Raw genomic sequence first — 70,908 nt, 5'->3', positions numbered from 1 at the left:
GGCACTTTACAAGCAGTCCAGGAAGAATGAAGACAAACTCCTTGGTTTAAGGCTCACAAAATCTAATGTGGAGATTGGCAGTATGTCACTGTACATAACGTAAAAACCAAGCAAGGGTTATAGATGAAGGACTCAAGTCAGAACCCTGTGGTGAACCAGAGGAAAGACTGTAAGCATTTGGAAAATCACCTGTGTTTTTAAGAAGGAGATAAAATGTGAGACGGTCCCTGAAGGACAGGTTAAAGTTTAGAGATGAAGTTGGAGGAGTGAGGCAGACATGAGGCCAACCAGAGCAGAGGCATGGGTGAGAGAAAGCAAAGTGAATATCTGAGGAAGAGCCAGATTCCCTATTTCTCTGAAGACAAAGTTTTTGGAAGGAATTAGGATAGCCCCTGAGGGATGCATGAAAACCTTAGAGACAGATTTGGTGGAGAGATGCCATTTGGGGTAGAGAGACTGAAAAGGCCCAAGGCTTGGGTGACATGAAAGCAAAGGGCATATTTCAAGAGAGTGAAGAGTCCAACTTCACTGGGGCGTCACGTTCACAAAGGAGGAATAGAACCTGGTAACCCTTGGATAATAAGGTCAGCCTCCCTTGTAGATTTCTCCAGAGATTCTACTTTCTTTGAAAAAAGGTGAGTTCTTAAGACTTTCTGAGTTGCCTGTTTGGAAACAACTACAAAAATAACCAGATTTTTTTTTAAATCAAGCTCCTAATTTTTTTTGAAAACATTTCAATTTGATTTTACTTTTATAAACTTTAAGAAGGCATTTCCACACTTTACAACACTCTCATCATGTTTCTGGGTTTTTACTTCTTTCTTCGACAGCATTTTCGGCCACGTGTCGAGCACCTTGCCAATCTGTTCCTCCTTTGGAAGGCAGCTGAGCAGAGCACACCGGCCACCTCTGACTCTGCAATAATATTTCTGCAATGTGTTTATGATTCCTCCATGACCTGCAATGACAAAATAGCACACATGGAAAGGTTTTAGGACGGCTTTTGGTATTCCTCAAATAAGTAACTCATCTGTTGCTTTTCTTGTATTCTTTTATTTCTTTTTCCTTTTTCTATAAAATCAGGAGAAAAATAAAGGTATGACTAAACGACCCATAGACAATGTTTCTACGGCTGCAGCTGTGGACCCACAGTGGCACCAGGGAAGTGGCGTGACCCTGTGACTGCCACAGGAACAGTGGGGGTGCTGAGGCTGTGGTGTCCTCAGAGGCACCAACCACTGCACTTAGTAAAACAGGAGCCTGTGCTTCTGTTCTGTTCAGAGTAAATCAATCTTCCCTGCTGTATTAAAATTTTATGTTGGATTCATGTCTCATCAGCAGGTATAACAATCTTCCCATGAAGAGATGGGGAAAGAGCTTTGGGGAGCTATTTAGTTTCTTAGGAGTGGATCTGGAAAGTTTGGGAAACCTGATTTAAGGTTCTTAATTATTATTATTATTTTTTTTTTGAGATGGACTCACCCTGTCACCCAGGCTGGAGTGCAGTGGCACGATCTCGGCTTACTGCAACCTCCACCTCCCAGATTCAAGCAATTCTCTGCCTCAGTCTCCCAAGTAGCTGGGATTCCAGGTGCCTGCCACCATGCCCGGCTAATTTTTGTATTTTTTAGTAGAGACAGGGTTTCACTATCTTGACCAGGCCGGTCTTGAACTCCTGACCTTGTGATCCACCCACCTCGGCCTCCCAAAGTGTTGGGATTACAGGTGTGAGCCACCGCGCCCGGCTGCTTAATGATTCTTGTCTGAAAAAAAATATGGTGATGCCTAGTTCCCATACAACAAACCTGCTTGGTCTAAGGCACTCTGAAGGGTGGAGAAAGACTGACTCTGAACTATGTATTCTCAATTAGTTCAATCCTTGGATTTCCCAACCCATCTTACCTGGAACAGGCACCAAAAACAAGAAGAGCAAAGCAAATAGAAGATAATGGATCCTCATAGCTGCCAGGCTTCACCCCACGCTGAGACTGGATGGAAAGGTGTGCTTGGTCCCTTTATAAAGGTTCCAGCCATGGCTGCAATTCTTGTCATGTTGCAGTGATGAGACTATGACATGTTTCCTGATGCGTCATACCAATGCCTCTCACCGTGCAGAACACACCCACTCACTCAGTTAATTAGGAACCCAATGGAGAGGCAGAGCTCCCTGCGAATGTGTGGCTGTCCTGGAGCTCTCTGGGCTCCAGGGGCTTGTGTGAGTGTGGGTTGGATTGGGTTGTGGGTACAGATAGGGCTGGCATGGGCAAGAATGCCCCCTTTGGGGAGTAGTCTCAGGGCATGTGGCTGGGGCCTGACTTGTCTGTACTTTGTTACTCTGGAGCTTTTCTTCCTTTTCCTAAAATGCTGGGAGAGTCTAAGACCCTCCTGGGGACCAAATAAATCCAGCCCTGGACATATTCAGTATCTGGCAATAGGACTAGCTTTTTGGTAGTGAAGTAAGGGAGGAAAATGGGCTACATTCCCTGTCCCCCTGGGCCTTGGCCTATGATGGAGTGCTATAATTTGAGTGAAACATGGGTCATTCTTTCATTTTTATTGCAGGGGGAGACAGAGTCTCACTCTGTTGCGCAGGCTGGAGTGCAGTGGCCTGATTACAGCTCACAGCAGCTTGAGCTGTCAGGCTTAAGAGGTCCTCCCACTTCAGTCCCCTGAGTAGCTGGGACCACAGATGCATGCCTCCACACCTGGCTAAATTTTAAATTTTCTGTAGAAAATAAAGTGGGTTCTCACTATGCTGCCCAGACTGGTTTTGAGCCCAAATGTGAACTCCTGGGCTCAAGCAATCCTCCCGCTTCAGCCTCCTAAATTGCTGGGATTACTGGCATGAGCCACTGTGTGCAGCCCATGTCTGTTTCTTCATCATTGTCTAAAACCTACCAAATTTATGAGTAAAGAAGGTGTTTAATTTTACTTCATCAGAGAAAGGGGATACTGGGATGGTAGATTTAATAGACTGGCGTCTCCTCCTAGTCAAAGACTATCCCTGTGCAAAAGAGGGGCTTCAGAATAGACATTTAAGACCTCAAGTTACTCTTGACTCAGGAGCATTCGAGGTTGTCCAGGGGCCAGATGATTTCCCCTGGATATAGATTCAATGTTTAGGGGGAAAAAATGCTAAAAAAGAAAAAAAAAAAAAAAACAGCGATTAGACTTCAATGTTCAGGAATCCAATAGATGGGTTATATTTGGTTGACTATCAATTGGGAGCTAAGTAAGTCAATGACAATTCAATTGGGAGCTGAAGTCACCATGATGTCTCCTAGCTGCTGCTTCATGTGAATGCAATTATAACGGATCCACTAAGGATCCAGGGTGTGTTAGTTCTGGCAGTGTGTGTTCAGAATTTGGGTGCACCACACCTGTCAGATTCAGTAAGCAAACTCTGAACACACACTATAGGAAGGGAGAAGTATCATGTTTTCAGGGTAGGTGAGGGTGAAGTGGGTGAGATACAAAGAGGGGACCAGTCTTGGTTCTTTCTCTCCAGAAGCTCCATGGATGGATGGGCAGGCAGTCAAATGATAAATTTAGGATGGATTCTAATGGGAGTCATAGGAAGAGTTCAAGCGCAGGGCTGCAGAAATGTAGAAGAAAGATAACTCAGGCTAAGAGTGGAGCTCAATCAGCAGATGTAAGACTTTAGATTTGTAGACACTTCTTTTTAAAATCTAACTTTCCTCTTAAGTTCATGGTTTGAGACAAAGCAATTGGAGATATTTATAAATGGGGGAAGGAGGTGAGTGTGGATGGGATGGGTGCTGACTTCACAGTCTTACTATGTCAGACATAACAATGGCGTTGGGTGCTGTAGAAAATTAGCACCAGCTCTCAGCCTGGGGTGCAGAGAGTCAGACGCTGGAGATGACTTGCTTTTCCACATGGAGAATAGACCTCCACAGATGAACCCCTGGTCTAACCTGTTCCTTCGCAGACTGGGAGGCATTTTTATGACAACACCACTATTTCATAAAGGTTCCTTGGGAAGGAAAAAGCGCCACTTTTTCTTGTCAACTAATTTGGGAGCTGGGAATTGGAGACTGGGTTGTGACAATCAGCCTTTTCAAGTTTGGACACACGCCTCACTCACAAAATCACTTTTGAGGGGAACTTATGTGTTTTAAGAAAATTATAAAAGTAATGCATTTTTATGGTAAAATTTCAAACAATAGAAGAGAGAGACTATGTAATTTACTTCTTTACTCCGGGGAACCACTGGTAACTGTGAATTGCCCTCTTTTTGGCTTATTACAAAATACTTTTTATGTCATAAATACTTTTAGCCTCCCAAATGATAACAATTACACATGTACTGTCCTAATAGTTGGGTGAATAAATTCATGCATCTGAAGCTTTACAACACTAACGAGAGCTGGGTCTTGTCACTCCCTGCCCCTGGGCTCTGAGTCACAGCTCTTGGAACTGCAGATCCTGCAAATTTTTGCACTCCATGTGCTTGGTTTCCTTGTAGCTCTCACAGCCAACATTTCTACAATTTTGATTAGCTTGTGCGAGGAAGAGAAACTTTAGTTATTTATCACCTTCGTTCATGTCAGACTTTCCTTTAATTATTCTTTTTAAATCCTGTTCTGAAAATGTGGAGCAGAGATGTGATTGGTCCAGGTTTTTGGCTTGAGGGCAGAGCTATGTGGAAGACAAACACCAGGTCTGAAGTGAGGCACCATCGGGCTGTGGCTCAGCCCTACCATGTATGGTGTGGGTTTACCTGAATAAATTACCTAAGCTCTGTGAGCATCTGTAACTCAGCAACAAAGCACAGAGAGCAATACATTTCCTGTTTAGGTCACAGTGAAAGCCCTATGAGTTAATGGTGTGAAATTGACTTGTACATTGCAAATTACCATGTGACCCATGTATCACCACAGTGTCACCCACGTGACCCTCGGCTAACAATATCAAGCCTCTGACATGGGTTCCCAACACGGGAATCCAGGTTGTCAACTCTTCTTCATCTTGACATAGTCTAAGATGAAGGTTGGCTCAGCCATTCTCCTTTGCAGCCATTAATCTTGTCACAACCACCATTATATAAGTTATATAGAGGCAGACAGTTTTGCAATTTTATAGATGAGGACACTGAGGCTCAGAGAGGTTGAGTGACATGCTGTAGTGAATGGCAGCATTGTGACCTGAAGCCAGTGTGGCCAGTCATTCCTCTGTCTGCTCTCAGAGCCATCTCTTGCCTGCTGGTGGTCTACACTCATGTGTAGTGGTCTATACTTAGGTGTGTACCCTTTTCCATCACCCCATTGTCCCTAAACTCACTGCATCCTTGCATCTCAAGAAATCTGTCCAAACTACTTTTCCTAAGTTCAGCCAAGCCTTTTACATCCCCAGCTCAATGGATTTTTTTGTCTGTAATCTCCCAACCTGACCTACTTTGCAATATGTGTCTTGTAAGGCCACTTTCAGAAACCTATTCCTCCATTTCAATTCAACATCCAGAGAACTTCATGGACACCTGCTCTATATTAGGGTCTTTGGACCTGGTGCTGTGCAGGATAGAAAGATAAACAATATTTACTCTCTAGGCTCTGAATTTTCATTATTTCCCAGTCTAATGGAAAAAGATACAAGCTGACACAGTAACACGATGTAACAGACATCTGCTTTCCATTTTCTCCTCCTGTCCTTCCCACTACTACCTTTGATTCATCATGGAACTTTTCTTCCTTCTCCTGTCCCTGAAATCCCCAAAAGGGAGCATCTTCAATAATTTAACATTTTTATGGCAATCATAATGATGATGATGACAACGATCCTCCTCCTTGTCATCATCACCACATCATCGTAACAGATTTATTGAGCACATATTATGTTCCAGACACTGTGCTAAGCAATTTACTTGCATTTATTTCATTTGAATCTTGCAGTAATTTAATAATGTTGATACACTTACTTGCATTTCACAAATGGGGAAACTGAGACCTAGAAGGCCAGTTGATGCTCCCATGCTCCTAACTGTATTCCAGATGCTTACTTGCTGGCCTCTGCTGGCTTCATACGATCTTTGGGATGTGGTTATCTATGCCTACATGTGGCTACCTTCCATCTTCATCTCTAGTCTGAACCATTTCTCCAATGTTCTCAACCAATCTTTACATCACTTGAATATCTTTACCATCTTGATAACATTAACGCCTTGTGCCTCTTCTCTCTTTCTGTAAACATCAACTTCACTCCCCAGATTGCTTGGTGACAGAGGCTGGAAACTAGATTCTTTCTGACTCTTCTCTTCCTAATTACTCAGACACCATCACGCATGGCATCTTTTCTTTCTTTCTTTCTTTTTCTTTCTTTCTTTTTTTTTTTTTTTTTTTTTTTTTGAGACAGAATAGCACCCTGTCTCCCAGGCTGGAGTGAAGTGACGCAGTCTTGGCTCACTGCAACCTCCACCTCCTGGGTTCAAGCGATTCTCCCACCTCAGCTTCCCAAATAGCTGGGACTGCAAGTATGCGCCATCATGCCCAACTAATTTTTGTATTTTTAGTAGAGACAGGGTTTCACCATGTTGGCCAGGCTGGTCTCGAACTCCTGACCTCAATTGACCTGGCCTCCTCGGGCTCCCCATGTGCTGGGTTTACAGGCATGAGTCACCATGCTTGGCCAGGCATCAGCCAATTCTTTCTACAAAGTGGTTTGTATAATTTTCAGGGACCAACCCAAATACCAGCTCCTCATGATCCCAATCACCCCAGGTGAAAGTGATCCCTCCCTCCTCTGCAGTTCTGCGGAGCACATTTTGCATGACACTTGGAGCTTCTACCAAGTTCCGTAATGAATGCCATATACTATTTGTGAACATTTCTTATTATCTTTAATAGATGATGTCTTTTCATTTATGTCCTTACGTTAATGAGTAAGTACATACCCAAGTCCTATGTTGCTTTTACCCTTTAAATAATAAGAATTATTTTCAAATCCTTGAGTATCCCCTAGGATGCTCAGGATGAATATTACAAAGAAGAAATAATTCCAGAAGATCAAGGAAACAGGGAGAGAATGCTAGCAGCTAATGCAAAGACAACGAATGATTTACAACATGAGAACAATCTGAACACACTTATGGTTTAACAAAACAAATAAATTTGTGAGATACTGAGTGTGGCAGGCAGCCACTACAATGGCCTCCAAAACCCCTGCCTTTAGGGAATGCTGGTATTGTGCTTTGGTACAGATATGATATGATATGGAGCAGAAGCTTACGAGACTGAAGGCCAGAAGACCAAGAACTGAACTCAGGGCTGCTGTGTTTCGGACACCAGTGGGAGAAAGAGGCAGACCTGAGTGCCAGAGCCATCTAGAAGAAGCAATCAAGAGTTAATACAATGGTTGAGCATGAGAGAAGAAATTAAGAGAGGACGCAGGCTAGGGAGACTGTTCAGGGGACAGGGTAGATGGCGGTCCCATTAATTAGAATTAAAGTGGTGATACCAGCAGGCACTGAGGGAGACATGCTATGGAGAGAGACAGCCAGGGTTAACATATGACATCTTTTTTAAACAGGCTCAAACTAGTTTAGGAATTTATAGCCTTAGCAGTGATGTGGGGTTGCATGCCTTTCCCAGAGTTTCTAAAATCATGCCTGACAAGATGGGGGATGACTCTCCTAATTCCTATGGACAAAATCAAGGAGCAGATAAGTGTATGAGAAATTCATATAAAGTTACCCTGAAGACATTTTTCTACCCATCTGGCGGCAATATTTTCACCACAAATAGAATGAAGTGCATGATAGTGCCTAACTTCTGTTTACACGGTGATACTTCAGTTGGATTCTTCCTATTTAATCATAGCCCTGTCCCAGTGAAATCTCACCCTATACCACCTCTGGCCACCAGCCTACACAGTTCTGCTGGCTGCTTCCTCAGGCAGGACTTTTAGGGGACAGGTGGCTTTTACAGAACAATCATGAGGTCAACTCATCAATGGGCTGGCAGCCGAGGTGGGGAAGTGATGCATCCAAGGCAAAAGGTGTGACCCAGGGGACTTTTTTGTTAAAATAGCTCAGCTGCCACTGTCCTTTCTTCAGAACTGGTAATTGACATGAGCCTATTTACTGATGTGGTAATAGGCCATGGATGACTATTAAATAATTTGCACATTGTGGCTGGTACCTCTGGAGCTGTTATTACGAACCTGGCACTGCAGTTGGTGCTTTAATGCATTTCTCTGACAAGAAAAGGGCATAAAGTAGGTATCAGAATTTTTACTTAAGGATAAGGAGGAGGCACAGTGGCTCATATGTGTAATCCTAGCACTTTGGGAGGTCAAGGTGGGTGGATCACCTGAGGTCAGGAGTTTGAGACCAGCCTGGCCAACATGGTAAAACCCCGTGTCTACTGAAAATACAAAAATTAGCTAGGAGTGGTGGCGGGCACCTGTAATCTTAGCTACTTGGGAGGCTGAGGCAGAAAAGTTGCTTGAACCTGGGAGGTGGAGGTTGCAGTGAGCCGAGAGCACGCCATTGCACTCCAGCCTTGGCGACAGCGAAACTCTGCTTCAAAAAAAAAAAAAAAAAAAAAAATTAGGAAACTAAGGCTAAGACAAATGAAATAACTTTCTAAAATTTGAAGCCCAGGACCCTCAGGCTCACAGATTATGCTAACTATTTGCTTTATTATTCAGGTTATTGTAGTTATATTTTATATCCACGTTTTTGTCAAAAGTTTTTGGTGTGGGGTTTCCCAGTGGAAAGGTAAATGATTATATATGGTGGAGAATAAATGAGAGAGGGCTTGGGGAATGGAAGCCATACCTCACCCACTTGGCCCAGACCACAGGGCTACTCCTGTTTTGAGGATTTCCAGCTACCTGCCTTATAAAAGTACATAGCATGGTATTTATGGTGCTAGAGCACCAAGAAAAATTCAATAAAATGATGAATTTGACATCTCTGGCTCAATCTCCTCTTCCATATTTTTCAAGATATTTTATGATTGCATATATTAGGGGCCAGCAAACTTTTTCTGTAACGGGCTAGACAGTAAATATTTCCAGGCATTGCTGGCCATGTGGCTTCTGTTGCAACTACTTAATTCTGCAGGTATAGTACAGAAGCAGTCATAAACAATACATAAACAAATGGCCGTGGCTTTGTTCCAATAAAAATTTATTTATAAAACGGGGTGGCAACTGGATTTAGCCAGTAGTCCATAGTTTTCTGACCCCTGGCATATATTTGTGAGACACTGAGTGTGTGGCCGGCAGCCTTCTCTGATGGCTGCCAGGGATCCCTGTCTTTGTGAAATGCTGTTATTCATGCTCTAGTGTAAGCCACTCCTTTTGATTATGAGCTGACTGCATTCACTCATTTCTAATAAATAGATTATAAGTCTATGAAGCAATAGATTATAACCTAATCTCAGAAGTCATGAGAGTAAGCTATAAAAAGGCTGTGGGTTCAGTTTTGGATGCCTTCTCACTCTTCTTGCTCTTATGGAAGCCAGCTGCCATGTTTTGAGCTGCCCTATGGAGAGATCTTCAAGGCAATGAACTGAGGGGGTTCTCTGGCTAACAGCTAGGGAGGTGCTGAGGCTCTGAATATACCAGCCCACACTGAACTAGCTCCCGCCAGTAACCATGTGAGTGAGTTTAGGGAAGTAGATCCTTCCCTGTGTAGGCTTCGGATAAAACTGCAGCCCTGGCTGACAACTTAACTGAAACTTCGTGACTGAGCTTGACCTAGAAGCACCCAGCTGGGCCATGCCTGGATTCTACAACCCACAGAATGTGTGAGATAAACAATGTTTGTTCTTTTCATCCACTAAGTTTTGGGATAATCTGTTACACAGCAATGGATAACTAACATAGTGAGGTATAGTGCAAAGAACAGAAGAGATTTAGAGACCTATGTTCCAGTCCCAGTTTTCTGACAAATTTACTATGTAAATTTAGACTAACTGTCAACCAAGTCAGGCCCTTCCTTTTTTATTCTGCCTACAAAAGGGAAAGGAATCATGGATTTCTGAGGTCATTACAGGTCTAAGCCTTCATGGTTCATTGAATTGAGTCAAGCTGATTCCTGCATCTAAACCAGAGTCTTGAACTGGAAACCTATGAGTCAAATATAGTCCATCAACGTATTTTGATACTAGATGTCAACATTTAAAAAACTAAAAATTTTGTATAAAAATCCAGCTTTCTCACTTCTTCAGAAAAATGCAATGATTAAACCACCAGGGCTCACATTTCTACATGGAACACTAAGATTTATCAAAAAATCTCTTGTCCCGTTACATCAGGGGTCCCTAACCTCTGGGCCATGGACCAGTACCAGTCCATGGACTGTTAAGAACCACGCCACAGAGCATGAGGTGGGCGACAGGCAAGTGAGCGAAGCTTCCTCTGTATTTACAGCTGCTCCTTGTCACTCGCATTACTACCTGAGCTCCACCTCCTGTCAGGTAAGTGGCAGCATTAGATTCTCATAGGAGCACGAACCCTATTGTGAACTGTGCAGGCCAGGGATCTAGGTTGCATGCTTCTTATAAGAATCTAGTGCCTGATGATCTGTCACTGTCTCCTATCACTCCTGATAGAGCTCTTTAGTTGCAGGAAGACAAGCTCAGGGCTCCCACTGATTCTACACTATGATGAGTTGTATAATTATTTCATTGTATGTTACAACGTACAATGTAATAATACAAACAAAGTGCACAATAAGTGTAATGCACTTGAATCATTCCAAAACCATCTCCCCCACCTTGGTCCATGGAAAAACTGTCTTCTACAAAACTAGTCCATGATGCCAAAAAGGATGGGGACAGCTTATTTACATAGAATATGAGCGCTCCAATGCACTGCAGTACCCAATTCCTTACTATCTCTCACTGGCCTGGCTCTGATGGACTTTGGGGAACCACTTGAATGATGCTTGATTTTATTTTGAGATCTTCCCTAAAACAGAGAAATTATGTTCTTTTACCATCTGGTTGTATCTTGGGTCCAGGACACTGGCTAATTTTTAGTTCAATGTGGCCTTTGCGAAGTTCTATGATGTCATAACATCTAGATCCACAAGTCCTGCTGGCACAAACTTCAGGGAAATCCCAGATTAGAGCCACATATTCCTATGTTAGAACATTAGAGCTCTTATGTTCTTCTCTCTCTTCCTCATATCTAGAATACTTCTTATCCCTCCATCTTTATAGAAAAACACAGACACTTCCACATACACACACACATTTCTAGTTTCACACCATTGTGGTTGGTAAAACATACTTCATATGATGTTAATGATGTTAATCTTCTTAATTTTATTTATTTAAATGTATTAACTTGTTTTGTGACCTAACATGTGATCTACTCTGGAGAATATTGTATGTGCCCTTGAGAAGAATGTGTATTCTTCTCTTGCATAGAATGTTCAGGATGTGTCTGTCAGGTCCATTTGGTCTTTAGTGTTGTTCAAGTTCACTGTTTCTTTATTGTGCTTCTTTCTGGATGACTTATCCAATGTTGAAAGTGGGGCACTGAAATCTCTGCTGTTACTGAATTGCTCTTACTCCTTTCAGTTCTGTAAATCTTCACTTTATAGATTTACAATTGTTATCTTGAGGAATTGGCCACTTTCTCCTTCTATAACAACCTTATTTGTGTCTTATTACAGTTTTTGACTTAAAGTCTATTTTATCTGATATAGGTACAGCCACTCTTGCTCTTTTTGGTTACCATGTGCATGGAATGTTTTTTCCCATCCCTCCACTTTCAGCCTGTGTGAGGTCTTCTAGCTGAAGCGAGTCTCTTGTGGACAGAATATAGTTGGATCTTGCTTTTTTATACATTCAACCACTTTACATGTTTTGATTAGAAAATGTAATCCATTTACATTCAAAGGGATAGGTAATGACTTACTAGTGCTATGTTGTTGATTGTTTTTCTTTACTGTTCGTAGTTCCTTTGCTTATAAAATCAATGTACTATTCTCTCTCTAAACTTCAGATCTCAGAGTGTATTTAAGAATATCACATCTTTGAGCAGTTGCTCATTAATTCAATCTCAAAACTGGGCATCTTCTTTAAGTCAAGCTATGAGATCCTCACGCCATCCTGTGCAATGGCAAACCAAAAATGTGTTTTAGTTTTTCTCCAAAGTATATTGAAATCTCTTTATCTAGTTTTTGCAGATGGAAGATTATAGGAGTGGAAGTCAATACCCTCCTCTTCTCTATTAATCTCTGATATAAGCATGTGCACAGAGGTGGTTTTTGGCATCTCTCCATTTTCTGGGGACAGCCTCTTTGAAAAGAAAGTCTTTTTTTCTCTTTTTTTATTTCCATAAAGGCTACTCAGCCAAATAAATGAGATAACTGTTTATTTCCCTACCCAGCATCCTATTTGTTATTTTTTCAAAATTCCAACTTCTTCTTACCTTTTTTGCTTTTTTCCAGGAAAAAAAAAAATATCTAATTAGATCCTAACTTTAAGAATCCAGGCTCAACACCTCCTGAGATAGAAAAAGGGGGTGACAGTGTGCCTTAATGATCCAAGAAGGCATGAGGTGGAGCAGGAAAGAAATCAAATGCTACTTTGGTGAACAACAAGATCCTAACTCTTGGGGAAGTGAGAAGCAGCTCAGTAATCAAGGAAATATTTCTTTCTTCACTTTGGGTTAAGACTGTACAGTCCTCAAAACCTAACATTTGTCCTGGGGAGTTGTACAGATGTTCTATCTAACAGGTTCATGAGCTATGAAATAAGCTTGTCTGCACTCACCCTGGTGGGCACGCATGGAGAAAGCCTGAGGGTTGGACCAGTACCCAGTAGACAAGGCGTTTTGGAGAGCTCAGCCCTTCAGGCTTAATGTTCTCTGGAGTTTGGGTGTGACTAGACACCTGTGATATTTCTGCTGTTGTTCTTGGTGACTGTTTCAGCCTGTTTAAGGGAAGGGAAAGAGGTGCTGGGACAATAAAGTGGTGTCCTCACTGCTGGCAGGTGGGAGGGAGCTATCCCAAGCAGTGAAGGAGAGAAGGAGGGTGAATGAAGGAGGAGGACAACTTGGGGTCAAGAGACTGAGGCTGGGACGTGTAAGAGCCCACTGGCCTTTTAAAGGACCTAAGCAAAGAAACTTCCCTTTTGGAATCTGGGAAAAGCATAAATGTTCCAGACTTTGATTTGTCACCCTTTGATAAAATCTCCAGAAACTTTGGTAAAATGTTCTGTTTGTACTGCATAGGTCTCGTACAAAAGTGTGAGGGAGTTTGAGGGAACTTGTGGTCAGGGGAGGGTGGCTGTGGTCCACTGCAACCCTCCTGTGTGCTCCTGGAAAGGGGGTATCACCTTTTACATGAGGTGACCACAGCAGAAAACCACGACCCACACAGCAGGGCCTCCGCTCCGGGGGATGCTCAATGCTCACAACACATAGGAGGACCCAGAAACACTTTGTTCAGGAAGAACAACTCTGTACTTCAAGCAATGGTCTGAGCTCTGGACGCAGAAGAAGCACAGTGAGGTAGCTTAATAAAAACAGCTAAAGATCTGCTCCAGACAAGGAAGTCAGGTCACTGTAGGAGGTGCCTTAGCATAATATTTAATTTTCAAAAGCGACCAAGATGGGACCGAGAACCACAAGATTCGAGGAAGATGACTCCTTAAGGATGAGGACACTCATCTGGCTTAGAGACACAACCCGGCCTGTAGCTGGTACCGTCTGCACCTCAGGCTTCTCCCCGTAACAACTCAGTGACAACAGCAAACTCATATGTGAAGCTTTTCCAGTTCCTTTGGTTTTGCTCACCTGTGACATGCACCACACCTAGCATCAAACATCGCAGCTGAATCTTCAGTCCTGTGAGTCACCGTGACTCTCTGCCATCAGCTGGTCAGGCAGATGTGAGTTCCAGGAAGCCCGAGGCGGGCACATCCCCCTGCCGGGAACGGACCCAGTCCCTGCCCTGTCTTGTGGCGTGAATGTGCATTCCTGGTGCTGAGACTGTCTGGCCACCTTTACTCCTAGTCATGCTAGAGTCTGCCAGGCTTTCCTCACCTGGAGGAGGACACGTGAGTCCTGTGGGAGGAACTGTATAGATGGACACCCAGTGTTAGAGGAGGAAGGATGGAGAAGCACAATGATGCCGACATGCTGCCTTCCAAGATTTCTTCAGCTGTAGCAACTTCCCCACTTCCAGGCACTACCACATGCCTGGTCAATCCTACAGAGAGGCTGAGAGTCTCTTTGTCACCTGGTCCCCCCATTGATGTCCCTCTACCCGGCCTTGCAGTTGATGCTGCTCTCCATGGGCTCCCCCACCCAGAATCCAGGCACTGAGTCAACTGGGAAGCAGGAAGGGAGGACAGAGTCCCTTTGACTCTCCCCACATTCTGGTGGGGCTAATCTGCCACTCTTCCGGGTGCCAGCCACTGGGTCAGTCCTTAACTTCCTTCCTTCATTTCTTCCTTCCTTCCTCCCACTATCATTCCTCCCTCCCTTTCCTCCTTCTTTCCACAAACATAGGCATCCAGCTAAATATTCAAGAAAACAAATGGTGCACAGGTCACAGGCTCTGGGTGGCACAGGAGTCTGCTGTAGAAGATAGCAGACACAGGAGGCAGTTGCATGGTGACAGACTCCAGCCCCAGGTGGGCCCGGCAGTGGAGGAGTCACAGGAGGGGCAGCTAGCCACACTCGGTCCTGAGCGTTAGCTTCCCAGAAAAAGTGTAGCCAGAGCTGCGACCTATAGGGGAAAATGTGAGCAACGCCCCAGGTGAAGGAACCAGAGGGGGTGAAAAACTGGAAAATAAAAAAAGCATGTGAGTTCAGGAATTTAAAATACCTTGGGGCTGGAAGTGGTGGCTTAACACCTAAAAAAACTAGCAGTGTGTGATGGTGCATGCCTGTGGTCCCAGGTATTTGGGAGGCTAAGGTGGGAGGATCGCTTGAGCCCAGGAGGTGGAGGCTGCAATGAGCCGTAATAGTGCCACTGCACTCCAGCCTGGGCAACAGAGTGAGACCCTGTTTCAGAAAACAATGGCAACAAAAACAATACTTTGGGCTGGTTGGAGATGAACAAGGTAGCGTTTCTGGCTGGAGAGTTTAGCAGGGGCTTCTGTACAAGGGGTCTTGGGGACCCTATTGGGAAGTTTGGGGCTAACCATGAGGACAGTGAGCAGCTTGTGATGAGGTTTAGGCAGTCAATGTGGGGGTCAGACTAGGCTTCAGGACAGTCAGCCTGATACCTAGGGAGGTCTGGGAGCACCAGGCCCAGCGTCAGGGAGGCCCCTGAGCTCCTTCCTGTCTGGTGCTCATCGCCTCTTTATGGGCCACCTGGCTTTGGTTTTGATGTCTTCATCTTGCTTTTAGACCAAAACCGGTTGCTGAATCCATGCCCAGGGCCTGGGACCTGGCTTTGCTCTCTGCTGGCCTCCCCGTGCTTGCCCCCCGAGTCTTTCCCACTTGTCATTTTCAGCTTCCATGCTGTACCCAGGATCCCACCATAGGAAGGAAGCCAGCTCGCTCTGCTACATCGAGTTTTTGCTTCTCTCTTGATTTTCTGCACCGTGCAGACCCACTCGGGGACTGGGGGAGCCTACTGTAGTGAGGGGTCTCATGCCTGACCCTTCTCTCTCCCTGCAGCCCTGCATTGGAGTCCTGGAATATGAGAAGCTGCCAATTCAAGGCCTGACAGCAGGCTTAAGCCAGTGTCTCGAGGCATGGAACTGTGCCTCCAGCTCCATTTATTTTTTGAGTAGGAAATATGAACAATGAATTCAAACTTCTCCTTGGAAGTTCAGATGGCAGGAGGAAAGGCCTGCTGTGCTAACATGGATCAAACGGATGGAGACTTTCGAGTGTAAAATCATTCACCAGCTTCTCCTGATACCCACTGCTCGCACAGACACACATCTCCCTCCTTCCAGGACCATCTTGCCAGGCTCCTGTCTGCTTCCTTTCTCCTGAGACAGGGCAGCGGTCCCTTATCCCTTAACCTTGAGGTGGGCTCTGAAATACCTTGAGATGGCTTCCCAGAGCGGCATGGAGCAAAGCCCACAAGTCGTTTTCCACCTTGCCCAAATCCAGTAATACACGCATTTGGCAGAAACCCCAAACTCCTTTCACACATTCCCACCAAAGCGAGAGTAGGAGACTCCGCTCCTTTCTTCCACTTTACCAGCTGTGTGCCCTTGGGCAAGTTTCTTAACTTGGGTGAGTTTCCATTTCTTCATGTCCAAGTAATAATAACCACTTCACTGCAGATCAAGTGTATAACATAAAAAGCAATTCTTAATGCACGGTCTTCTGTTCACCTTGTTGTGACCACAGTGGTTGTCACAAGCACTATTTATTAAGAGAGGGAGACCTAGAAGTGACATTGTGGGTGAACAGCATGTCTCCTATATTTGATGGCATAGGAACCACGCGGCATAAGGGAACGTGCACCAGGTTGGGGGCCCATCTGGGTCCACCATTGACTTGCTCTGTGCAGACATGCCTCTTGAACCTTAAAAGAGACGTAGTAAAAGTCGGCTGGCTCCTGGCTACGTGGCTCTGGGTAAGTGACTTCACATCTCTGAGCCTTAGGTATCTCATCTGCAGTGTAGGCATATTCATGCCACTCCATAGATGACCTGGGATCAATGCATGGTCAGTGCTTGGCATAGAAGCTGGAGTGGAGAAAGCGTTCAGTAAGCTCCAAGGAGCTGGGAGAGGTGGTGTTGCTAGGTCTCTACCTGCAGGAGGTGCTTGGGCCCCTGGGAGTTCAGCAGCAGAGTTCTTCTATACCTGTATGCTGGACAGATCTGGTCTGAGCTCTGCATCTGCCTAGGCCTTGTCTGTGCTGGTGCTTGTGTCCCGTCCCAGGGGCCTCCCTCTGGGTAACCACAGTGACCACGAAGCCCTTGCTGGCCTGTCTATGGGGTGGGCTACTCCTTTGTGTGCGTTCTCAGATTTAGGCAGAACAGGCACATGTTTCCCTGCAGGTGAGAACTATGACTAAGCTTCCAGTGGAGTCACCTGCAGAACAACCTGCAGGTGATCTCACACACGCGTGGCATCCCATGGGGAGGAATCCTGGAAACAGCTTGAACCTCTGGCATCCCGCCATCCCGAGGACCATCAGGATTTTAGAGATGCTGTTTATGGTCTTCTGAGTGTGGAGGACCCTTGCTTCTCCCCAGAGTGAGGGAGGAAGCCGAGGACCTTGGGTGAATTTCTTTTACAATTTTGTGTGAATTTCTTAATGTTCAGGTGTCCTTGGCTGAGAAATGGTAGACTAGGTTCATTCCAAGCAGATGACATTATTTGTGTGCATAGAGGGGGATGTGGAAGGCAATTCCAAAAGAGGAATTTTAGTATTCTGAGCTATTGCAGTGTTATTGTTAAAGCACATACATAGCCTATGGTCCTGCAAGAGTAGTATTTTGAAAGGTTTCCTTGTTTTGTTAAAAATCCGTCTTACCGCTTTATTGTTGCAGTATCTTAGCCGAGAGCCATTTTCAGGTGGTGGATAATCAGCTCGGGAGAGCTACGCTGCCCGTCTGTGCCTCATGTGAGGAAGGAAAGGGGCTTGGAGGAGTTTCAGTGGGATGGACCTGCTCGTCTCCCCCAGCACAGAATTGTCATGTGGGTGGGATTTGGTGGTAATAAATCACCTTCAGAGATGGGTGGCAGGACAAGAGCCTCATCTTTCTGTGATGATTATTCGCATTCAAGGGCTTCCAAAAGGTGGTGGGACAGGCCTGACTGCCTTGATCTGAAGAGCCCAGACCAACTCTAAAATGTTTAGACATTGAACTTATGTGGGAGATTGGCTCACGCATGGGTGGTTTAAAACTCCATTCTGGGCCGGGTGCGGTGGGTGACACCTGTAACCCCAGCACTTTGGGAGGCCAAGGAGCGTGGATCACCTGAGGTCAGGAGTTCAAGACCAGCTGGCCAACATGGCAAAACCCTGTCTCTACTAAAAACATAAAAATTAGCCACGGGAAGTGGTGCACACCTATAGTCCCAGCTACTCGGGAGGCTGAGGCAGGAGAATTGCCTGAACCTGGGAGGCGGAGGTTGCGGTGAGCTGAGATCACGCCATTGCACTCCAGCCTGGGTGACAGAGTGAGACTCAGTCTCAAAAAAAAAGAAAAAAAAATCCATTCTGGCTATAATTGCATAGTGAGACACTATGTGTAAATGATACGTGTATCTGCATGCGTGTAGTTTAGTCACTAAATTACTCCACCTGTGTGATGTTAAAATGCAATGTGCACTCTTTCCAGGTGGACAACAATCTCAAATCACATTTGCTGTATCTTATTTGAATCAAGAAGATCCAATTATTAGTTAATAAAATGAATCACCTGTACAGTCCCAATACTGTAGGGTTCACAAGGAATTTTATGTATCCTTTGTTTTCGAAATCAAAGAGCACACGTGTGTTCAAATTACCAAGGAAGGGCCCAAGCTCAGTGAGGTCAAGGACGGCAGACATAGGACAAGGATGCAGGTGTTTTCATTCCTAGTTCAGGGCTTTTGCCAGGATGCCATGAGGTCCATCGGGGGATGGCTTTGTTTAATGATATCCTGGGTCCCTTTTCTGTCTATGATTCCATGAGGGAGGGACAGAGGGTGCACATGTCATGCTGTCAGAGGCAGATGCTCAGTGTGGAGGCTCAGGGGCCGGGGGCTCTTCACGTCTCCAGACCCCACATGTCAAGCCTGCCTGTTAGTTCTGCCGCCTCCCATGGCGTAAGTGTTGGGCTCCTGAAAATGAAGGGGTTACAAGTTCTGTTGTGAGGCCCTATAATAAAGTAATAAAGGAGAGTTAATAAAGGCTTTGCCCCACCTTCTGACCTGGATTTTTAGAGAAGAGTACCCCAATGGGAGGGGGAATGGCTGGAATAAGAAAAGGAAGAAGGCGGTGAAACCAGAAGACAGGGATGCGGGCTTCAGGCTGTGTATAGGATGTGGCCACAGTCACAGTGGGATTTCCCGACATCCCCTGGTGAAACCTGCCCCGGCGCTTGGACTAAAAGGACAGTAGTGGTGCACTGAAGAAGACCCTTGCTTGAGCCTTAGATTAATTCACTCATTCCTTCCTCTATTTCATATTTATTGTTCTTCACTGGTTACTAAAGGTGTAAATAGGATGGTTTATGAATACCAGGCCCTGTCCTTGAGGAGCTCAAGGTCTAGTGGGAGGACTATAAATACGTAAGTAAATTATGGCATCAGAGTGACAAGACCCTATGATAGGGTACACCAAAGTGTCTGAGGGGCAGAGACGTAGAGCAATTGATAATGCCAGGCAGGAATGTGGGGAGAGGGCCAGGAAGGCTTCAGAGTGGGATTGAAATTCAAGCCGATTTGAGTATGAGGAGGGAACAGCTTTGTCATTCTGGGTTACTGCGTCATCTCAGGAAGCCGATTCCTTAGAGATACAGTGGAGATGATCATACTTATCTCAGAAGAAACACCTATGTGGAAAGTGTGAGGATTTGCCAAGAAAAACATCCTGGACCCCCACTGGACCAGGCCTGGTCCTTCTGCCCCTGTCTGCTGGCTGGAGCTCCAGCCCACCACCAGGCACCCTCCTGCCCCTCCTGGGGTTGGCAGAGGGTTCACGTACCTCTGAGTGCCAGCCAGAGAAGAAACTTTAACTGTCCTGGGTCTCCCAGCATCTGTTCCCAGTTTCCCCTGACCACAGGCTGAAGGTGTTTTAGCAAAGACAAGGCAGGTGAATCCTCAAGTTGAAAACAGATCTGGACTGAGGGCAGGATGGGGTGAACACAATCACTACTTTTATTTGTCCTCCCACTGAGGATCATACTCCGGTCTCTCACATGGATGCGGGGGAAGCCAGTCCAGGGAGCACAGCCGAGAGGCAGCCCAGGCTTAGTCAGAGCCACTGACCGTGGGCGAGGCTCCTGCTCTTCAGGGAGCTGCCTTCTGGCCTCTAAGGCCGATCCGCCTGGGCCACTCTGCGGTCACAACTCCAGAAGACAGGAGGCAGGAAGAGGAAGGCTCTACTCTCCTTATCCACAGGGTTGTCTGTGCTGCTGGCCTGTCCCTGTTCCCAAATAGGAGCAGATGCACGACAATACCTCAATAAATATCCCTGTGGATTCAGTCTGAACTTAATTCATTTCCACACACCTGGCGTGAATGGTACCCCGGGCAGGACAGAGACAAATGAGGCACTGAAATCAATGCCACGACATTCAGGCCAGAAGTGTTGGTAACCTGGGCCCCCTGGCTGTCCCCTGCGGTGCCCCGAGCTGCTCCTGTCCTTAGCCCAGTGCCCACCTTCAGAACAGGTGGCCAAAAAAAATCCCATCTGCAGGCACTCGGGGGGGGCGGGGGGGGGGGGGGGGCAGCGCGCCCCCGCGTGGTAGGTGTTGGTATTACCGGGATGCCTGCCTGGCCCAGGCCTTTCAGGCTTTGAAAAAGAGCGTTTTGGGGACTCTGTCTTAGAGCCACGCCAGGACTTTTTAGGACTGAGTTCAATCCTGTACAGACGGGGACAGGATGCTATGGAGATCTGCCCAGTATCCCAGAGGAGCGGAACAAGAATGTGAGCCCTAGTTTTGGGGGCTCACTTCGTCTCTGGGCTGATCCAGTCAGATTCATTCTCCGGCCTCACAGAGACACTTTACATTGAAAAAAAGAAAAAGAAAAAACAGTCAAAAAGTAAACAAAAATTAAAAAGGGAACAGAGCAACTCCGGAGCTCGCCCCTGAGGACTCCAGGAGCCTGCGCCAGCCTTCCCTCCCCTCGCCTCCCCCCTTCCCCTCCCCTCCCCTCCCCTCCCCTCCCTTCCCTTCCCCTTCCCCTTCCCCTTCCCCTCCCCTTCCCCTTCCCCTTCCCCTTCCGCTTCCCTTCCCTTCCCCTTCCGCTTCCCCTTCCCCTTCCCCTTCCCCTTCCCCTTCCCCTTCCCTTCCCTTCATGTTTACTTCCGGAAAGCCTCAGCGAACACTCCCAGGCAGCCTGTTTTGTGCTGGGCAATGCCATAGGTACCAGTTTTTTACCATTCCTGACAGGTGCACAAACACTTCCTTTGGAGAAGTTTTACTTAAGAAGGAGATAACGTTTTCCACAATTTAGATCAGCCCAGGACCAGGGTCCACCTTAAAAATATTCAATAATACAGCCCAGGGCCCATGCGAGTGCCCTGCTGGCCGGCCCTGGACTCTGCGGAGGGCTCCCTGGGGGTTCTCACCTGCACCACCCTGGCAGGGAGGAACGGGGTTCCCATCCTCCCCCCACCTCACCTGGTGGAGACCCCGTAGGTCCTCGGGTGAGGCTCTGCTTCCACACCCACAGGCTGCTGTGCTCTGATGGAGTCTGAGATTGAGCCCAGCTCCTTCATTTCATTTCTGAGGAAGATGAGGCCAAGAGAAGGGGCTGCTGTCTAACAGCACCTGCCCAGAAGTCCCATCCTCATGGAACCAGGCTCCAGCCCCCCAGTGCGCCTTCATGTTATTTTGTGTTTCTGGTACACAGATGTGCTGGTGTGGGTTGGTGGCACTCCTGCCTGAGAATGTGCCTGCCTGTTCTGAGGCATGGACGTTTGCTGCGTTTCACTCTGAGTCAAGGCTAATAGGGGCCAATGCCCTTAAGGAAGTCATTCCCTTCAGGAACGGAACAATGGCTCTTCCCTCTAGAGGCATGACAGAGCGCCCTGCAGAGGTGCCTGTGCCTAAGAGACACTTACTCTGTGCATTTCCAGGGCTCCGTCTGATTGTATTTAGAAGAGAGGAAAAGCAAGAGTGAGTTTAGAAGAGGCTGTGAGAGGTCAAAGGCATGATGCCAAATATTCATTGCAACCTGAGCTGGGATTTGAGACTGGGCCCCCAAAGTGCACATTCTAGGGGGCTCTTTGGAGCAGCTCGGCTCATTCAGCAGCACACCGGACTCAGGCAGCGACACAAACAGGGACACAGAGCATCTTCCCAAGCCCCCTGTCAGTCGGGAGAAAGCTTGGCATGTGGTCTCTACCTCTCAGCACGTTTGTTTTTATTATGTTTTACATTCCTTACCTGTAATTAGTATTCACTACACTTGGAATTAGTATTCAACAAATTCAAGCAGGATCCAGAGAAAGGCAAAAGGCAGCTAAGCATTCTGGAATCTCCATGAGCAGGGGCCCTGCCTTGCTCCAATTGCACAGAAATATGTTTTTTAGAAGGAACATAGAAGAATGAATGCTGGCTGATAGGCACACCGAGAACGCCATTTATGAATTGCTAGCCTGGAGGAAATGTGCTTCACCTGATGAGTTTCATTTTTCTTTCATTCCTAAAATGGACCTGCTTGCACCTTATTATACACACTATCAGTTTGTTGTATTAATCAATTGAAATAGCCTAAGAGTAAATGCTTGAAAACAATACAATCCCAACAAAATGTGACCTATTGGTGTTACTGCTTGAGGAGGCATAAAGGGAAAAGGGATAAGGTGTATTACCAGTTGGGTGAATAAGCAGAAGTCTAGTGCTGGGTGTGGTAAGAAAGATGTCATCAGATGGAAAACAGAGCAGCAGACTGGTTGCATTTATGTCCCTCTGAAAATCAGTTTGGAGCTTGGTTTCTGGTCTATTACCATCTCCAGGTAATTAAGAGATATTCCCTTGACTGGGAAAGGAAAGTGGAATATCACGAAATTCTGAAACCCCTTTGAAAAGGCAGTACTTGGGAGGCTGAGGCAGGAGAATGGCGTGAATCCGGGAGGCGGAGCTTGCAGTGAGCTGAGATCCGGCCACTGCACTACAGCCTGGTGACAGAGCGAGACTCCGTCTCAAAAAAAAAAAAAAAAAAAGAAAAGAAAAGGCAGTACATGGAGAAGTAAGGAAGTTAAAAAAAATTATTTTATCAGCTCTTCACCTTTGGTACTAAATTCATTCAACAAATATTTATTGAACACCTACTACAAGCCACACATTCCTTTAAGCCTTTGGGATACTTCAAGATCCCTGCCTTCCAGGAGCTTATATTTTAGATTCCAGATCTGCCATCTGTCTTTGGCTTCTCTTTTCCTTCTTCATCTGTATTTGATACGCAACACCTATTCCAGGGATCAGAGCAAATGTCACGCTTTTTCTCACCAGAATGGCAGAAAAAAAGTCTGCAGGTCCCTTGCTGCATAAGGCAGATGGTATTTCTAATTCCCGGTGGAACATCCCCTATGGATAGAACAGAAGAGAGTTGACATTTAACTCATATAGTGCAGAGAATAGGAGATGACCCCAGCCCACAGCCAAGGATTACTGTATTCTGACAATGCTAAGTACTTTTGGACAAGTCCCAATGTAACCGAACTTTGGCTTCTTAGCTTTAAAACACGAACGATAATTTATATCTGATATGTTGCCAGGAGGATGACAGGGTGTGTTGTATGCATGCTCACCTGGCCCATCTAGGCCCTAAAAAGCCCATGAAGCTCTTAAATCAGGGGGCCTCGAGCCTCCTGGTGAGAGATGTGCACTAGAAGGAAGCAAAGGGAGTTTTGGAAAACAGAAGTGGTCCAGAATGGGACAGGTCTTGGTCTCTAAGGAAATTAGAAGTATTAACCCATTCTCAGCTTATGGCCCAATTTTTAGTTTTATGTCCTACAATGAAAAGGAGGAAATAAAACCTCTCTCCTCACCAGGACTTGTGGGCTTGTAAGTCATGAATGACTACCTGAATTTTTTTATAACAACAGGACATTGTGCAAGAGATGGTTGAAAGAAAGATCTTACTTATGTCAGATCTGAAATGCCACGTGCAATGACTTTAAACAGCAGCGGCAGCAGCAACAACAACAACAACAACAACACAGTGTTGGTCTTGCGTGATTATGAAAACACTCTTGCACAACATCCAACCTCCAAACGGGGTCTAATCTCTGAGTCTGTATCACTGCAGCCCTGTCACAGCCTGGAGCAGAGAGCAAAGTGAAGAAAGTGGGGGGTCCATCTTTAGTCAAGACAGAAGAGGCCCCAGCCTGGAAGCGTGGAGACCTGGATTCTGGTCTTACGTCTTCCAATATCTCATTATGTCTCCCTAGACAACTCATTTAACTGGTTACACTTCAGCTTGCCCATCTGTAAAATGAGGTATATGAGCAAGCAGGGGGACTATTATAAGTTTGAAGACCTACTATGCCCATAATTATTCATTGCACAGTGGTAAATTAACACTTTCTCTGGACTTTGGTTTTCTTTTTGTAGACTATGCGGCTGCTATAGATGATCTCTGATTCCCTTCCAGCTCTGACATTTGTATGACTGTAACTTCCTTCTGAAAACTTTTCTCAGACTGCAGTGAGTGCTTCTCACTTGTATCACAGCAAACATACCCATTTGTCTTGTGTCAAGATCCTTGTAACACTTATTTAGCTTTTAAAAATAACTTCACAGGGGAGACCAAAATTGTCCAAGGCTGAGCCCCCCTGTGGCCCACCTGCACTCACTAACCACATACAGACACACCTCCACGCTGTCCACACAGACACACACATAAATGGAATTCCTGCACGACCTTCCCCAGGGCTAACTAGGAGACATTTACCTGAGTTTGTTTGGACCAAACAGAAGAGAACAGCAAATAGAAAAAAGACCTTCATGTTTTAAGGTCGTTGAACCTCCCTGCCCTCTCGTGAAGGAGAGCAAATATGATGAATGACAGAATGAAATCGAGCGGAGAAGACACAAAGTGGGACATTTATAGGTTTTTGGGAATACTGATCAGAATGAGCATATTTATCTGCTCTACTGAGTAAGGCTGTGGGCAGAGGTTACTGACTACTCTTCCCTTTCTGCCTAAAAATAGACTGGCTTCCTGATATTCAGAGAAGCAGGGATCTACCAAGAATTCCATATACGGATGTTGAAGAGGAAAGTGAACCAACATTGAGGTGTGGCTACTGAGTGCCAAGCGCTGTGCTAGGTGCTAGAGACATGGTTGTGTAAAGATGTATTTTCTGCCTTCAGAAAGCTGCGGTGTCCACCACAGTTAAGCCGATAAATAGCTTATTTCCCAGCAACATGACTCCCACCTACCAACAGAAACATAGGCCCATGTGCATCAGGAGACATGTGCATGAACGTTCACTGTAGCACAGTTCCTTGCAGCCAAGAGAATGCAACCAAATAGTGTATTATGACAACAATAAAACACATAATGTATTTCCACACCACAACAAGAATAGAAAAACAAGAAGATGCGTACAACAACGTGAATGAACCTCACAAACGCTATGCTGAAAGAAAAAAAAAAAAACAGAGACAATGTACCACATTATTCCACAAATTTGGCAAAATTCATCTATTTGTGAAAAGCCAGGATGTTGTCTACTCTGGGGGAAGAGGACAGGGTCTTCTCTCTTTGATGAAGTTATCCCCTGTTGGAGGTGACAGTCTAGTGAGGAATGCAGAGAGTCCCTGGGGACTGCAGGGCTGTGTCATCCTGGGCTGGATGCCCGGGGTTGTGAAAACAGAGTCTGCAAGGACACGATTTTTTGTGTGGGTTTATGTAACGTGTGGTATTAAAACACACAGTTGATGAAGCTGCGCATTTTGCCCCTATTTGATTTTAGTCCCAGGGTCACTTAGATTTATTTTCCTTAAAATTCTCTTAAGCATAAGGGGAAAGTGAAAAGGATGTCTTCTATCCCCCTGGGCTTCATAACAATTGCTATTAGCTTCTTATTCATCCTTCCAGAGGTGTCCCACATATACAGAAGCAGAGATGAATCCACACCCCATTTTTATGTAGGCAATAACAGACTCTAGATATTATTCTGGCCTTGCCTATATGAATATCTTGCAGAGCTTTGTTATTCTTCAGAGCATCTTCATCATGTTTCTGCAAGCTGTCTTCTGCCTTCTTTAACCTCTGTACAACAACCATATCTCACCATGAATCTTACCTAAACATGGATTTCGAAAAAGAGACATCAAGCAGTGGCCTTGGACTTTCTGCATGGGTGAACAGTGCGAGCATGCCAAAGAGGCAGAGGCTAGGTGTTCATTTTGAACTTTCCATCTCTGGAGAGATTAAGCAGGACAACGTGCCCTGGCAGGGGTTCTGTGATTCACAGACCTTTCTGTACCTTGCAAAAGCACCTTTGAAGTTAGGACTTTAGGGGAAATTGGGCACTCCAAGCTGCTTTTGACCCTCTGCCAAAAAAAAAAAAAAAAAAAAAGGTTACCTTAAATGTTAGCCATGTACTAAGTAATTGTAAAATAGTTATGAATATTTGTGAGGGTCCAGCTCAGTACATTAAAAAATTGATTAAAATGTGAAATTCTTTCTCTGTGGAGCATTTGTTCTGAAGATATCTCTGAAATCACTCATTTAAAAAAAAAAAGAAAAGCAGTTTCATTTGCCCCTTAGGGAAATTGGCTTCCACACCAAAATGATACCCTAACTTCAAGGATCCCAAGGAATAATGATAACTCTGAATGTATCCTGTGCATGGACAAAGTGGCTGTACGATACATGAATAATTGTTTGATAAAAACACTGAGTGTGTATATTCAAAAATTTGAGTCATTTTTTAAAAGTCACTAAGATGACTTATAGATAAAACAATAAAATGCATATTTTATACTTTATATTCATTCTTTCTATTTATACTACACCTTATTTGGAAAGGATCCAAGGTAAAGCTGGATGGCATATTTTTTCTAGCCGTACAGTCACTAATCAAATCATTGTGAAATTATAGTTTAGAAAATTTCTGTATAGTTTGGAAACAATAGACTATGTTGGAAAATAAACTCATGTGGGGGAGAAATAAATTAATAATATCAAATTTTATCACATACCTTCTCCTCCAGACTTGAATCAATTTCCAAATCACAGATCCAGAAAGCAAATCCCCAAGGAACTATTTCGTGGATAATTCTGAAGAATAAGGCATATCATTTCAAATGAATCAAAATAGAAAATCAACCTTATTGGCTAATTTTGTTAATATCTGGTCATAGGCTCATAGGTTCATCTAATTGCAGAGTTGAAAGGAAATGGAGTTCAATTTGTCTCTACATACAAGATAATTATTCTGATGCGCATCATACTCAGGAATGGAAAAGAAGAGTGTAAGGAGAAGAGAGGAAAAATACATTTGGGTTTGCAAACACTTGAAAGTAGAAAAAATGTTTTTATATTTTAAAAAATCTTGATACAATTCAACAACAAAAAGGCAAACAACACATTTAAAAATGGACGAAGGACTTAAATAGATTTTTCCAAAGAAGAAATTCAAATGGCCAGCAAGCACACGAAAGATGCTCAATGTCATTAGTCATTAGAAAAATGCAAATCAAAACCACAATGAGATATCACTTCACATCTACTAGGATGGTCATAAAAAAAAAATAAAACTTCAGAAGCAGTGGCTCACACCTGTAATCCCAGCACTTTGAGAGGCCAAGGTGGGCGGATCACAAGGTCAGGAGTTCCAGACCAGCATATCCAATATGGTGAAACCCTGTCTCTACTAAAAATACAAAACTTAGCGAGGCAATTAGCCGGGCGTGGTGGTAGGCACCTGTAGTCCCAGATACTCGGGAGACTGAGGCAGGAGAATCGCTTGAACCCCGGAGGCGGAAGTTGCAGTGAGCCGAGATGGCGCCACTGCACTCTAGCCTGGGCGACAGAGCGAGACTCCGTCTCAAAACGAAACAAAACAAAACAAAATTTCCGAAAACAGCAAGCGTTGGTGAGGATGTGGAGCAATTGTAACCTTCATATGTTGCTGGTGGGAATGTACAGTGGTGCAGCTGCTGTGGAAAAGTCTGGCATTTCCTCAGGAAGTTAAACAACATGAGTTCCCAATATGGCGTAGCAATTCGACTCCTAGGTGTATACATACAAGCAGTGAAAATAGGTGTTCAAACAACAGCTTGTACATGAGTGTAGTGTTCATAGTAGAATTAGTCACAACTGTCAATGGTGGAAGCAATGCAAATGTGCATCAGTTGATGAATGCATAAGCAAAGTGTGGCACGTCCATACAATGCAATATTATTTGGTCACAAAAGGAAAAGAAGTACTGCCACATTCTCCAATATGGAGGAACCTTGAAAATCTCAGATTAAGTAAAATAGGCTAGGCACAAAATACCACATATTGTATAATTTAATATATATGAAATGTGTACAGCTGGCAAATCCAGTGGCTGCTTACTGGTGTCTCCTTTCGGGATGATGAAAAAGCTAGCTGGGGATTCTCCCCACTTGTTTATCCTCATGGACAATGCTAATGTTACTCCTCTTGTCCAGAGATTTTTTTTTTTTTTTTTTTTTTTGGTCTTTCAAGAAAGAGGCAGGGTTTGTGTTAATGAATTTAATCTCTCTTTATGAAGGCAGACTAACTTTCCATTTTGGTCTTATTATTTGTTTCCATTTTGGTCTTATCAACTAAGGGAGATTCCCTGGGTGCAGAAGGTCATTTTCCATGACCCAAAGAGGTAAGAATAAGCCAGGTGAGAGCAGGTCAACCCTGCAGGGTTGCAGTGACCACCACATGTAGGGACAGGAAGCAAAGATTAGAAGTGACCGTTATTTATGTCATGCGAGGTGCAATGGGGTAGAATTGACTGAGCCTGCCCACCGGTCCCTTGCCCTGCAGACCTCAGGCATTGAGGAGAAGACAGGTTTCCTGATGACAGAGACGCTCTGGGCAATGGATGAGTCAGAAGGATCACATCCCAGGGAAGGCTACTGGGGTGCAGGGGAGGGAAAGACACTGGGCGGAAGGTGGGTGTGCAGAGCGGAATACAAGGCAGTCAGGTGTGCTGCAGTGGGTTCTGAGACAGCCTCCAGCAAGCACCTGTCTAAGGACCTCTTCCCACTGCGGTACAGCTGGTGGCCATAAAACGTCAGCAGGGCTCCGGGGCCTGTACTAAAAAGCTGCCGTGAGAAGAACAAAGAATGCATAACTAATGGAATTGATGACTCAGGACTGACCTTGAGAACCCGTTATATTTATTCAGTTGTCTCCAAGCAGGATGGCAAATTATTTTTTTTAATGACTGTAATTTTTATTTATTTTTATTTTATTTTACTTTAAATTCTGGGATACATGTGCAGAACGTGCAAGTTTGTTACATAGATATGCACGTGCCATGGTGGTTTGCTGCACCTATCAACCTGTCATCTATGTTCTAACCCCGCATGCATTAGGTATTTATCCTAATGCTCTCCCTCCCCTTGTTCCCAACCCAGCACTGCAAATATTATAATACCAAAGAATGAGAGGCAAATAAAATCAGTTTCTACCTCTCTTTTATGAATCCCAGATAGGCTCCAAAATCTCTCTGGGTAATATGCTTTAATGTCATATCATCTTTTTAAAAATTTTTTATTTATTTTTTACTCACCACTATACAAACAAGGAGTCTTATCATCTTACTGCCCAGGAAGTGCTTTCTTATGTTAAATCTGTGAGTTTCTGGGTGCAACTTAAGTCTACAACAGAATGTCTTTGCCTATAATTAAGGGATATATTTGTAAACACATATATACTTATTTTTAGGCACATTAATTTTGTTCTTACAAATGTATATTTAAATTTTAAGAGTAATTCAATAACTTGGTGGTATTTTTAAAGGTATAAATGTCTAAAAATCGCCAACAATTTTAACATTAGAAGCTTTATTGTTTTTGAACATACTTCTCACAGTTAATTTTATATCGAATATGTGAACATTGGTATCATAATTTTTAGGACAGATACGTATTTTGAAAATGTTATGCATTTTAATGGTTTTTCACTGTGTTATATTTATGATACCTAAGGAATATGTAATATCTCTGAGTAGATGTATTATACTTTGCTGATACAGTGCTCTATTTTGAATATTTTAGAGTTTTTTAGGTTTCTCAATTTTTTTTATTTCCTAGGATAATTTCTGAGCAGAATAACTGAAACAATGGGAATAAGTATTTTATGTCTTACATACATATTAAGATTTCTTTACGAAGAGGTTATTTAAATTACCACTGCTTCTGATTTTGTATGTAAGTACTAGTTTCACATACTTTCATTATCGCTGGGTGTCAGCCCCGTGTGAGTGTGCCCGTATGTAAGTTGATTAAGGAACATCTTTGTTCAGAAAAAAAGCCTGGAAAGGTGTCATGTAAAGGGCTCTGTGTACCTAGCTTTTTCCTTTGCTGAGCCCTGGGATCCTGATTGTTACCCAGATACTTGTATTTAGGTTGGTGCAAAACTAATCGTGGTTTTGACCATTATTTTCAATGGCAAAAACTGCAATTAGTTTTGTAGCAACTTCATAAATAACAATATTTGCAGGAATTTTTAATTTATGGGAATTAAAGAAAGCTGCAAAGAGAATAATGAGCTCAAAGTGTTGTGCTGTGCAGTTTATTATTAATTAACTTGAGTTTAAAGTAATTACCACTGATGAAGATTTTACGGACAGGTTAGGCAAATATCATTATTTCTTCCCTATGTATTTATTAAAGATATCCATGAAACTTCTTTTAAGTAGAGATACTCTACAGAAAATTTTAAGACAAACAGCAGATTCTACCCACATTGATTCTTTGCCACCTCTCAAGCCTACCCTACCAAAGCAATCCTCCACAGCTGGTCTGAGTGAGCAAGTAGATGTTAGCAGTCAGTGTAAAACTAGCAGAAGTGAAATCAGCACTTTTAAAAACTGGAAGAGACTTAACTGAACTGGAATATGTGCTATGTCAATGGAAAAATACAGTTTTTAAAAAATCAATGTGTATTCCTAATGAGATTTGAGAAACTATGGTCAGCAAAATGAGAATTAGGTCCCATGAGAAAGTCACACGTTGAGAAAGAAAGACTACTTGCAAATATAAGACTCTTCAAAAATAAATAAAAATCTAATGACTGAACCTCAAAATCCAAAAATAGCAAAAAAAAAAAAAAAAAAAAAAAATAGAAGGGCTCTACAGAAAGAGAAACTGATATAAAAATAAATATCTGCAAAGTAGAGAACAAAAGGGAAAAGCATGAAAATTATGGTTGAAAGATAATGAGAGGATATTTCAAGGATAACTGGGGTTTAAGCAGGAGGCATTCCAGAGAAAAGGAAGAGAATTGATGGAGGAAATAATATGTAAGGTTAGATATAAAAGGAGCACATATACATGGATAAGAATAAAGTAGTAACCGGGCCGGGCACAGTGGTTCACGCCTGTAATCCCAGCACTTTGGGAGGCTGAGGTGGGCGGATCACCTGAGGTCAGGAGTTCAAGACCAGCCGGCAACAGGGAGAAACCCCATCTCTACTAGAAATACAAAATTAGCTGGGTGTGGTGGTGCACACCTGTAATCCCAGCTACTTAGGTAGGCTGAGGCAGGAGAATCGCTTGAACCCAGGAGGCAGAGGTTGCGGTGAGCTGAAATAGTGCCATTGCACTCCAGCCTGGGCAATAAGAGTGAAACTCCATCCAAAAATAAATAAATAAATAAATAAATAAATAAATAAATAAATAAAGTGTAACCCAATAAATTATTAAATTTTACAGAAGAGAAAATGATCAATAAACAAATGAAAAAATGCTCTACTACACAGTAATCAAGGATGTGCCAGACTGACGTCTGCAAGATGGTGGAATCAGAGGCTCCAGCCTTTCCTTCCTTTCACAGATACACCAAAGAAATAGCAACACACAGATCAGTTCTTGCTGAGAGAAAGCCAAAGACTAGTTGAAAGACTACTACACATCAAGCAACTGAGAAAATATTCATGTGAAAGAGGTGGGAAGAGCTGAGACACACTCCCAGCATAATCCCTATCCCAGGCATAGCACCTTACAATTAATCGGTAAGGAAGTCCCAACTCCTAGATTCTCCCTGAAGACTGAAGGCTTTGGACCACACATATAGTACCCTGACTTTTATGCTTCCCACCCAGGGATTTGGCTCCTAAATCGCCCAGCTTGGGGTTGATAGATCTGGCATCTGCAGGTCTCCCTAAACCACAGATGCCAAAGAGATGGTTGGACACAGATTTGCAAGCACTTTTGGCAGCTGTCTCCCTGGGCTCGGGCCAGAGCAGGCAGGCAAATGCCCACCTCCCGGCTTCTACCTGCAAGGGCTTTATCTACCCATTTTCCCATCTGCTGCCTGAGGGTTGACTTCTGGGTCTGCATCTGGGAGCCAAAGGGGCAGGGTAAACAGAAGACCTGTGGGAGCCTGAACAGAGGTATAGATAGGCACTGTGCCTGCTCCTCCCCACTAGCTCCAGCAAAACATCCAGGTCTCCAACTTCTCCCTAGAAGGAGAATACATCAAGCATAGTTTTATAGCTGCCACCTGGGGGACTGGCTCCTAAATCACTTATCTCTGGAAGTGAATGTGAGGCAGGAGAATTGCAGAGGAAACTGGAAGTTGGATAAAGGGCAGAACGAATAAAAGCAGAAACAGAAGCAAGGTGAAGGGGTGGGTGAGCAAGAAGCAATATAAGAGGCAGAAGTGAAGCAGCCAAAACAAAAAGTAAGATAAAGAAGAGAGCAAGGACCCCATGGCCAGCAAGATCCAGACCAAACCAGCAAGGGGCAGCTCTTCAGAGATAGGCATGCGCGTTAAAGAGAAAAAGTATCCTTAACAGGACCCCGTATGATAATCAGCTCATTAAAGCGCATGCATATGGATTGCATATCATGCATGTACTTAAAATTATAGGCTGGAGACAACACACAAGCCCGCAGAGGCTAAAGTAACTAAGCAACACACCTATCAATCAAAAGGCAAGCACCGCCTAAAGACAGCAGCCTTGCCAACAGAAGGAAAAAAAAAACACAAAAAAAGACCCAAGTACACCGAAGTCATGCTGATCCCACTTGGCAGAAGTCAGCCCACTCTCCCCTCTCCGGCAGTGTAATACTGTGCTTCACACACTTTTGCTGCTTGCTTTGCTCTTTGAGTATCACATCCAGTTCTTTGTTCAGGACACCAAAAGCCTGGAAATGCACAGCACCATCGGGTCATAGATGGGGCTCTGCGTTTTGTGTCTTCTAAGGCCACGAAAAACAAACGGGTAGTTTTAAAGGGGCACAAGAGGACTTCCAGTGGGTATTCTTCCAGGTTTAGCACAAAGAGAACAGGCCGTAACTCCCAGCTCCCAGTTTCTCCCCGGAAGGCATTTGCCTGCACACTCTCAGCCGCTGCTAGAGAACAGGGCTTGGAACCGGCCTGCATGTAGTTGCTGATGGGGCTGAGGGAGAATGGGTTTGACCACACACCTAACATCCTGACTACATTCCACAGTACTGAGAACAGAATGGACTCCATTGCACAGACCTAGAATAGAAGTAGGTGTTCAAAAATGGTTTTTAAATAAAATAACAAATTATTTGAATTCTTTCCAATGAAAGTTTATTATATCCACATTTACTAGCACAAATTGTGTGAGTTTGAAAATTCTGTTCGTGTCAAGCTATGTCGTCTTCTTTAAGATCACGGGTAGCATTTTTGTCATTTATTTTGCCACAAGAAAATATTTGAAAATATTTTGCCACAAGAAAATATTTGTCTGGCACAAGTGGCAATACCTCCGCTCCCCGCTGCTCAGACACTTCCGCAAAAAACCTGCACCTGAATGGACAGCGTGGCTCAGGAGAACAGGTAAGTGGCAGCGCTTTGTTTCTCTATCAGCGACATCGGTTTTAATGTAAACAGCACGCGTCTTTCTTTTTAGAGCAGTAGCCTACTTGCGTTTCCAGGTAATTACAGTATTCTTGACAGAAGCCTTCACTTCTCTTGCAGTCGACAATTTTTAAATCTGATGCAACTTCTGCATTAAAAAGAAAAAAAAAAAAATCCAACATTAGCTTCTTAAGACCATCTCCAGAATCAAACTGTGGTCATTTCAGCCCTGAGGGACAGGGTGGGGTGGCATGGATATGAAACAGCTGTCCATAGTTAATAGCGTCAAGTTCCAAACTAAAACATCAGCTCCAGGTGTATAGCTCTTCCCCGCTAAATCTCCTCTAACCAAAGGAAGGAATAATCCTGTCTTATAGGAATACTGTTAGACTAAATAACACCTGCCTGCTATTGCACCTGTTTATAGTTGTTGTGCAATAATCGAGTTTTCTTTTTCCCTTCCCTTGGGAGGAGATCCAGATGAATGAGTCCTTTGGAACTGAGGGCCAATTAGAAAGGGATGGGAGGTTGGGTAGGATGCTGCAGGTGTCAAATTCGGCAGGACTTTATTTGCTGGACGTCACAGCAATTTGCCAACACCCTCCTGTCTTTCTTACTCTTGCTCACTGAGCTGCTAACCTAGTTCTCCCTGTCTTACGATCAGCAATGAGCTTGGGGTTAAAGAAGCATCTTGGAAACTACAGGCTCCTCCAGGCGCTTCTGGATTTGTAACTGGTCCTGTCCGGGGGTTTGGGGGCTGACCAGAAGCCTGGCCCTTCTGGAATAGTCCAGAAGGGTGGCTGGAGACTCAATTGTCCCTTGAAATTTCCTGCTACCCCCTCGCCTGAGTAGACTGACAATACAGTCTATTCTCTGCCCCTATCCTCGGGAAGCATTTTCCAGACTGCAATGGACACCTGGCACTTAGCAGGTATTCAGTAAATTCCTGTGGGGTGGAACGACCTCCAAAGCTAACGGCATGGGGTTGCAACCCGGTAGAAAGCCACGTTTCCACCAGTGTCTCCTCTGGCTCCTGTTCTTGGAGGAAGTCAGCAATTAGACGTGGCCTCAGATAATTTGCCTTTTGGCCCCTCAAAACTTCCATGTTCCACGAGGCCCTCAGTGATCCAGCCCCAGGGGAAGCTGTGAGACCCCATGGCCTCCCTGACTGGCAGGGCAGCCCAACGCACCCACACCATGTCTTCCTCAAACAATGACTGCTCACCCACCCCGACCAGCACAGACACCTTCCCATCTATTTGTTCCCTTTACATCTCTCCAGTGGATGCACTTGTTTGCCGTGTTGGTCCCCGACTCACCTTGGTAAGGGGGGATGCGCCGTATTATGAGGTCCCGTTTCACTGGGTGGTGTAGCAGCTGAGACCCGTTTGTGCCTTGCCCAGTGGCTCCTTCCCAGAGTTCTCTGAGAGCCTCAGTGGCTGAGTGGTTAACATGTGTGGCTTGGGACAATCCTGTGCAAGTGGAAACACATGGCTGAGGATGCTCTGAGGCCTCCGCCTGGAAGACCCATCAGCATGAGGTATCTACACTCTACCAGGTGCGTGAGTGTGGGTGACTGGGTGGGGGAGTTGGGAGGGATGCTAGTGTTCCATGTGTGTGCACATTTGTGCACATGTGTTGTATGCACCTGTGTGTAGAGAGAGGAAAAGGTGAATGACGTGTAAGAAATGTATGCCCTGAGCAGTGAGTCTGAGCACCTCCTCAAAGCCAGCACAGCCAGAGAATTTATTTCAAGTGTCACTAATGCAGTTGTTAAGATTCCCTAAAATGTAATATTCTTCTCTGTAAGGGAAAGGGGAATGTTAAAAGGACAAGAAAATGGAGTCGGGGTGGGACCCTCTCCCCTGGGAAGCAAGTGCCATCAGCCAATTCAGAGTGCCATTTATGAACCCAGTTCAGAGACCCAAAGCTCCACCAGGAATGTGTGCTCCCAGGACTTTGTCTCTTCCTGCCCAGCCTGAACTCCCATACCCCAGGATGACCATTGCAGAGAGATTCTAGCACCCATGCCTGGGTCACTTTTCCATTTTACCTGGAAACAGCACAGCCACAAGGAGAAGGCTGGTGAAGAACGGGAGCAATTGTTGCCTCATATCTGCCAAGAGGACTGCAAGCCAGAAAGCACCCCGGGTGGGTGGGCAGGCAGCAGGGCTCCTTTGATGGAGTGGGGCTGTGTGTGTGGGCCCGGAGTGTGGGAAGAGCGACGCCCCAGAATGACTTCTCATTCTCAAAGGACAATGTGGACGTGCTACTATCCCACTGCTGGCGGAACAAACACTTGAGCCACGTATTTCAGGAAGTAATTAATATGCCTGAATGCCTTGGATGGGTTTGGTGAATAAGGAAGAACAGAGAGAGAGTAAGGAAGAACAGAGAGAGAGTAAGGAAGAACAGAGAGAAAGTAAGGAAGAACAGAGAGAGAGTAAGGAAGAACAGAGAGAGAGTAAGGAAGAACAGAGAGAGAGTAAGGAAGAACAGAGAGAGAGTAACAGAAAGATTAAAGCATGGAGGGGCAGAACAAACATGAATTAACATAAAGTTGCCAATGTTCTCAAATGCTTCTCAAAAGCCCCCTGATGTTCATGAGAACAGGGACATAAATAAACTGCCATGTTGATTCTATCCTGTCTGCCAAACGTTTTTATTTTAGTGTTAAAAAATCATGCATAAGACATACAACAAAACCAGTAGGACCTGGTTTTACAAACTCTCCCTTCCTGAAGTTATACAGAGAGTTCCAAGGCTGCTCAAAATGTCATTTTCTTGTTCCTCTCCTCCCTGAGTCTCTCTCTCCCGTTTCTTGGTCCCCTCCACTTTTCCTTCCTCGCTTTGGACCCCCTTCCTTTCTATTTTAACTTAAATTTGAGTTGTCTTGATTTTTTTCTCCCCTTTCTATTCTCTTTACCCCCAGACACCTCCTGTTGATGTCACTGAGTCCAATTCAATTCTTTAAAAAAAATCTATGTTTGAGCCTTGGTTTTCTCCTCTCATAATATCCAAGCAGAGGGCTTGTCTTCCCTTCTCCTTCATCTCTTTAAACATTTTAACCAAGTGTGTGTGTTTCTTATTTGGCTGCATGAGCTCAGACATACATGTAACCCAGACAGGCTGCTCTGGACTTAACTAAAGGGATGAAGGCTTTGGTTGAAGAGTTTTGTATTCACCTAATATCCAATATAACATCAGTGATATCTGGAAAAGATAGTACTTTTCTCATATGTCTCATTTGCATGTACATTTTAATCCAGACAGAGAAAACAACTTAGGTCATTTGTGTAAATAAAAATACTTATTCTCTACCTGGAGAAAGCTGGAAGCAAATGGAGAAAGAGGCAGCAATGACAATAGAGACCTGGGCACCCAGGGAAGCACCAACGAAGGACAGAAGGTTTGCAGCTGCAGACAAGTGCACACAGCAGCTGCCCCGGCAGCACAATGCGGAGGCCACTATCTTTTGGGTCTCAGGACAGATTCTCCACTGCAAAGCACGAGGTGCTGGTCAGGGAGAGCAGAAGCATCATTCACATCCTTTCACTTTAAGGAATTAGGAAGTCTTCCAATTCCAGGAGCACAAGGGGACATTGTGGAGACAGGGGACAACTGGCCCATGATAAGTTTCTTTAATCACTTATTGCATCAAATTCTGACAATTGGATGTTGGAAGAACATAGATGGTCAAGAAATGTAGACAGCTGCTGCTACCTCAACCCTAAATGAAGATTTATTCGCTTATCTATGTATTCTGGGTATTTTTTATACTCTAGTTCAATAGCAATTTCTTACAGTTGTATTTGTAATTATTTAAACTTGGAATGTGGATCTTTTATAAAAGTGATCGAAATTTTGGAATATATTGGTAATTTATTTCTACGTATTTTTATCTTCTCTACAAAAGGAAAGCAAAAAAAAAAAAAAAGGAACCAATTCCACTATTCAGATATTAATAGTAATGAATCATTAATCAAAATCGTGACTCAGGGGGCACTGTTTCAGAATCCAGGCTTTAGAAAGCAAAACAACAGAACTCTAGGATGGCAAGCCAAACCCAGGGCTCTTCAGAGAAGACCACTGATGCAAGTCATCAATGACGATGAGATAGCTTTGCTTTCCGCTTGTTATTGTCTCTCTGGCCACCACGGCTGGTGGCGCCAATTAAAGTCTGTAGAAGTCCCTTGCTTTGCTCTATATTTACACTTGGAAGTGCAAGATGGCCTCTCTTGGCAAGGCATCAAATTAAATTTTAAAAGGAGGCAAAAAATAATTTTAGCAGGGGATCAGCAGTTGGGTCTGTGTTTGTAAGTGTTGTTGGGCAAAATGGCCATGTGGCAGGAGGGGAAATCAAGGTACAAGTCAGATAAATCACCTTCCCAAGGTCACCTGCTGAGCAGTAGAGCTGGGATTCCAGGCTTTGTGTATTTGTACATGCCATGCTGTGCTGCCTCTGAATTGCACTTGAGATGTGGTGTCTAGGCCTGGTCTTGCGTAATATCCTGGCCAATGTTGGGAAAACACTAGTCCCTCTGAACCTTAGTAACAATGCCTAAAAGGGGAGGATGATGACACTTACCATGCCTAATTCAAGAGTTTATGGTGAGGATCAAAGGAGATTATGTGTTAGAAGTATTTTATAAAATATGAAATATGAGAATAATGAAAAGGGTCTAAAACAATATAAGAATAAAATAAATGTCACATTGTCTCATAGCGTGTTCTGTGTGTTGCATTTGGAATGTGACATCCTTGGTGGTGGCTCAGTAGTTTCTTCTTTTCCTGTAATTGTAAGTGATGAGATCTAGGGGCTTGACCAGACATACACTCAATTTTCAGCACAATATTTTATAGATGGAATAGAAGCACACATCACCATCTATGCAAGAGGCCTTGGAGGTAAACAACCTGAGGCAGTATGTGGGCTTTCCCGGATCCAGATTCTAATAAAGCAATGCTTAAAAAGGCACTTCTGAAATGCTCAGGGTCACTTGAATACAGATTGACTATTAAATTGTATGAAGGAACAAGTGTTGATTTTTTTCCAGGGATGATAATAGTATTGGGGTTCTATTTTACAAAATGAGTTGTTTCCCCCTGAGTTGCACCTTCTGAAGTATTTTCAAAAGGGCATCTTTGAAATAATTTATTTTTATTTGAGATGATCTAGGAGAGGGTCTTATTAAGGGATGAAATAAGACTACCCACATGTTGAGGCCGAGGGATGGCTATGCGAAGGACCATTACATGGTTTTGACAGAAAGGGCACAATCCAGCCTCAGTTTCCACCCTGAAAAGGTGAGGATGATGCCGCTTACTATGACTAGCAGCTCATACATGGCATTATGTCCTTCTATTAGGAAGCACAGGGTAGCAGGTTGTCTTTCTGGCTTATTTTAATTGCTGTTGACATTCCTTGGCTAGATCCCTGTCTCCCTATGTGTTTGCAAAATGGTGACACTCCTCATTTATTAGCTGGACTACTTTTGAGGAGAGAAACTTTTGACTACCTTAAAATTTGGTTTGGACAGGAAAGGCAGGCAGGCCAAATGTTCATCAGTCCCGTTTCTTTACCAGTTTTCAGGATCAAGAATCCACAGCTCAGCGCAGGGCTGCTCTCTGCTGCCCTCTGCTGCATGGGACTCTCCACAGACACCCACTTGATCAATCCCTTAAGTTCCAGTGGGTTCCCAAGCTTGTCATCACACATCACTTCTTTTGTTTTTCTCCTCAGAGGTCTGTGTTTTGAAATACAGTGTATTCTAAACAAGGCACACTTAACATTGATTTACTTTCCATTTTAATTAACAAAAGACATATACAACTTCTGAGCAAAACTTTTGATCAGAAAAGAAAACCAGCATTATCAGAATAAAAATGATGTTTTTCTGCAGTTTATAGCTGATTAGGTAGACATATTTTTGGTTCAACTTATGCAGTGTTGAAACTCATGATTAACCTCCAATACTGTTCTCCATTATCACAACCAGAGGGGCTTTCCAGGCTGTATTCTTCTTCAATCTCCTATATTGGCTTTGCATTGAGTGGAAGCTCAGCAAACCTTGTTTGATAACCGAATCCGTGGTTGCAGTGGGGATGCCCTTGCTGCAAGGCCACAGGAAGGAAAGCTACTGAGGTCCTGCTTCCAGCGACTCTAGGGACCAGCACTACTGCGTTTCAGGGTTTTGTACGATTCAGTAAGATCTCATCCCATTTTCTCAAACAGCATGCATAGGAGTTGGGACATCTCCCAATTTCATATTCTTTGCTTCGACATTTCTTCCGGCAGCGGGCAGTCCCATAACCACATATTCTGTCCAATTCAAATTCACTTCTCACTAGATAACAGGATATGACACTGTGATTAATTGCGCGCTGGCACCAAAAGGCAAGGCTTTGGCAGAAGGTGTTTTTGGAGGGGGATAGAGAATGCTAGTGCATGGTGGTGGAGGTTTTCCTGCACCTCCATCCTCCTCCACTTTCCTAGACAATCGACTTGACCCTCTGATTCCCAATTTATTTGAAAATACACATCAGTCCATGTCACACCTATTTTCAAAATCCCTACAACAGTTTACTATGGTTTTTTGATTAAATCTCACCAAGCCTCTTACTGGGTCTCCAAAGCAATCATGATCTGATCTTGGGTCACTTTTTCAAACTCATGCTATTCCACTGTGGCCCTCACTCTGTCCATGATACCCTCGCCAGCCTCCCTTCTGTTCCGTGTGAGCTAACTCTTTGCCATCCTAGTACCTTCACGTGCACTGTCCCCTCTGCTGGAAGGTTTTTCTTCCCATACATGGATTCTTTGAACTTTTATGTCTCAACCTTAAGATCCCAATATTGGGCAAATCTTTCTCTGTCCTATTCATGTATTTAAATGCCCCAAAACTATTTTTCTCCCTATGTATTTGTTATTCTTTTACATCACCTATCACAAGTTGTAGCTATATATCTATGTATCTATATAGAGAGAGATAGATAGATACATATATAGAGAGGGAAAGAGAGAGATACATACATACCTAGATATAGATATAGATAAAGATATAGATATGTGTATATGTATGTATATTTTATTATTTGGTATTCTCAATGGAACTATGACCTCCCGACAATGAGGCCCATGTTTATTTATGTTGCTTACCATTGTGTAACTGGTACCGGGAACATAGCCTGTTTTCCGTGAGAACCTGGTGAGGGAATGATTGCATAGACTAGACAGGAGGAAACTAGAGTGGATGCAAGTAGAGTGGAGGAAACTGGAAAGGAACAGAATCCGGATTGTTTGGCCCTTGGCCCGGAGCAGTTTTCAGGAGACATGGATTTAGTTTCTCAGTCTCAGGGTGTGCTCTCTGAGGCTGGAAGCAGCTTTGTAAAGCTCATTATCTCACATGCCACACTGATAGGATCTCACAGAGACATCAGGAAAACCCAGAAGCAAGGCTGATGGTAGGGAGGACAGTGTAAGGTGGACGGAGAGAGCCTCGCTGGAGAGAGCTTTGCGTGAGGTTCTCTAGCAAACTCAGCAGGAGCCAGGCTCGAGGGAGGGTGTCAGAGGAACCCTGGGGAGAGGAGAGTCAGAGCTGCAGGTGGACCTCTTTGCAGAGGTCAGGGACCAAGGGTCCTAATTTCACTTGAGCCCTGAGTCCTTCTCCCCTGTTGCATCTGTTCATTTTCCACAAAGCAGCAGGGCAGGAGAACTGAAACGGGCTGCTAATCCTCGCACCAGGGTTTTATGTCTTTCCCTTGTTCTGGTAAAGAGAAGCCTCCTGTTTCTGATGCTTAGGTGTCAAGATTCTTTGTCCAGGATGTGGGTGAGGACTAAAAGGAAGTTCGACCAATTCTTGTGTTTGATGGGATATTGAACGGGTTTATATTTGGGGTGGTCCCACAGTGGGTGACGAGGAAAGACTGTTTTGCTGTGACCTTCATTCAAAAGCAAGCCCTTGTGGTCACAGTACAAGGCAATGAAGAAAGGAGTGCGGTGGGCTGCAACGTGTATCATGTTGAGCGAGTATGGAGGTTGGGTAGCAGATATGTGCCTTCTGACGTATCTGTGGCAGGCCACTTTACAACCTGTAGTTATAGGAGGAAAAGGAGGACAGCACGCTTGCTCAGAGAAAACAAAGCTTAGCATTAGGGTAGAAGAAGAATAGACTAGGAAGAGAACACAACCTTTAAAATGTTAGACTGTGAGTTTCAAGCAAGCCCTCACAGACCATCTATTCAGAGATGGGAATTAAGGCTCAGAGAAGGAAAGTGACTAACCTGAGGTCACACAGCAACTTATGTGTCAAAGCTGGAACAAAAACCCAGTTGGTGTGTCTTATAGTCTGAGTAAACAGAATGCGAAAGGGAGAATACAGTCCATACACTGAGGCTGAATAATAAATATATCCTAAGCAATAAATACATTCCAGGGCAGACTACACTACACTAGTTTCTTTCTTGCATAAGCAATTTTCCTTCTCTGCTCTATAGATCCAGAAAATCTTAGGCAGGTCTCAGATCTTAGTTAGTGTAGAAAGTTTATTTTGTCAAGGTTGAGAACACACCTGTGACACAACCTCAGGAGGTCCTGAGGACATGTGTCCGAGGTGGTTTTGATACAGTTTGCTTGCTTTTATACATTTTAGGGAGACACAATACATCAACCAATACATGTAAGATTTACAATTTTTTTTTTTTTTTTTGAGACAGAGTCTCGCTCTGTCGTCCAGGGTAGAGTGCAATGGCATGATCTCAGCTCACTGCAACCTCCACCTCTCAGATTCAAGCGATTCTCCTGCCTCAGCCTCCCAAGTAGCTGGAATGACAGACATGTACCACCATACCCAGCTAATTTTTGTATTTTTAGTAGAGACAGGGTTTAACCGTGTTGGCCAGGCCAGTCTCGAACTCCTGACCACAAGAGATCCGCAGACCTCAGCCTCACAAAATGCTGAGATTACAGGCATGAGCCACTACACCTGGCTGATTTACATTGGTTTGGTCCAGAAAGGTGGGACAATTCAAAGTGGGGGGCGGTTAGGGGGGCTGCAGTGGTACAGTGGGAGTGTGTGGCAGGTGGCCTTCCAGGCTATAGGTAAATTTAAACATTTTCTGGTTGATGATTGAGTTTGTCTAAAGACCTGGGATCAATAGACAGGAACGTTTGGGTTGCAACAAGAGGTTGTCTTGTGGAGACCAAAGTTGTATCATGCAGTTGAAGCTTTTAGCTAGCAGGCTTCAGAGAGAACAGGCTGTAAAATGTTTCTTATCAGACTTAAAGTCTGTGCTGATGTTCATGCTGGAAAGTATCATGAGGCATGTCCGACCCCCACTTCCTTTCATGGCCTGAACCAGATTAAATTTAACCAGATTAAATTAACCAGATAAAATTTTAAGAGCCCTGGCTGAGGGCCAAACCCTTTGGATGGTTGGGAAGCAGGGTTAGAATTTTATTTTTGGTTTACAGCCCCCATCCCCAGTCCCTGTGGGTATCTGACGGGTTGACAGTGTGTGACAGCCAAACTTACCCAAAGCAGGGGTGGCAGGAGAGGGGGCAGGCAGCGCATGTCATTCAATCTCACCCACTTCTGCCACTTCCCTCCCAAATCCTCTTCCTGCTAAGGGTCTTTCTCAGAATTCGACTACGGAGACCAGTCTGACCCAGTCCTTAGCAGTCAAGTGCAGGTAATGGCAGCCAGCTCTGTGGTGCATTCTTGGGGATCTGGAGGGGTCCCTGACCCAGGCTTTCCATCCCAAGATGTTCTTTGTCCTGGGATCACAGGTTGAAGAAAACCTGTTCTTTGATAAATTGCTACCATATTTTGGCAGATCTGGAACATGCTCATAGCAGAATTTCACAGAAGTGTCTTTGGGAAATGACACGGGGAGAAAGAACAAGGAAGAGTTAACCTAAACAGGTACCCTCTGAAAAAATCATTAACCCATCTGAATCACAGCAGAGGCACAGCCTGGAAGGGGAAAAAGATGGGTGCTGGGTGTCTGTCAAAGCCCCACAAAATCGACTGAGCAGCTTGGAAGAGAAGATCCGATGGCTTCTATGAGTCAAAACAATTGGTTTCGTCCCAGCACTGCTAGTCTTATTAAACAACTCTAAAAATCTTATTTTCTCTCACTTTACTATAGAGAATATTGCTCAGCTTCTTTTACATTTTGAGACTCTGTCTCAAAAGAAAAAAAAAAAAGAATGTTGCTCAGCTTGTAAAATTAGCTGATGTGCTCTCTCATATCCATTCCAAATAGATAAGAAATATATGCTTCTAGGGACATATAATAATGTAGGAGTCAGAAGATTTCTGACCACTCAGTCTAACTTAAAAATTTGCTTAGCAGAGTTCGAAGGCACCTGCTATTTGTGTTGTCAGTAATTTATATTCTCACCTACTAAAATCACTGCATCCCCTTTAATCCTAATCATCTGACTTCATACGAAAAGTTGCAAAATTTAGGAGGATGAGTAGGTGTGCTTTCTGTGCAGAGTAAAGCTGTTCAGAAGGAGGAGGATGGGGGAAGGCATCTTATTCTACAAAATCAACAATGAATAATTACCGCTGACCTGCAATGGAACAAGCATGGCTAGTGAGTCCTCATCGCTGAGGATTCCATGAGGAATTGTTACTGTGTGTGGCCAGGGGGCCAATGACATCTAGGACTCCTGATCCCTACGTTTCTTTTTCCCTCCTTGAGCTAGTAAGCCTCGTGGCTGTAAGGTGCATACAAGGACTGCCACGTACTGCATTTTACTAATGGACCCAATGAAAACAAAGAGAAAAGGGCTGGGATTGAATAAGGTTACTCCATCCTTCAGGATTTGTTTTCTAAATCAAATGTTTTTCTTCTCCACCTATCATCCCCAGCAACTGTATACATTTCCAGCTGAGAGTCTCTTTTTACCTGGAAGATCTTGATAGAATAGAAGAGAAATGGCTAACAGCAGCACAAGTCTCTGCATAATGCTGGGGCTGCTGGCAAGAAGCAGACGGAAGTCGGAGGGAATCACCCCAGGCAGGAGCGGGGCAGGTGTATTTATGGGCAGAGGCTGTACCTGCTCCTGATTACTGAGGCTTATCAAAAGGCAGCGTTCCGTGGTGAACACTCAGGATTAGCATAGGTCAAGTCCAAGTCACTTCACTTGCTTCCCTGAATCGTTTCTGAAGCAAGAATTGGATTAGATGATTTCTAAGATACCTTCCAGCCTTGACATTCCTCGATTCTGGTGAGAGGACTTTCTCTTCCGTTTCAGTAAGTTTCAGTCAGGAGATTCTTGTTGAAACGGTGGTGTGGGTAATGGAATTGAAGTCCATCACCCCCAAGACCTCTCTGAAGTAAACATTCAAAGAAACATACAATGTCAAGGAGAAGAATGGCATGGAGCGTGGGGAGGCCATAAATGCGTGAGGGTCCCAGCACATTTCTGTGATAGAAAGCATGTAGGATGAGGATGACAAGTGACAACAAGAAATACTTGATGGTGGGCACTGTCCAAGGGTGGGATGTGTAACCACAGGGCATCAGGCTGACTTAGGGCTTGGGTGAAAAGGAGGATAAGAGTGAGAAGAGAGGTTAAAAGGAGATGATTTATAGGAATGCTGTGTTTCTAACAATGGCTCCAAATAAAACATAACCTTCCTCTTTAACCTTCCAGACAGCGTATGCCCTGCCCTCAACCCAGGGTATATGCTCCCTGGATTTAACCCCAACCCCACCCCAGGCAAAACATACAGAGCATACGCTCCTGGCATTTACCCTTAGGGAAAACACCAGATAATTTTATTTTAAGAAAAAATAAAATTTTCTTAAAATAAAATAAAACGTTTTAGAGAAAGCAAAAATATCCAATCTTGGAAGCTGACATTCTTGAATAAGCTCTCCTCATTCTAGAACACAGATTAGGCAAAAGCTGACAGACATGCATTGCTTGCACATCCTAAGCAAAATCTAGCAGTCAGTGTGTCTTCCCCAGAGTTCTCACTTAGGGGAGAATGTGATAGAAAACCAGGTCTCCTTACAGGGTAACAGAATAGAATAGAAGATCAGAAATCACAAACTGTGCCAGTTTGGGTGCTCCATGAAGCATATATCAACAGGAATTAGAAAGGAAATAAATGTACTGGGAAATGCCTGTGAAAAATAAAGGGGGGCCAGGTGCAGTGCCTCATACCCGTAAATCCCAGCACTCTGGGAGGCTGAGCAAGGGAGGAGGATCATTTGAGCTCAGGGGTTTGAGTCCATCATGGACAGCATAGAGAGACCCCATCTCTACACAACAAGAAAATTAGCCAGGGATGGTGGTGTGTCCCTGTAGTCCCAGCTATTTGGGAGGCTGAGGCAGGAGGGTCTCTTGAGCTCAGAAGTTCGAGGTTGCAGTAAGCTGTGATGGCACTACTGCACTCCAGTGTAGGCAATAGAGCAAAACCCTGTCTCTGAAAAAAAATAAAACAAAAATTCAAAATGAAAAGATGAAGGGGAGAGGGAGCAAGATTGAGTAGGGAAAGTCTTCAGAACATGATGTCAGTTAACACCTGTGAAAAGGTTTGGAGTCAGGGGAGCCTCAGACTGCAGTGCAGAAAATTTCAGCATTGCCAGTGGGGAACCCCAGTGCAAGACTGTCCTACACCAGCAGACATGGCCCAGCTGTAGTCCACAATGTGCTCATTCACTGACTGGAAGCAGTCAGGGCAAGAGTGGTAGCCATGGGAATCCTGCCGCAGGTTACGTAGACGCAGCAGGTGGAGGCCGTCGGATACTCTCCCCACAGCAGACACACAGCAAGCACAAACATGCGGGAGCCATGGGACCCTCCTAGCCTGCCACATGTTAGGCTTTAGTAATTTTTGATGTTGAGCCTCAAGGGAAAAAAGTCAGCTAATATTCAAGGTCATCTATGTGACCAGGATTCTGAAGAAAATTTAAAAATTCTGATGATAATAAATATTCAGTAGCTCTTCAAAAAAAAAAAAAAAAGAAGAAGAAATTCATATACAGGGACTGAATAACCAAACTTCAAAAGAAATCCTATATCTTCTGAGGAGAAAAAATAAAAGCTTTATTTGCTGAGTATTTCAGAGTTCTGGTTTCGGTAACCACAAGTAAAAAGACTGAAAGTCACTACTTTAATTCTTAAAAAAAAGAAAAGAAAAGAAAAGAAAGCCAAATAAAAGGAGAAATCAATGACTTTTCTTGAACCCATTAGGCAACTGAGGTCTCAGGGCAAACCCATCACCTGGAAATCTGGAGTCACAGCCGAGATGAGCTAACCTGGAATGGAAGCTCTGAGACCGTAAACTAGCAGGGACACCCACGGTAACTTTGACAACTTGCTGGAGGCTGAACGTGGACATTTAGGAAAGTGAAAAACTACTAGAGACCGTGGTCAAAGCTCTCCCTTCTCAACCCCTGCTTTCCTGGGTTTTAAACCCAGGAAGCCCCCAAGGTTATCATGGTGAAGAGCCAGAATGGAAGCCCTGGTTGCTCTGAAAGACGTGAAGAGTGATATTGTGAAACATGTCCAGAGGATTCCCCATAACAAAAGCCTCCTCCTCTGCAGGAAAAACGATTTTGCTAGAGCCGTATCCCACCTGGAGGGGAAGACGTTTCCCTACTCCAGCCCCATCTGACCTTCCTGTCTCACTTGAGGGATGGGGGTAGCTAAGAAGTTCTTGTGAGTCGGGCATGGTGACTCATGCTTGTAACCTCAGCACTTTGGGTGGCCAAGGTGGGCGGATCACAAGGTCAGAAGTTCAAGACCAGCCTGCCCAATATGGTGAATCCCCATCTCCACTAAAATAATTAAAAATCAGCCAGATGTGGTGGTATGCCCCTGTAGTCCCAGCTACTCGGGAGGCTGAGGCAGAAGAATCATTGAATCCCGGAGGAGGAGGTTGCAGTGAGCTTAGATCGTGCCACTATACTCCAGCCTGGTAACAGAGATAAAAAAAAAAAAAGTCTCTTGGCGGTCACAGTGCAGGGACATAGGCCCAGGTAAAGATGAGATTTACTTATAAGATTAAAGAATGCTTCCTTTTCCCCTGCTTCTTTTTTGTTTGTCCCTTGCAGCTGTCTGAGACATAAGATCCTTAATATCATGCTCGGTTAGTTCCATTCAGCCATCGCCTCCATTTGCAGGCTGGACCAGGTCCCAGTATCATGTGGATAAATTGACAAAGATCAGGAAGTCATGGATTATATGCTTAAATGAGGATTCTGAATTCCTCAGCAAATTCCTGGAGGTTTTCCTTTGAGTTGGAGAAGTCTTTCACGATTTCTGTCAGTTCGGATTTTGACCAAGACATAAAGGTAATTAAAGAAGGCAGACACAGTTGATCTGAGGACCTAACTTTAGAAGGCATTTTCCTTTCTTCTCATCTTCAGAGTCGAAAGGCAGCTGAGTGAAGAGGTTGGTGGAATCAGAGTAATTAGGCAGAGGAAGAAGAGAGAAAGGAGGAAAAGAAGGCGTATTCAGAGTTGAGTGAGTCAATGTACAATTTTTTATCATCACTGATTAAAAAGCTCTTAATTTGCCTTTTGCAAAGAGTCTTTAAGAAAGGCAAGTTTTGATTTGCTTAGTCTTTTAGAAGCCTCCTCCGCATGCCAAATAAAAACATATGTCATTTTTTTCTGAGGGATTTAAGATCACTTCTCTTTCAATGTAGCTTAAAGATGAATAACTGTTTAGGTTAAAATTTCTTCACTGTGATCACTGTAATTCTAAGTTGTCGTTAGGAAAGTTTACACATTTATTTAGAAAAACACAGGTTCTGGGTTCATAATTTTTATACATGAACGTAGCTAGAGTCCTAGATGGAGAGGTTCCAGACTACTTGGATAAGGATGAACTCATGATTCTTTGTCTTCCCCAAACCCTACCTTCTTAAGACCTTCTGTTGAACCCAGTCGAGTTTCTGTTGGATCCAGACACAGAGAGAAAGCAGTGAGTAAATGGGCTCAGCTGGTAACTCCATCTGGTTACTCATTGTCCCAGGAACCACCATCAGGGCTTCCTTGGGTCCCTCTTCTGACAATAGAACTGTTAAAAAATAAACTTAGGCACACAAAAATCTTAAAGTTTTCTTTTGAGCAGGTATCAATTTAAGAATAGGGCAGGCTCCCAGTCACAAGTCTTCTGGGGCTCAGGCAAAGAGGCATGAGGGGAAAAAAGGCTTTTATAGGGTCAAAATAGAAAAACGGCAAATAAAACATTTAATTGGTTAAAGTGGAGTAAAAGCCTTATACGAATCATTCCAGTTGACAGTCCCTTGTTAGAGGTTAGTTGGTGGTTTCTGATTGGTTAAAGTTTTCTTTTACTATTCTAACTAAGTTGGGTTTTAGTTTGTTTATGTAGAAACCGAGCGTGTTGAAACTCCCTCAGTCTCATGGCCTCTCATTTAATTATTTTAACAAGAGAAATATTCTGTGTTCATATATTGGAGAATTTAACGTTAAGATGTCAATTATTTACAACTTGATCTATAGATTAAATATAATCCCAATCAAACTTTTAGCAAGATATGTTGTCGATATTTCCGAACCGATTCAAAAGACCTAGGATCGTCAGCACAATACTGAAAAGAACAAGGTTGGTAGGTTGGTGGATGATACGGGTTGGTTGTGTCCCTACCCAAATCTCATCTTGGATTGTTGCCCTCATAATCCCTACGAGTCATGGGAGGGACCTGGTGGGAGGTAATTGAATCATTAGGGTGGGTTTTTTTTCTGTGCTGTTCTCATGATAATGAGTAAGTCTCACAAGATCTGATGGTTTTATGAAGGGCAGTTCCCCTGCACACACTGTCTTGCCTGTCACCATGTAAGACATACCTTGCTCCTCCTTTGCCTTCTGCCACAATCGTGAGGCCTCCCCAGCTATGTGGAACCCTGAGTCCATTAAACTTCTTTTTCTCTATAAATTACCCCATCTCAGATATTTCTTTATAGCAGTGTGAAAATGGATTAATACACTGAACTTACACTACCTTATATCAAGACTCACTATAAAACTGCAATGATGAAGGCAGTGTGGGAGTGGTGAAGCAATAAATAAATAGATCAAAGAGATCAATAGAACAGAATGGATAGCTCAGAAAAGACCAAAGCAACTGCTGTCTATCAAAGAAGCAAAGATAATGTAATGGAGGAAGAACAGTCTTCTCAACAAATGATGCTTGAACAATTAGATTTCCCTATGCAAAAGAGAAGGAGAGGGAAAGAGGAGAAGAGGAAGTGATGAAGTGGGGGAAGAGAGAGGGAGAGAGGGGGAGAAAGAGAGAGAGAGGGAGAGAGAGAGAGAGAGAGAGAGAGAGAGGAGAGAGAGAGAGAGAGAGAGAGAGAGAGATGCCCTTCGATGGGGGAGTGATTAAACAAACTGTGGTTCATCCATATGCTGGAATACTGCCCAGCAATGAGAAGGAAAGAGCTATTGACACATGCAGCAACCTGGATGAATCCTCAGAAAGTGATGCTGACTGAAAAAAGCCAATCTAATAAGGATAATACATTCCATTTATATGGTATTCCTAAAAGGATAAAATTGTAGAAATGGAGAACAAATCACTTATACAAGGGTTAAGAAGGAGGTGGAGGTGTGAGGGAAGACAGAGTGACTCTGAAGGGGTAACATGAGAAGCCCTCCTGATAATGGAAATGTTATGCATCAGTGTCAATATCCTGGTTGTGATACTGCACTATGGTTTTACAAAGATGTTACTATTGAGGAAAATAGAGTAAAAGATCTGGGTATCTCTCTGTATTATTCTTATTTTTTTGGAACTATATAGGAATCTACAATTATCTCAAAATAGAAAGTGTAACTAAAACATCCTTTTCATAAAAGGGTTATTGATTATAATTGATTATAATAGAATTAAATCTATTGACTTTGAAAAATTAAAGGGGAGGTAAGGCAAGATTTCTGAGCCAGCAGGAAACCAAAACTAACTCTTAAGCATTGGAAACATGACAGGAAATTCTTACTTAAACTGAATAATTGTCTCAGTCCATTCATGCTGCTATAATAAGATCTCTTATACCGGGTGATTTGTAAACAATAGAAATTTATTACTTAGTTTTAGGGGCTGGAAGACCACCTAAAAGATTTGTTATATCCTGAGGACCCAGTTTCTGCTTCCAAGATAGCGTCTTGTTGCTCAGCCTTCACATGGCTGAAGAGACAAACTCTGTGTCCTCCCATGGTGGAAGGAGCAAGGCAGCTTCTTTCAACCTCTTTTATAAGGGTGCTAATTCCATTCATGAGGGCAGGGCCCTTCAGGCTTAATCACCTCCTCAAAGGCCTCACCTCTTAATCACCACAGTGGGAGTTAGGCTTCAGCATTAATTTTGGAAGAATACATTCCCACCATAACAGTAATTTTGAGGCTTGGAATCAGAAGGTAAATTGTCAGCCAGTTCCTAGGAAAATAGTAGGCAGTGATTTGGGGAAGAAGATCTAAATCACTGGAGTTACTGAGAATCATAGAGGTGTTTACGACCCCCCTGCCTGTCAGCAAATTTTATCTCAGATTTACGTGGAGAGAACAACTCTACAGGAAATATTTAACCAGTCCCAATTAAAGACATGGAGTCATGATGATTAATTTAGACAGGTGAGTGTGTGACACACAAAAGTCCTTGATAAATGGACTGCCTATCCATCAATTTGTCGTTCATGTAGCTATTCATGTAAATGTATGCTCATTTATGTGGGCATATGGCACGATGGTAAAAATTTTTAAAAAGTGTGCTCATTACCTATTCATCTTCTTTCTACCTCACTTTCTCCCTTTTTTTTCTTTTATTTTGTTTACTTCTTTCATCTCAATAGGTTAGTAAGGGCCAACTGACTGAGTACAGGCTAGAGATTTGTTGATTTCCAGTCTCTTCTAGTCCTCTTTTAAGGAAAACATCATATGGCTTTGGGACAATTTCTTTACCCCAGAATGATAGAAAAACAAACCAGGATGGAGGGAGCATCAAGGTCAGGCAGTGTTGTTCTCCTCTCTAAATGAAACACTTGACAAACTGAGCAAAGACAGTCATTTATTTTTATTAAAGTGTCTGCTTACAGTAGAGGCAAGAGTAAAATGAAGCTAGGTTATGTATGCTTCTCTGGAAACCTAAATCTTCTGCATTAATCTGTAATGTTCCCACATGGCTGGATGATCCGACAGCATTTCAGAGACTTCTGGCAGAGAGAAGTAAGTTCTTCATTTTTCCCACAATTTTTCTTGCATGTCCCTCTAAGTTTGTCGCATTTCTCATCAAAAAATGCATTCTTGGCTACACGAGGGAAGGAGCCATTTGGATTAATTCCCTTTTCAGACACGTGTGTTTACCAGATACAGTTGTATGACTAGTTGGTGAAGATTTTTTCACAAGCTGTCATAGTGCCATATTCTACCGGTAGATGAGATGGTAGGGGACCTAATTTTTATATGATATTTCAGTCTTGTCACACAGGGTAAAATACCAGAAAGAATACATTTGTCTTTCAGCATTTGAGACCAAGCTGTGTAGGAGCTTTGGGAAACCTGAGCTATGGTTCTATGATCGAAATCTGTTGGGGATAATTATCAACTGGTTCCCATAAACACCCGCAGAGGTGGCTACTTTTCCTGGTGCACTCTTAGAGGCTGCTACCTGGTGAGAGTAGAGCAGGAGCTGAGACTGAGGAGCTAGCTCCAGACCAGAGCAAAGGAAGGGATAAAGATACAGGAAGAAGATGAGTTCACTGTGCTAGATGGAAACTTGCTTGGAAGGCTCAGCCTAATTTCCCCTCTATATTCCACCAAAGCATCGACTGTGGAAAACTTGGGCTTTGGAGAAGAAGGGTGCAGCATGTTCGGAATGCTTTTCTAAGATTTTCTCAGTTCAGTTTGCATAGAATTCCACTTCCCACCTTAGGGCTTTATCAGTAGCAGTCTCAAGAGCAACCTGCTTCAAGTTAAGGACAGACAGCACGTCTTACCAGGATCAACATTTTAGAGTTGCCCAATTTGTGTGTACATAATGAAGGCATCAGATGTACAGAGACTGCATTTAATGTCTATAGTATAATGTACATATATTTAATGTCAAAATATAAAGGTACCTAATTCACATCTATGTAAAACTTAAGCCAGATGGATTAGTGCTAGCATTATCCAGGATGAGCACATCAGTTCATAAGTGAAAATACTCCATTATTTCAGAGCTCGATGAACTCTAGCTCTCACTGGCAGGGGTCTATGTTCTCTCTGCCCTACTGTAAGGCAGATACTAATATACTATACTATAGACTACAGTGTGGTATTCAGATAAAATCTTTTTGGTTTAGTATAGTATTATAGTATAGCTTAATATATACTATAAAAATACTAGTATTATAGCATATACTAGTATAAAAGTATATACTATACTATATACTAGTATATAATACTACTAGTAATAATATACTAGTATAATATAGTATCTGGCCAGGCGCAGTGGCTCACACCTGTAATCCCAGCACTTTGGGAGACTGAGGCGGGTGGATCACAAGGTCAGGAGTTCGAGACCAGCCTGACCAACATGGTGAAATCCCATCTCTACTAAAATTACAAAAAATTAGCCGGGCATGGTGGCACGTGCCTGTAATCCCAGCTACTCAGGAGGCTGAGGCAGGAGAATTGCGTGAACCTGGGAGGCAGAGGTTGCAGTGCAGTGAGCCAAGATTGTGCCACTGCACTCCAGCCCAGGCAACAGAGTCTAAAAAAAAAAAAATATATATATATATATATATATAGTATATATACTAGCATAATACTATATAGTATATAATACTAGTATAATATTATACTACAATATAATATTACATTACACTATATTATACTATACTATACTATACTATAATATAATAATATTATAGTATAATACCACATCATAATACTAGTAAATAATTATAGTATATACTATGCTATACTATAATACTATACTAAACCAAAAAGGTTTTCTCTAAATTCTATTATAGTATAGTATTATACTATAGTATATCTAATAGATAATTATTAGATTATCTAATAATTATATAACAAGTGTTATGTAATGATAAAGAATCTATAATTATATAATAATTATAGTAAATAATTATCTATAATTTTATAATTATAGTATTATCTAATAGATAATTTTATAGTATATAAACATCTTTTTTTGACTAATTATATAATAAGTATGAGTGATCTGAAAAAGATACCTCTGGCCAGTTTCCAACGTGCACATCAAAGCCAGTGGCCTGAATACAGCATAGGTCACTGTGGGTCCTATATCCTCGTGTCCTGACACAGAATCTCCTCTCACAGACTTGTCACAAAACAGACCAGAGCTATGAGCAGCTGATGTGAAAAGTTGAGCATTACACATGGGATCGTATATCACTGGCATCTGGCACAAATTGGGACTTACTGTGGGTTCTGAGAATCCCTTTCTTTAGCTCTCTGGCGGCTCACATGAGCCTAGTCTCACGCCTTAATTTTGGAGAGGATACAATTGGAGCCATTGGAGATTCCCGGGAGCAGGAGAAAGTGAAGGGAGTTTTGATATGGGAAGGGCGTCTTTAATGCCTCTTACTGTGGCAGGACAGTTGGGCTCCTACCCTGGCTTTGTTTTGGTTATCTATATGACTCTGAGAAGCAACCCATCTGAGGCACAATTTCTGCATCTGTAATAAAATTTGTAAAATGGACCTTCAAACCCAAAAAGATTTTCTCTAACTGCCATTAAATTAGAGATAGGACAGAGTTTTCCTTAAAGGCACTGGCACTGGAAGACTAGATGCATTTTATGTGAAACTCTCATCACAGTACGTGGCTTGATGACATGTGATTAAGAAATGGCAGTCCAAGTTATGCTGCTTTACCTGTTGCCATGACTGGCATGGATGCATAGGTGTCTCTAAGCTCAGATCCTTACCTCTCTCTCCTCCTTACCTGTCTCAATCTCTACCGTAACTATATTTTAAAAGGTTCATAGACTGCTATCCTTGTTTTTAATTTTTTTTCAATTTTTGTTTTTGTTAGTGGCATGAGACTGGATGCCAAAAGACATCTTTCCTGGCCTTCCTTTATTCTTTCAAACCTGTGACAGCCCCTCCTAGATGAGAATGTAAAATGCAAAGGAATTACAGAAGAGGCATTGGGGGATATCACTTCTTGTAGTAGATGGGTTGATCACACCCAGGCGTTCACTGAAGGGGACCCTCTCTCTGGGACACCACCTCCGATCACCTTCCCTGTAAAGATGCCCATTTTACCTGGGGTCAAAAAGAAGAGCACAGCAAAGAGAAAGAGGAAAGTCCTCATGACTGGGAGTGTCTTGAGAGATCAGCGCCGTGTCCGTGAGGAAAGAGCAGCAAACATCCACATTTATACATTTCTCCAGACCAAGTAACATCTTGATCAGTGAGGCTTATCAGAAACGAGAGGATTTCCATGCTCTGCTGCGCAGAGCCCAGCCAACCTCAGTGGGTGTCACGCAGTCTACAGCTTATCATTTTTTCTGATTCTGGAAAGTTTTCAAGAAGGAAAGTGGGGATGAAGGGAGGACAGAGTAAGGCAGACACAGAAAAAGTAAAAAAATCTGGAGTCCAGCAGTTTGGTTTCTAATCCTAGCTGTGCTCCTGAACAGCTTTTGGTTTACTCATATGTAAAATGAGAGTAATTATACAATATCTCAATGCTTCAGTTAAGAGCTGATGAACCATAGTGGGGTGGAATCTGAATTCCAGATTCAGTCTTTTTGAGCTTTGCAAACTTGGCAAGGGGCTTGACCTAAGCATATATTTGTTAAAAAATGTGAATCTTGCTGTATGCTGCACGCTTTTTGTGCTGGGTCCTGCCATGCTGCCCACCTGTATCATGGCACCGTTGGCACAGCAAGGGGCTGGTAACCATCATGCCTTGCCCTAGACACTCAGGGCTTAGACACTCAACTCCAGTCCTTTGTATATTCACAGCCAGGTCACTGTGAGGTGGATGGTTGCTGGAAGGGGATAGTAAGGGGGAGGCCAGGTGGGGCCCAGGGTGCCAAAAGTGAGGGACGAGTGGCTAAGAATACTCCCAGGAAGGTGAAAAGGGAAAGGTAGTCTGGAGTGCACATAAGCCATGCTTCCAAAGTCCCAGAGCATGCTCCACTGTCCCATCAGACTTATTTACAATGCATATATTCAAAGGTAAAGTTATTAAGACTTTCAAAACAGTGACTGCAGAGCATTAAACCCCAAGTTGAGGCAGAGAGCTGTGACTGCACTGGGCATTTACCTAGGAGGTTGGTCCTGATGCAGGCTATACAAAATGCCTAAAAGCTGAAAGCCCGGAGATTCAGCCCTATCCCCTATGTATACAGGCATTAGCTTGGATTCTGAATCTGAATTGTTTGCAAGTCACAGTAGCAACATAAAAATGAGTGCCTTCCTGCATAGGTCAGAAAAGGTTCATAGTGAATTAATGAACTTGAAAAAAAGTTTACAGAAAACTTAGGTTCAAGGCTGAATAGAGAGAAATGTGCAGGTAGTACTAGTGATAGTAGCCAGGAACTCTGCTAAGTACTTTATATACCTTATCTCAGCAAGCCTCTTAAATGCTCTGTGACTAAGTACCATAATTATATCTTCATTTTAAGGGTTAGGAAACTTGAGGTTCATCAAATTAAGCAACCTATCCAAGGTCATATACTTCGTAAGTCGTATACTTTGTAGTCTATATTTTAAAATTTTTTTACTTTACATTACAGAAATGAAGAACAGAACATCATGTAAATATAGGCAACAGGGTAGGAATAAGCAGAACTTATTTGAGGGGAAGATGGTATAAATCTTGCTTTTCATTCCACTTTTTTTGTGTGTTTTTTTGGTGTTTGTTGTTGTTGCTGTTGTTGTTGTTTTGAAACAGGATCTCGCTCCGTTGCCCAGGCTGGAGTGTAGTGGCATGCTTATGGCTCACTGCAGCCTAAAACTGCTGGCTCAGGCGATCCTCCCACATCAGCCTCCCAAGTAGCTGTGACTGCAGGTACATACCACTGTGCCTAGCAAATTAAAAACATTTATTTATTTATTTATTTATTTATTTATTTATTTTTGTGGAGACAAGGTCTCACTGTGTTGCTCTGGCTGGTCTCAGAACTCCTGGTCTCAAGCAATCCACCTGCCTTAGCCTCCCCAAAAGCTATGATAATAGACATAAGCCACCCATCTGGGCCAATACCCATTTCCTTAATGAATTTAAAATATGCAGTAATTATGGCTTTGGTGTGTGAAGTGGTATCTTACAGGAAAGGGGACTCAGAACTAACTTGACAAAATGATTGCTACCCCTCCTTTTCTCCCTGTGATACTTGTAGACAATAAAAATGAAAGCTAGAAAAGTGAGAGTTCACATTTATTGAGTTCTTACATGGTACCAGGCCTCCTTCTAAGCATTCCACATGTTCAAAACGCTTTTGCGTTATAATCATACTAGATTCTTACAAAACCTTGAGAGGCAAGCAGAATTTGTGAGTGGGTTCTTATCTTCTCCCAGAAAACAGAAGCTGGAAGAGATGAAAGGAGTCACTAGCTTCTGGCCCCTGCATTAGTATGGTGGAAACTAGCGTGGCCCCTGCTCTTTCAACCTCTAGCCTGGTGTTCTTTCCACTACACCAGTTAGACTCCCCAAAATAAAAGGCTTTCTGGATGCCAAGGGTTATTATCCATGATATCATCCCTTGATCCTGGGAAATGGAGCATACAATTGTGCTTTTGTTGATTCGCTTCACTGATCAAGAGCATCTCCCCATTACTTTTAAATAAAAATGAGCCTCTCATTTGGGTCTTCTCAAGGAAATCCCAATCTCTATTCTGAAGAGTCTTCCCTAAAAGATGGCCCTGATCAGGAGGACATTTTATTTTGTATTTGCCATGTTCTTCATTTTGGTTCAACAGCCATCAGGTAAATAAAAATGGATGGGATTTTGATTGGGCAGATTATAAAGCCTGATGATTCTTCCATGTTTGACCTTAATGGTCAAGCTCTCATGGTGCCTGTCATGGGAATTTCTTAGACCTACAGTGACATTTTCTAAGAGCAAACTGCATATAGTATATATTTTTTGTAATTTGTTTTTGCTGGTTACCTGGAATGCTGGCCTTGAGAAATAGAATAAAGATTGCAACTCTGTGATCTATTGTCTCCTGATATACCATGTCACACGTGGAGTTGGGAATGTTTTATACAGTGTTAATTCCTGTGTTGATTTTAATTTTCAAAATGTATTTTGTTTTGAATTTAGGGTGCCAGGCAGGACTTGATTTTTCCGAGCCATTTCCATCAGGTAAGTTAAATATCTTCTATATAATTATTTTTTCTCTTAGGAACTCTGGCTCTGTCAGCTCTCTCTGATGTCTGGAGACAAAGAGGGGACAGAGATAGTGGTGGAAACAGAATTGTCTGAAAAACCAGTTCACTAACTTGTCTTCTTCTCTTTTTCTTGTTCCAAGTATAATATTTGGATATATTTGATTTCATAGAAAAATATCTTTGTGACTGGACTGTAATTTGGCCATAGAGATTTGGACTCAGTGGCTTTTCCCACTAGCTGTTGGTGTTCACTAAACCAAGTTCTTAGATTTAGTCTTGTACCAGCCAATTAGCACTGCTCTGTGAACATGCCTGCCCATCTCTTGCAAGCTCTGCTTCTAAGTCTGGTAATAATATATGTCACAAATGCATGAGGTTAGTTGATGGAAGCTCAAATTAAAGAGTGAGGTTGCTTCAATGAAAACTCAGCACCATTGCAGAAAAGCTATTCATAACGAATAGCCCCCAGATCTTTTCTTTTTCTTTGAAGTCATCTTACACAGAAAGAGAGCACGTTGTAAACAAAACTAAAAGAAATATTGTAGACAAAGTTGAAAAGGTTTTAGACAGAATTTCAAAGTAATAAATATTAAGGTTGCTATTAGTACTTGAGTGTTTGCTCTGTACTAGGCATCCTGTTAAAAACTTTTCACGGAGTTTGTCATGTAATCCTCAAAACACTCCTATGTGGTAGGTATTATTATAAAAAAATTTGCATATAATATTCCATTTGATCCCTAAACTGATTTAAAAATGTAGTCAGGTGCTTCTAGAATGGCCACTGGACAAATGAGAATGCGGACCTTAAGAACCTGGCGATTACTAAGCCCAAACAAGAGTTGAACCTAAGTTTCTTAACTTCATCTTCAAGGATCTTTTCAAAACCGCAATATACCCCTCCCATTTTTGTCTAGCAAACTTCACAGTCATATCAGGTATGTATTTTTATAGTTCTGTAATACGTATGTCTCTTTGTCTGCCTGTCATTTACTTTTGATCCCTGCAAGATTATAAACAGTTAGATAGTAGGAATTGTGATGATCTGTTGCTTAAAAACTAACTCTCCCCAACTCCCTACTGCAAAAGGCAGGACCTCTTTTTGAAAACTCTGGGCTCGTTCTTGAAAATATTCTTTGTAATCATACATACGAACTCTCCCTTCTTTTTGGTGGTTTTTGACCTCTTCCCCATTTCTAGACATTTTCTGGAAAGCTCCCTCAGCAGCTGTTTCTTGGCACAGGTAAGTTTGCTGTCTGTGAGTCATGCAAGCTGGGTCGGGGAAAATGCAGGAAGGAGTGCTTGGAGAATGAGAAACCCGATGGAAGCTGCAGGCTGAACTTTCTCTGCTGCAGACAGAGGATCTGACAAACCAGACCAGCACACTTATGGCCATAGAAGCAGGCCTGGATATTCAAAGAAGTTCAAGAGAAGTTATGTGGTTTATCCAAATCACACAGTGAGTGAGTCTCAGAATCAGTCTCATTTCTTTCTCTCTTTGTTTTATTTTCATTTTATTGCTTATTTTTCAAAGATGACTTTCTTTTTTTTTTTTTTTTTTTGAGATGGAGTCTCACTCTGTCACCCAGGCTGGAGTGCAGTGGCTCGATCTTGGCTCACTGCAACCTCTACCTCCCGGGTTCAAGCGATTCTCCTGCTTCAACCTCCCAAGTAGCTGGAACTATAGGCTCATGCTGCCATGCCCTGCTAATTTTTCTATTTTTACTAGAGACGGGGTTTCACCATGTTGGCAAGGCTGGTCTCGATCTCCTGACCTCAGTTGATCTGCCCGCCTCGGCCTCCCAAAGTGCTGGGATTATAGGAGATGACCTTTAAAAAAAATGTGTACCTAGTATCTGCTCAGTCAGATACCACTACTATGTATTTGTAGAGTACCTTATAATTTATGAAATATTTTCCATACTTCTCTCATATGACTCATGATTACCTTATGAGGTAGGTTTTATTGCTCCTATTTATATTTGAAAATATTGAGGCTCAAGAGGCTGTCAGTTCTTCAGAGCCATAGCTAGGATCCAGTAACTGGTGTGCACATTGCTGTCATGTTCTGTGTATCCATCTGTATGTACTAACTATGTTAATGGAGTAATAACTCTATCAAATACATTCTTTTTATATTCACATTGTTTCTTGGTTTGTCTACTGTCATTCATTGATTCTAGTACGTATGATGTATTTACCTGTGAAAGAAAATGGTTAGAGATTAACTTAAAATGTTCAACACAGAATGTACATAAATGGTTGACTGTATAACTTTTGCCTTGTGAAATAAAATCCAGCTTCACAAAATAAAGGTCAAAATTACCAGCCCTATGACCAGTGACTTAAACTTGGTTACTTAGTTTTAACGTATGAGACCAAGCAATGTTTTGTTTAACATTTGGGCCTATTATTTGTCTCTTTGTGCTCAAATCTGTTCCTTGTTTTTTTCTGCTTTGCTGAGTAAAATAGGAACTATTAAATGCAAACTACATTTTCTAGGCTTCCTGACTTCTGGCTAGTTTTGGTCAATGTAAGTGTCTCCTAGGAGAATGGAAGACTGAAGAAGGGAGGGCAGTGTGTATTTCTCCCCGACTCCCTCTCTTCTCCAGCGGTGGCTCTTCCCACTCAGCAAAGCCCCTGCTTTTCTGTCTTCTGCTCTCACTTGGCAGTCCCGCCGCAAGTTTAGCTTCTGCCAGCCAGTGCTGCTCCCAGGCTCACACAAATCCTTCTGTTTTTCCTCAAACCTTAGGGCAGTGGGAGATTTCAGCTGTGACTATCAGTAAGTTTGCCTCATTGCTCCCGCTTTGCATTGTCATCTTTTCCAACACTTTATCTGTACGTATTAAATTCTTTCTTTGGAACTATCCATTGGGGGAAACCTTTTAATGCTTGATTGATTCAATTTTTAGATTCATTCTATTTACATATGATCCACTGTTCTCCAAAAAAGATTTGAAGCACAGCCCTCAAGAAGCCTAGAATGTTTCCTACATTTTTACAAGAATTACCCCAGGGAAGTGGGAAGTAGGGTATTTGGTCTTAAGAGTCCAGTTCACAGTAATTATCTGCTTGCAGATGCTCCTCCTCCCCAGGTCTCCACATTGCAAATGCAGCTGCTAGCTTACAGAACACCATGAAACTGGAATACTACTTACTCATTTCAAATACTGCATTGCTTTATCTTAAAAAAAATGCTCTGGAACCTAGTTGAAGTTTCTTCTAATGAAAGATTCATGTGAGTGTCTCAGAGTCATACAACGTGGTAGACCAGTAGCGGTGCCCTGATAATGACCTCATGTAGCATCCAGATGGCAGCTGCAGAGGACGCTTCCCACAGGTGCTCACCTAGTCACAACTTATCCCCTTTTGTGGCAGGCCAGGTCTCACTAATCCAAGCCTCCATAACAACTGTTTTAGTACTCACTAAGTGGTTAAATTAAATATTAAAAGCTTAAAAAGCCAGTGCCCTCATATAAAGGCTGGAATGTAACAAAATCCCACCAAGAGTTTTGCTTAGGCCTTTCCTGGGCCTTAAAGCATGACAAAATAACGAAAGAGTTCTTAATAGGACTTGTTTAGGATTAAACAAGTTTGTGGGAGATCTGAAGGAACTCCCTAAACATCAGTGATTTAGCAGGAGACAAGATCAGGGTAATAACCCCAGCACCTGGACCCATTTTGATTGAGCACATTTACTGAGGCTCTAGAGGAAGGTGTTCGGGACTCAGACCTTAGGTATAGATTAAAAGAAGTTAATAACTTAGGTCTTTAGATGAATGCACACTTACACATAGACATACAGTTTAAAAGGTATATAAGCTCTGGAAAACTTTGTGATTTTAGTTGGTCTAGTGATAATTTCCAGGCCTTCTCCCTGTAACTGGTTGCAGAAATAAAAGCTCTCTTCCTCCCCAGTTTATTTGCATCTCGTTATTGGGCTGTGAGAAATAGCAGCCCAACCCTCAGTTTGGTCCGGGAACACTTTTTCTTTACACTTTAGATTCATGGAAACAAAGAAGCTGAAAGTAAAAGGATGGAAAGAGATTTGCCATACAAACAATAACCAAAAGAGAGCTGTAGTGGCTATACTAATAGTGCACAAAACAAACTTTAAGAGACAATTGGTACTAAAGACGAAGAAGAGCATTTTGTAATGTTAGCGAGTTAACCCATCAAGATAATATAACAAGTATAAACACATGCCTCTAACAACAGAGTGCCAAAATACATGAAGGGAAAATGGACAGAATTGAAGAGAGAAATAGAGAATTCAACAGTAATAGCAGTAGACTTTAATATACCACTTTTAATAATAGACAAAACAACTAGAAAAAAGATTAGCAAGGAAATATAAGATTTAAGCAGCACTGTAAAACAATTAGACCTCAAAGTCATCTGTGGAACACTGCACCAATTACAGCAAAATACACATTCTTCTTCTGTTCACATGAAATATTCTTTAGAATAGACTGTATGTTAGATTTAAAAACAAACTCCCTCAATACATTTAAAAGGATAGGAATCATACAAAGTATGTTTTCTGAACACAATGAGATAACAGAAAGAAATTTGGGAAAGTCACAACTACGTGGAAATTAAACAACACAAGTGTAAATAAATGATGGGTCAAAGCAGAAAACATAAGGGAACGTAGAAAATATTTTAAAGGGAATCCCCAAAACACTTTAAAATACACAACACAACAACAACTTACCAAAACTGTGAGATACAGCTAAAACAATGCTTAAAGGAAAATTTATAGTTGCAAATGCCTATATTTATAAAGAGGATAGATTTAAAATCAATAAATTATCTTCCATCTCAAGAAAATTAAGGAAGAGCCAACTAAACCCAAAGCAAGCAGAAGGAAGAAAATGATAAATATTAGAGTGGAAATAAATGACATTGAAACTAAGAAAACAATAGAACAAATCAACAAAACAAAAATTTATTTTTTGAAATGATCAACAAAATTGACAAGCCTCTAACTAGACTGACTAAGGAAAAAAGAGAATACCCATATTACCAAAATCATGATTGAAAGAGACGTTTTACAAATGATCTTAGGAAAATTTTTTAAAAGTATTATAAAGGAATACTGTAAGCAATTAATTGTATGGCAACAATTTTGATAACCTAGATGAATAAATGCTAGAAGTGCATACATATCAAACCTAATTCAAGAAGATATAGAAAGTCTAAAATGGACCAATAACAAATAAAGTGCATGAACTGAGCATAATAACACTAACAAAAATCCCACAGAGTAAAACCCAGGACCAAGTGACTTCGCTGGTACATTGTAAAGATGTTATTCCATTGTCTTCCGCTTCGATTTTTTTTTTTTTTTTTTCAGACAGAGTCTCACTCTGTTTTTTGTTTTTAAAATTTTGTTTTTAAAACTAACTAATCATGCAGTGGCATGATCTCGGCTCACTGCATTCTCTGTCTCCGGAGCTCAAATGATCCTCCCACCTCAGCCTCCTGAGGTGACAGATCACAGGTGCCTGTCACCATGTCCAGTTAATTTTTGTATGTTTTATAGAGATGGGATCTCATTATGTTGCCCAGGCTAGTCTCAAACTAAACTCCTGGCTCAAGTGATCCGCCCACCTCGGCCTCCCAAAGTGCTGGGATTACAGGTGTGAATCACCACATCTGGCCTGGCTTGCATATTTTTTGATGAGAAGTTTGCTGCAGTTATTCTGTCATCTTTCTACCGGCAGGAGGCATGTATGCCTTCTCTGTTGACAAAGTAGAGGATGTTTTTTGTTTTTGTTTTTTAATGTGCTCCCTTCTCCTAGTTCTCCTAGCCTTAATATTTTGTTTTGCATTTTTTAGATTGTTTATTTCACCAGTGCTGTACAAACAAGTGTTGTTCTTCCTCCAGTTTCTTAATTAAGAAATTAAGACTTTCTTTTCCATATAAGAGAAAGATTCTTGCAAGCCTTCGTTCTTTCTCACTGTGGCTACTCTTCCCCTCACCCAACTTACATCATGAAATACTCTGATCTTTTCTGTAAGCACCCGCTGAGTCTATGGAGAAGGCATTAGACATTGGTGTGAATTTTTCTTTCGTCTGTGACTCCAGAAGTTTATATTGTTTCTCTAGTTTATGCTTGCTCTTAGCAATTCTTTACAGACTTTACTTGAAATCTTTTAAATCATATTCTGGGGGTAATCCGCTTCAGTGAGCAAGCTCTCATGTTCTTCATTTTTTGGAGGTTCCTGCCTTTTCTTATATTTGTAGGTAGGTGGCTGGCTTGTGACCTTAGCTTTCCAATGAGTTCAAGAAACTGAATATTTGCAGTTTGCCATGTGTTTTTCTGTGTATTTGTTTTGTGTGGGATGATTTTCTTTACATATTTCTACATCTTAAGCAGAAGCCATTCTTCATTTAATAACATATTTAATTTCTTTAAGAGATATAGAAATACTTATATTTTCTGCTAATTCTTGTGTCAATTTTGGTAAGTTAAACTTTTGAGAGAATTTTTCCATTTTATGTAAGTTGTGAAATGTTTTGGCATATACATGTTGACAAAATTTTTATATTATTTTAATGTTTCTTGGATCTGTAGTGACAACTTCTTTTTCATTTATTCTGTATAATTGGGCTTACACTGTTCCCTTTTCTAAGGTTCTTAGAGCATAATTTTAAGTCATAGATTTAAACATTTCTTCTTTTCTATGATAAGTATTTGGATACAAATTTCTTTCAAAGTCATTGTTTTGTTGTGTTCCACAAAATTTGATATAAACAAATGATTTCCAATTATTCTCATTGTTTATTCTTTGATGCATACACAATCTAGAATTATGTTGCTTTATTTCCACATATTTGGAAATATCCTAAATAGCTTATTTTATAGATTTCCAATTTAATCACCTTGTGGTGAGAAATACACTCTGAAGAATTTAAGTGTTTTTAAACACATCAATATTTGTTTTATGGCCTAGCATATGGTTTATATGTATGAATGTATCATATGTACTTGAAAAAATGTGTATTTTTCAGTTATCTTATGACGTGTTCTATACATATCAATTTAGTTGATGGAATGGTGGTATTGTTCAGATCATGTATGACTTTGCTAATTTTTCCCTGTGTTCTATCAGTTGCTGACAAACTGGTGTAAAAATGTTCTGCTATAAATATAGAAATGTCTATTTCTCCCTTTAATTAAATCAAATAATATAAACACATATTAATGGTTTTTATGTATTTTTAATGGATTAACCCTTTTCTCCTTAAGCAACAGCACTCCATGCAATAGAGCGTCAAAACCAAACAAAACAAAACAAAAACAAAACAAAAACCTGCCCATGTACTCCTGAACTTAAAAGTAAAGGTTTTTGTTTGTTTGTTTTAAATTTTTTTAAGAATAGGTTTTATGTAAAATCATGTACTAGGAAAAGGATGATGGCTATGTATCTTATTGACATGGTAATACTTGAGATAAGACTTGAAGGAAAAATGAGAGAAGTCTAAACAAAGACACAGAATAGAATATTCCAGGCAAAAAGGCAGGGTTCTCTGCGTTTCTCTCCCATAAATGTGATTTAGATAAAATCTGATTCATCAGCCCACGCATTAATCAGTGGAGCATGGAAAATAGTATGTTCCCAACGAACATTACAAACCAAAGTTTACTTCCAGCCCCTTCAGGGCAGTAGAACATATTTTGATCAATGCCCCTTGATAAAAGAGCTTGATTCCAGCTACTGCACTTCCTTCATCAGCTCTCCCCTGATGCCTGGAGCCATGAAAATATTTTTCTTTATTTTTGCTGCTTTCATTCTTCTTGCTCAAATTTTCCAAGGTAAGAGGGAAATTCTTTTAGAGGTAGAGATGACAGTCTGCTCAGGATCTGTCTTTTGAGAAGAAAGCTCAACTTTTACAAAGTTGAAGGTTCCAAGGCAAACCAGTCACTGAAAATCTTTTCCTGAGCTCAGACACAAAACAATGGGAGCACATCGACTGGGACGTCCCCAACCTTAGTAGTATCTAGTCAACTTCCCTAACAGCTCTGCCAAGGAATTTAGACTTCTTTGTACTTTTAGATCTCTTTCCTCCTTTTATAATCTGCAACGCAGGTTCAGCACTTTTTTTTTTTTTTTTTTTTTTTTGAGATGGAGTCTCACTCTGTCGCCCAGGCTGGAGTGCAGTGGCGCGATCTCAGCTCACTGCAAGCTCTGCCTCCCGGGTTCACGCCATTCTTCTGCCTCAGCCTCCCGAGTAGCTGGGACTACACGCACCCGCCACCACGCCCAGCTAACTTTTTTTGTATTTTTAGTAGAGACAGGGTTTCACCGTGTTAGCCAGGATGGTCTCGATCTCCTGACCTCAAGATCCACCCCTCCTCTGCCTCCCAGAGCCCTGGGATTACAGGCATGAGCCACGCGCCGGGCCAGGTTCAGCATATTCCAAAGTGAATTTAAAAAAAAAAAAAATCTCCAAGTCAAATGCCAAACATATTTGTTAAGTTAGGGAAGTACAGCCTTTGGAGTCTAAATTAAACTGAAGTTGTGTTACTAGATCCTCAGACAGCTAATTTTTTTTCAGGTCTGAGTCATTGGTCCAAATATCTTATCCATAAATTATTTTAGACTTTTTGGCTTTCACACACTGGTTGAAAATTACACTATTAAAACCACTAAATTAACATCTTGCTTACTAATCTCTTAAGTCTTTGCATCTTTGAGATTCTCTTTGCCTGATACAACCACGACTGTGTTCCTAAGAAATGTTTATGTCCATACCTCCTCAACTATCTTTTGTTCCTTCTGTTGTGAAGCTTTTCCTATTAGAGGTTCTCCATGCATCACAAAGCCCCCTGTCTGCTCCTTCATGGCTCCTGAATTTCTACATTTCTTTATTATACATTCTGTCCTCAGTAGTCCTAGAAAACCAATAGATATTGAATGTGTGCTAACCACTTATAAGAAATTGTTCTGTCCACTACGATAAAGGTAGGTAAAATAAAAAGGTAAAAATATAATTAAAGCATGGACATTGACCTTAATTTGCTTGAAGTTATTAGTCTATTCTTTCTGTGTTGTTCAAAAAGACATTGCCTGTAGTGGTAAATAAGCTTTCAATACATTTAACATGTATAAGTAAGTATGTCAATGAGACAGGAAAATACACAAATAACTTTCATATGAATCAGTTTTCACAAGTGCCGTAAAAGGTGCAAAGTATAAAGAGAAGCCATCGATGTGGAAACTTGGTTCTAACTAGGAAATGCAGATAGGCTTCCTGGTAGTACTGTACTTCTGTAGTACAAATACTACTTCTGTATTTGTATTTGTATTGTATTTGTACTACAGAAGGAGTATTTGTATTGCACATTTGGGAATAGACAAGAGTGGAACTAAAGAACAATTTCCCCATGAAAGTCTAAGTGACTCCATTGTTTCAGTGACCTCCTTGACCCCATGAAAGTTTCAGTGACTCCATGAAAGTCTCAGTTGTAAAATCAGTTCCCTATTTTCTGCCCTCAGCATCTTTTCATAGATGTCAGACAATGCTCTGGGATAGATAAACTCCTTTTAAATTGTCTTCCCCACTCACTTTAATCAGTACTCCAATTTATTCAGATCAGTCTATGGATGTGGAGGCATAATAGCTCCCTGTCCACAAAACTCATCTCAGATGTATTTGAATTACAATAATAAGCATAGTTTGGGCACAAATTAGAACCACCACCATCACCATAATCACATAGAACCTCCGAGTTAGAAGTGAATTTAATGATCAATATAAAAGGCAATAAACATAGGCTGTTAGGCCAAACTGTATGAGTTTGGATCTCAGTGCTAATCTTTATAAGCTGTATGTACCCTCTGTTTTACCATTCTATAAATGATAATAATAATAGCATTGTTTTGAAGATGAATAAACTTGTTATGTTAATTAGAGACTAACTTGTTATAATCAAGAATCTTAATAATAGAGTGACTGAAGAAAGACAAAACCTTATTTCTCTTTCATGTAAAAGTCCAAAAATAGCTAAGTTGGCTAGGTGAGGGTAGAGGGTTCTCTTTCACCGAGTTTTGTTGTGATTTGGGCTGAAGGTCAACCCTGCCATCCTAAACAGTTGACCATTTTATTTGGTTCCAAGGATGTTCTAATAGGCAGGGTTAGAAAGTATAGAACACGATTAAGATTACATAGAAGCAGTTCACATCATTCCACTCCCTTTTCATTTTTCCAGATGTGTTCATGTGGACATATAGAAATAGGAAGCTAGGAGCTGATGTGATTAGCTAAATATTCATGTGTCTAGAGAAACCCCGAGGTTCTATGACTAAAAGTCTGAAAGTAAAAATGACTGCTTTGGGACAGTTTAACAATCTTTCTATATAACTGCTTGGGCAGTGGCAGGCACATACTCTATGTTATGTTAGAGTTTACCATTGTTTAACTGTCATTTGTTCTTCTACTTATTTTTTTGTTCTCTGCCATGATTCAGTATTCAACACCCTATACATGATTATATATATATATGTGTGTGTGTGTGTGTGTGTGTGTGTGTCAATTGATTATCTAGATACCTGATAAATTTCAGTGATCTGTAGCTCACAGTATCCCAAGTTCAAGTTTGGACTATTTAAAAATTTCTCCTTAATTGGAGCAGAAATCTAAGTCCCTGAAATTTCTTTCCATTAGTCTTTGCCTTAACTTGGCACTAACAAAATATATTCCACATGATAATATTTCAGCTATATGGCAGCTAATATGTACTGTTCTTCCCCCAAAGTTGTTATTTCCAGGAATGAACATTACTCCTTTTGAGAATAACTGCTGCTTCTTCCACTATTTTTTCCTAAGAATGTATCTTACCAATTAAAAAAGTTCCTGTGACATATTTTTTTTCCCTTCAACCTAATCTCTGTTATGAATGAATACACATTGCCTATGTCCCTCTAAATTTGCTTGTCAGAACTAAATACATGATTCCATTGGTGTTCTTTGCACAGTAAATTGAGAAGGACTAGCATCATGTTGTTTATCTTTCTACCTAAAACGGTGAGACTCCAAAACCGTATGCCAGGGCATATGATCTACTATTGGTCTGCCTGTAATGTAACAGAACAATCTTTAACTTTTGCTGTAAATCAGAGACTTTTTGGAGACACGAAAAAAAAATCTGTTGATAAGGATGGTTCATTGGAATTAGAAAGTATTTTGTAACCTTCCTTGGAAGAAACATTCTGTTTCTGTACAAGCTAGATATGATTTTGACATATGAAAATCTTTTCTGTTTTTTCCAATTAGCTATTAAATAAGTGCATTGATTATATTGTACCAGGGGTGTGAGCTCAGACATGACTATTCAGATAACATTTGATTTTTCTAATTTCTGGGTTTGTAGTCTGTGTCTCTAGGAGTTACGGTAATGAGGAAGTCTGAATTTGGCCTGGGCAATGTAATTTTATCTTATAGTTACTAATTAATAGATAACTAAAGACAAATTGCTTTCTTTACTTAGCCAGGACAGCAATTCATAGAGCACTAATTTGTAAGAGAATGGAAGGTCACTGTGAAGCTGAATGTCTTACCTTTGAAGTAAAGATTGGGGGCTGTAGAGCTGAATTAACACCATATTGCTGCAAAACCAGAAAGAAACATTAAAAACGCGAAGCACCAGCTGCAAGAATGAAAGAGGTGAAGATTCTCTGGCTGCGATATCAGCGGGACAAATCTCTCTGCACCGTCTCTCTTTGATCTGCAAAGTCTGGATTATCTGAAACCATGTCAGTCCAGCTTCCAATGCTACAGGGAGATACCCTTCCTAGGCTGTGAACTTCTTCCAGGCAGACACTATATCTTGTTGACCTCTGCACTGTCACTTCCTGACACAGGGCCTATTAATGATTTTTTTCACTTTATAAAAAAGTGAGCCATTGAATAAATAGATAAAACAGATGGAATGGAATGGTTGGACTGGCACTCAGGTGAATTGAGTTCTAAAGTTATAGCTCTGGCTTTAAACAGTTGTAGGACACTGGGCCCTCTGTGCCAAGATTCTGATATCTATAATGTGAGCAGATTGAACCTCTCAGTAAAGGGAATACCTGCCAGATGCTAATTGTGGCTGCTTCAGCAGTATCACTGTCATGTACTCCTATCTCTCTTTTATAGGTAGGAATTGTTTAGAGTCTTGTTCATTTACCTGTTAGATCTAAAACATCAAGTTTTAGAATGAAATGCACCCATATCAAAATTCAAGTTGACTGTAGATGGAGCAATATCTTCATTCTGGCCATTTGCAGTGAGAATTGATCAAATCATGGGTTTCTGAAGCAGTAAGTTCCCCAAAGGTCATCGAATTCAATGCGCTTATTACAAATGAGGAGAGTGAGACTCAAGAAGATTATACAGTTACTGACTTAGTCACATTTATATTCCAACTTTGGGCTTTCTGGACTTGTCTGCTTAGCATGCCCACAAAATAGCATGCTGGAGGATAAAAGAACAACAAAAGGCAATCCTAAAGATGGAACGTTTCTCAGCGTGTTCAGATGAACAGTTAAATGGAGGAAGAAATGCAAACAAACTGAAAAAAAAAAAACATAGAAAAAAAAGACACTTTCTAAAATCTCTGTTGTGATCCTGCGATCCCTGCCCTTTCAGATGATAACAATGATAACAATGGCAAACCGAGGCTTGCCTTTTCCCTAATTTGCCAAAATTTGGAGTCCCGGCTTTTTAGCAGAGGAAAGCATGTATCACAGACTATTTCATCATAGAAGACTTATAGCACACCCTCCCAGAACAGAAGAAGCAAAATCCCTCTGCGCTGCTCCAGAAAATTTTCTTCTCTATTCAATTAAGCTGGCTTCGTATAGAGATGCAAATAAAAGAGAAAAAAAATATCTGGAATAAGACAATGTGTAAAATGTTTTAAAATAAGAAATAAAATGTGTTTTT

The 70,908-nt window shown here is 42.2% G+C and overlaps 5 protein-coding genes and 1 pseudogene across 5 annotated transcripts; 2 read left to right on the top strand and 4 right to left on the bottom strand.

Moving 5' to 3' along the window:
* Positions 1–721: 721 nt before the first annotated feature.
* On the bottom strand, positions 722–1,981 carry LOC104675522 (beta-defensin 103). Its single transcript, XM_010380116.2, is given in 3 exon segments — positions 722–853; positions 855–958; positions 1,903–1,981. Coding segments are annotated over 3 exon segments (204 nt in total). The 5' UTR covers positions 1,961–1,981; the 3' UTR covers positions 722–811.
* A 20,974-nt stretch (positions 1,982–22,955) lies between these two features.
* LOC104675520 lies at positions 22,956–35,720 on the bottom strand (annotated as a pseudogene).
* A 4,020-nt stretch (positions 35,721–39,740) lies between these two features.
* On the bottom strand, positions 39,741–44,624 carry LOC104675519 (beta-defensin 104A). Its single transcript, XM_010380110.2, has 2 exons — positions 44,524–44,624; positions 39,741–39,953 (listed from the first exon to the last, which is right to left on the bottom strand). The coding sequence occupies exons 1-2, from the start codon at positions 44,579–44,581 to the stop codon at positions 39,793–39,795; spliced, it is 219 nt and encodes a 72-aa protein (XP_010378412.1). The 5' UTR covers positions 44,582–44,624; the 3' UTR covers positions 39,741–39,792.
* A 7,027-nt stretch (positions 44,625–51,651) lies between these two features.
* LOC104675518 (beta-defensin 106) lies at positions 51,652–54,976 on the bottom strand. The gene is made up of 2 exons (XM_010380109.2): positions 54,890–54,976; positions 51,652–51,900 (listed from the first exon to the last, which is right to left on the bottom strand). The coding sequence occupies exons 1-2, from the start codon at positions 54,936–54,938 to the stop codon at positions 51,752–51,754; spliced, it is 198 nt and encodes a 65-aa protein (XP_010378411.1). The 5' UTR covers positions 54,939–54,976; the 3' UTR covers positions 51,652–51,751.
* Positions 54,977–57,438: 2,462 nt separating this feature from the next.
* LOC104675517 (beta-defensin 105) lies at positions 57,439–59,375 on the top strand. Its single transcript, XM_010380108.2, has 3 exons — positions 57,439–57,560; positions 57,901–57,942; positions 59,209–59,375. Exons 1-3 carry the CDS (start codon positions 57,491–57,493, stop codon positions 59,331–59,333), a joined length of 237 nt encoding a protein of 78 aa, XP_010378410.1. The 5' UTR covers positions 57,439–57,490; the 3' UTR covers positions 59,334–59,375.
* Positions 59,376–65,639: 6,264 nt separating this feature from the next.
* Positions 65,640–69,699, top strand: DEFB107A (defensin beta 107A). Its single transcript, XM_010380107.1, has 2 exons — positions 65,640–65,791; positions 69,467–69,699. The coding sequence occupies exons 1-2, from the start codon at positions 65,722–65,724 to the stop codon at positions 69,607–69,609; spliced, it is 213 nt and encodes a 70-aa protein (XP_010378409.1). The 5' UTR covers positions 65,640–65,721; the 3' UTR covers positions 69,610–69,699.
* Positions 69,700–70,908: the final 1,209 nt, after the last annotated feature.

Source organism: Rhinopithecus roxellana, chromosome 9, assembly GCF_007565055.1.
Source record: "Rhinopithecus roxellana isolate Shanxi Qingling chromosome 9, ASM756505v1, whole genome shotgun sequence".
Lineage (NCBI taxonomy): Eukaryota > Metazoa > Chordata > Mammalia > Primates > Cercopithecidae > Rhinopithecus > Rhinopithecus roxellana.
The sequence above is the reverse complement of the archived record's forward strand: the minus strand, read 5'-3'. Positions and strand labels throughout refer to the sequence as shown.

Excerpts from the sequence above, each read along its gene's own strand:
- LOC104675518 (XM_010380109.2), bottom strand. The coding sequence starts at position 54,938 with ATGAGGACTTTCCTCTTTCTCTTTGCTGTGCTCTTCTTTTTGACCCCA. Across the intron at positions 51,901-54,889 it reads GCTCTTCTTTTTGACCCCAG|CCAAGAATGCATTTTTTGAT; the intron begins GTAAAATGGGCA and ends TCCCTCGTGTAG.
- LOC104675517 (XM_010380108.2), top strand. The coding sequence starts at position 57,491 with ATGGCCCTGATCAGGAGGACATTTTATTTTGTATTTGCCATGTTCTTC. Across the intron at positions 57,561-57,900 it reads TTTGGTTCAACAGCCATCAG|GGTGCCAGGCAGGACTTGAT; the intron begins GTAAATAAAAAT and ends TTTTGAATTTAG. Across the intron at positions 57,943-59,208 it reads TTCCGAGCCATTTCCATCAG|GTAAGTTTGCTGTCTGTGAG; the intron begins GTAAGTTAAATA and ends TTCTTGGCACAG.
- LOC104675519 (XM_010380110.2), bottom strand. The coding sequence starts at position 44,581 with ATGCAGAGACTTGTGCTGCTGTTAGCCATTTCTCTTCTATTCTATCAA. Across the intron at positions 39,954-44,523 it reads ATTCTATCAAGATCTTCCAG|TGAGAAGTGAATTTGAATTG; the intron begins GTAAAAAGAGAC and ends CCTGTTATCTAG.
- DEFB107A (XM_010380107.1), top strand. The coding sequence starts at position 65,722 with ATGCCTGGAGCCATGAAAATATTTTTCTTTATTTTTGCTGCTTTCATT. Across the intron at positions 65,792-69,466 it reads TCTTGCTCAAATTTTCCAAG|CCAGGACAGCAATTCATAGA; the intron begins GTAAGAGGGAAA and ends TTCTTTACTTAG.